This window comes from Falco cherrug, chromosome 15 (genome assembly GCF_023634085.1).
Source record: "Falco cherrug isolate bFalChe1 chromosome 15, bFalChe1.pri, whole genome shotgun sequence".
NCBI classification, from domain to species: Eukaryota; Metazoa; Chordata; class Aves; order Falconiformes; family Falconidae; genus Falco; species Falco cherrug.
The window spans coordinates 1,845,678-1,915,726 of NC_073711.1; the positions used below are offsets into that span (position 1 = coordinate 1,845,678).

General features: G+C 49.2%; 2 protein-coding genes and 1 pseudogene across 12 annotated transcripts; 1 reads left to right on the forward strand and 2 right to left on the reverse strand.

The window, feature by feature from the left end:
- Positions 1-14,823: 14,823 nt before the first annotated feature.
- On the forward strand, positions 14,824-18,258 carry LOC102047977 (cis-aconitate decarboxylase-like; annotated as a pseudogene).
- Positions 18,259-21,290: 3,032 nt separating this feature from the next.
- Positions 21,291-28,331, reverse strand: GLOD5 (glyoxalase domain containing 5). The gene is made up of 5 exons (XM_005441945.4): positions 27,574-28,331; positions 26,958-27,036; positions 24,666-24,815; positions 23,516-23,671; positions 21,291-23,304 (listed from the first exon to the last, which is right to left on the reverse strand). The coding sequence occupies exons 3-5, from the start codon at positions 24,804-24,806 to the stop codon at positions 23,152-23,154; spliced, it is 450 nt and encodes a 149-aa protein (XP_005442002.3). The 5' UTR covers positions 24,807-24,815; positions 26,958-27,036; positions 27,574-28,331; the 3' UTR covers positions 21,291-23,151.
- A 779-nt stretch (positions 28,332-29,110) lies between these two features.
- LOC102047642 (exocyst complex component 1-like) lies at positions 29,111-60,459 on the reverse strand. 11 transcript variants are annotated; one of them, XM_055727460.1, is made up of 20 exons: positions 60,302-60,454; positions 58,455-58,606; positions 57,448-57,589; positions 56,759-56,890; positions 55,267-55,394; positions 50,996-51,131; positions 50,028-50,221; positions 45,390-45,617; positions 43,702-43,834; positions 42,480-42,589; positions 41,293-41,442; positions 40,915-41,008; positions 34,897-35,015; positions 34,556-34,669; positions 34,128-34,198; positions 33,309-33,549; positions 33,031-33,214; positions 31,612-31,811; positions 29,671-29,865; positions 29,111-29,558 (listed from the first exon to the last, which is right to left on the reverse strand). In XM_055727460.1, the coding sequence occupies exons 3-20, from the start codon at positions 57,491-57,493 to the stop codon at positions 29,403-29,405; spliced, it is 2,631 nt and encodes an 876-aa protein (XP_055583435.1). In that variant the 5' UTR covers positions 57,494-57,589; positions 58,455-58,606; positions 60,302-60,454; the 3' UTR covers positions 29,111-29,402. The 11 variants fall into 11 exon arrangements, with proteins under 11 accessions (XP_055583435.1, XP_055583433.1, XP_055583431.1 ...); XM_055727458.1 differs by having other exon boundaries at positions 34,556-34,666; positions 50,996-51,155; XM_055727456.1 differs by having other exon boundaries at positions 50,996-51,155.
- Positions 60,460-70,049: the final 9,590 nt, after the last annotated feature.

A 70,049-nucleotide genomic window follows, 5' to 3' on the forward strand; every position in this document is an offset into this window, starting at 1 on the left:
GTATCTTGGATCAGTAAAGCCATCCAAATGCTCAGGACAACTAAATATAATAAAGTTGTGTGGCAAGAAGACCAGAAGCTTTGTCAGAAAGCAAAAACATCTAGTAACACCGTCCTCACACCTTGTTCAATAGTTTAGTTTTCCACTAGTGAATCCCACTCAAGTGACAGCCCAGATCCAGCCAGTGACACCTCAGCTTCTGCTGTTACATCATTGCGGACAAGCTCCTGTAACACCTTCGTTCTGGTGGTCTACAAGGAGCATACACCCTTCCTGTCAGACACATCCACCCTCTCACTTGAAGCATTTTTGCTCTTATAAGGCAAATTTTGCTTGCACAACCGTGTTTCTCCTTACTGTCTTGTTCTGTGTCAACACAGAGTTCCTCCAAGGACATCTTTTGTTTGTTCCTTTTCATCAACATGTTTGCAAATGTCCAGGCACTCAAGAACTGTTACTCTTGGAGCACACTGTGCTGCCAGATTGATACTATTGAAAGGGATGGAAACATCCCAGGAAAAGGCAATTGCTGACATAGAGAGGGTGGTTCTTACACTCACTTTCATCAATCTTTGTGCAGTTGACCACAGTGGATGCCACCACCTCATCAGATTCTCCATCACAGAGAACACCCTCCAGCTTGTGGCCAAGCCGCCTGTAGGGGGAAAGAAAAAAAGAAAAAAAGGAAAAAAGAAGCAACATATTATATCGTGCTGAAGTTCCCCTCAGTGCAGGGCATCAAATCATGGGCTATACACCACTCAAACTTGCTGGCCGCCCACCTGAGAGGCAGTTTGCTCTGCGATAGTAGTGCCAGCAGACAGGGTACTCACGAGATGACCATGTCATGGTGTGTGCTGTCAACCTCTCCACTAGGATTAGCAGATGTGATTGCCAGGGGTCCCGTCATGTCGATGAGGTGCACCAGGACAGTCAGGTCAGGCACTCTGATCATGATGCTGTCTTGAGTTCCCACTCTGCTGTAGCCTGCTCCGACACCTTGAAAGACAGAGCGAGGGCATTGGCACAATACCTGGCATGGCATCAGGAGACCGGCTTTCTTTGCAAGTCACTCCACTCCGTACCCCAAACAACACTGTAAATCTCTTTGTGTATGTTCAGAAAAAGCATTATTTTCAATCAGAAATCCATGAGAGCAATGGTAAGATTTTGGGACTAACTGGGTAAAAAGGAAAAGGGTCTGGAGATCAGCATAGCTGTTTTCATGGACATAGGATCTGCCTATATTACAGACTATAACTTCTTGTGATCATTGCCTACCTTCCCACCCTCTGTCACACACCTCTGCCTGTTAAGCATGCCTAACTCCTACTGTTTCTCTAGTCTGTAACATTTCTGTTGATTCCCAGAAGCCACGTTTGAGCGTGAATCATACTCTGCTGCTCACAGCGTTTCGACTGTGCCCGTATGGTAGGAAGGAAGAGGCGAGGAGAAGGGATGCCCATCGGAACGCCATCTCCCCCCTCCCCAGGACCTCTCGTCTGTTTGTGATCCTCCACTCAGGGTTTCTCATTCCTAGCTACCAGCTATGGGCTTGAAAGAGGTGACCATCCCAGGGCAATGAGCCTCTCTTGCTTCAGGCTGGAGTGGGTTAAAGAAATCATCGTAATGCCTCACACTTAATGAGTCATGCCAGCTCATTAACACCCTCTGCTAAACATTTACCAAGGCATGTACAAGCTCCAGAGATGTTTTCTCAGGATAAAAAGAACAGAATCTCTCCCCACTGACATCCCAAAGGGTATGCAGATTGCAGACCTGCCGTGTTGAAAACATGAAAGAGGGGGAGTGGAGCTGTCCTGTTCATCTCACCTAGCTTCTTCAGCCACTCTCCTTTCTTGATAATGCAGCCAACGCCACCTGGGTAAACATTTTCCATGAATTCCCAAAGCAGTGGGCTGATGGGGGGAGCAGCTGCTCGCAGCTGGTCCAGGTTTGAAATAAAGATGCAGATGGGCTTCTCTTGAGGCCTGTCCTGCAAAACAGGCAGGGAAGGAGGGGAAAAAATAAATGAAGAGAGAAAGTTTGTGTTGGGAAGATCGAAGCACACTGGAATCCTAGTCTGCCTGCTTCCCAGGGACCAGGACCTCCAAGCAAGCAAGATGCTGCCTCTGGACAAAGTCCGGAGCACGGGGGGGGGCGGGGACGGACGACTGCACGCTGTGATTGATGCTCCAGCTCAGGTCTGCATGTGCAAATTGAAGAAGAGAGAGAACAGCAGTCTGCTCTTGGGATCCTGGTGGGATGCATCCAATTCCCATGCTTTAGACATAACCAGCACAGGGGGGACGACACTTGGCTCGTTATCAGTGCTTTTAACATCTTATACATCAGGGGTCTGATTTTCTTCTAACCTATGCTGGTATGAATCAAGGTCAAACCCACCAATTCACAACAGGATAATGGAAAGGAGAGCCCAAACCCTTGCAAACCAATATCTACCACTTCTTCAGTTCTTCAGTGCTTTGAAATAAGCTTGCTGTAAATTGAACAGTGATATGGAGGGAAAATAAAAAGAGCTCACAAAGCAGTGTCATTTCAGTCCTCAGCTGACATCAGTTTCAGTGGGGCCAAGTGACTAAGGAACTGGGCATGTATTTACATTCTGTTTATATTATCTCATCGACAAGGAAGGTTAGCATTGGCACCAAAGCAGGACAGAAAAGACTGCCTTTGTTGCTGATGTACATGCTAAGTGCCAGCTGAGATAGTCTGTTATGCTTATTTCTCCAGGCTAGCCAGGAAATTGCCTCATGGAGAGTAGATGGGGCCAGGCTGCAAAAGTTGTATTGAAGGTGCAAACTTTGGGTCTGATTCCAGCACTGAATGTCTCCAAAAGTCTGGGGAAATTTAGACCTGGGGTTCTGATTCAGCACTTTGTGAGGCAGAGGGGACAAATGCAGGTTCAGACCCACTTGTGACAAGTGTTGGGGCCGTTCCAGTTTGGGTTTGTGCGTTGCAGGATGTAGCTGTCTCATTCCCAGTGCCCCACACCCAGAGCTTCACCCCAGGCTGCTCAGCTCAGGAAAAGGTCCATGACGTTTTGGTGTGGCTGCTCATAAAGTCTATCCACAGTCAGAATCTGAGCTTTAGGACAACGTGAAACAAGGGGCTCCCATTTCTGCCTCTGCACAAAACTCATCTATAGGACATAAACAGAATCCAAGTAACAAGAAGACTGCCTTGTATTCACACCTTGATTCTGTAGACCTTCTCGATGGCTTGAGGGTGCTTGCAAGAGGCTGCCAAAGCATACACAGTGTCTGTTGGGACACCGCACACCGCCCCAGTGTTCAGCAAAGCAGCAATAGTCCTCAAGCCACTTGTACAGTGGGACCTGGGGCAGATGCAAGGTGGAGGATCTTCGGTGTCCTTCTTAGAGCTCTCAACCTGGCAATAATCAGGAGACAATAAATCCATTACGGTGGAAATAAGCAAACATATGAAACACAAGGTAGGACGCAGTCCACCCAAATGCAGGTATCTCACTGTGCCATGCTCCCTTGGCAAAGGGAAGAGGCAGTGCTTCTAGGGGTGCTTCACCTAAAGTAGGTGAGGTTAATTACAAGGCGGAAAGGATTGCTTCTGTCCCAGTGACAAAATCAACGAGACTAGCTGAGGTGCGGACACCTGAACTGCCTGCTCTGACAGGAGGTGAATCCCACACAGCACAGTGACTGCTTCCTGGAGGAGTAACTGCTTTCCAAAGTGACCTGAGGAAGCTGCTAGGGAATCCTAAATCCAGAGGAACTTGAATAAGATGAAGTTTCAAATGCTTTCTCGCATGGTTAGAAGTGCTGATTTAATGAAACTGTTTCCCTGCAGCAGGAATTAGAGCTGTCAGGTCAGTCAACCCAGGTGAGTGGAACTGCCTTGGTCAGACATTACAGGACAGCAGAAAGAGTTTGAAGTTAACAGAGACAGTGGGGAACTCCTGCTGTCCAGCCTGGGAAGCTTCCAATTCCTTACCCCCCTGCTCCCAAGGTTACGCCCTTTAAAACTCCGTCTGTCAGCAGTTCTTGGATTGGAGATGGCTAATTCCACAGAACCATGGAGACAGGCATTTTGGAGCAAGGGAAGAGTTTTGTAAATGTCCCTGCCCTTCCTCTGGGTTTCCTTGTTCATAAAGGAAGAGAGCTTGTTTTCAGCTCATCGCTTCCTACAGAAATGCTGCAACTTGGATTTTGAATAGCACTGAGGGATTCAAAGAAGGGAAATCCAATGGAAATCTGAACTCCTCTAGGTAAGACTGAAGACCCCAGGATATCCCCCCTGACTAGGAAAGTTATACCATCATGCAAAAAAACTCTTACTGTGAACAGAGGGGTTCCCATCATCATGAGATCCTTCCCAAAGATGCTGTTTGTAAGCGATGCTGTTGCTCCGTAGAAGCAGATGATGCTGAAGATGCTTAGCATCACAACTGGAAAAAAAAGCCCAGAGAGTCAAAGGCAGGAAGGGTGATGACAAAGTTTTATTTTCTTCTACGTCTCATGACTTCCCAACATTACCAACTTATTTCAGGCTTTCCTGTCATGCAACATTTGCAGTCCAGCATATTTGTGGGTCTAAAAATTTAAGGCATTTCCAGGCTTGCCTACCTGTGCATCTTCAGCCATATGCCCTTTCTTTTTTTTTTTTTTTTTTTTTTTTTTGTCCTGGCAGAAAAGCTCCTATGAAGCATTTGGCTAAAGCACTGTATGTAATTGCTAATAAAATTGTCACTTGCAGCAAAGCCAAAGCTTCCACAGAACTACAGCCATTCACACCAGTGGCACATTTGGTTCATCCCAAATCTTAGCTCACTGAACTGTACAGAACCTCAGGGGGTTGTCTTGATCCAGCAGTATCAGCCACACCTAAATGTTTATTAGAAAGGTCAAGGACCTGGTTAGGGACATGGTTTAGTGACAGACTTGGCAGTGCTAGGTTTATGGTTGGACTCGATGATCTTAAAGGTCTTTTCCAACCTAAACGATTCTATGATTCTACGATACAAGGTAAGGTTTTCTCCTCCGGTCATGGAGCCAGAAGGCTCAGGCACCTGTAGCTTGCACGCACACCAGTCTTGTAGGGAAAGATGACACACTCTCCTGCTTGCTTTTGTCTGTATAGAGCTTGTGCAGAGCATTGCTCCCCAACAAGACACCCACTCACTGCGCTCTGTGGGTGAAGGTTTGATGGCCAAGTTCACCTAAAACTCACTTTCAAATGGCAAAGCAAGATTGTCCAACGTAAAGAGCAGAAAACAAATGGTCAAGAGCTCCATTGCAACGGTCATGCAGAGAAGCACCATGTTAAAAGAGGAGGCTGTGAAAAGAAATAGAAACGAGAGGGACCCACATCAGAGAATGGCCCATAAAAACATGTGTAAAACAGCAGAAGAGCTCCTAAATCAACTTAATCTTATTTGATTAAACGGAGCAGTCCATGATCTGGCTTCCCTGCTCATGGAGGAGCAGAGAGGTACGGCTATGTTGTTCAGCCCTCAGCTTTCAAGAGACAAGCTGCCAAACCCTTCATCTGCCAGTACACCATGCTCACATGGAAAACACTTCTTAGGCAGCCAAGAAGATTCTGATTTACAGCAGCTGGGCTGGAGGGTGACTGTGGATACATGCCAGTGGCCCAGTCCATCTAACACTTTCACCTTATTTGAACCTTTTATTTTCTTTGAAACGTTCTTCCATTCCCTTATGACTGTTTCTTCTAAGCCCAACTCAGCTTCTGTTACTGGCTGCGGGCAAAACATTTCAGTTCTTGCTTAATCAGGGTGACAGAGAGAGCTGAGAGTCCCTCACTTGTGCACCTCCAGCACAGACTGACCACAGATACGATTAAAGATCTGATCCCAAATACCCCTCAATAAACAATCACATACGGTACTGAGACTTACCTAAAATAATTAAGAAAACATTGAGCACCAGAAAGGCAATAGAACCCGCAGTGAATCCCTCGCTGTTCCCCGCACCGATGTTCACCAAGTGGCCTGAAATGGGACCAGCAGATTCAGTTGTGAGCAAACCAGTAAGTGCAGTGTGACAGAAGGCCAACATATCTGCAGTTCGCAGTTCAAACTAACTGCTGGTGGCTGCTATAAAGAAAATCTACCGCAATGAAACCCGTTGCTTCTACAATGCAAAGTATTTGAGGTATTAACTGAAGAACCAGTGATGGTTATCCAAAAAAGCTGATGATTTTACTTCTGACAAACAGGGTCTGGCTGGAAACATGAATAGCTTCTTGCCATGTCTTTTCAGTAACAGCTTTAACTTTCCCCACAGGTGCTCATTTTAATAGGGCCTGGCATGGAGGCTGTAGGAACATGCTGCCCACCTGGAGCTGAATAAGGCTTTTTAAAGCCCAGGCTCATCATCCTGAGGGCTTCTTTCATGGTTATGACCAACCAAGGTCAATTGCTCCAGGCTTCTGAAGAATAAATTCAGAACCTGGAGTCTTTCATTGCCCAAAAGCATCTCCTGAACTGTTATTCTGAGATGACAGCCCAGAGACAGCCTGAGTGCTGTCTCACAATATTTTAGCAGGGAAATCTGGACCTCTACTGGACTCAAAGACAGAGCTCAGACCCCTGTAGCTGGGAGGGTACCAAGTGACTGACTGCAGCAATGGCAACCAATTACATGCATGCAAGGTGGGCTGTTTGGTCATTATCTTTTTACAAGGAGGAATATTGGTAAACCCGGTGTCTTTGAATCTCCTGGGAGAAGGAATTAAGTTGAAGAAAGCAAACTGAAATTTCCTAAAAGCATCCCTTTTCTTTTTTTTTTTTTTTCTTTATTTTTTGGTGAGTAAGCAAACTAGGAACCCTCACATTGCATTACCTGCAAACCGAAGCCAGGTCCACGCTCCCCAGAAGGCAGCATAACAGAATGGAAGAATGCAACCAAACCTTCTCCCTCCTTGAACCTGGATCCTGCAGACGTACAGCTGCATTATGGCTCCTGGGATGAGCACAGAGGGTATGGAGAGTTGCTGTCTGCTGGAGTCACTGAAACTACCCTGGATGGCAGAGACTGCAGCCAGGCCATTGCAGATGTAGAACAAGGCATCTGGCACTTCAGCACTGGTGCCACTTGGGACATTATTTGACCTTGTGAAGTAGGTTTTGACAGCTGTCAGTGTGGTTTGAAGAGCTGAGCTGGAGATAGCCTGGACGCCAACTGGAATCAAAGCCTTCTCCCCGATGGAGTTGATAAGGGTGGCAAAAGTGGCGTACATTGAGAGAGCGGTGCAAAGGCTGCAGGCAGCCCCGAGGAATGGGTAAGCACCTCCCACTGGGATCTGATGGATGAAGGCAGTTGTGAGGATGATGAACGAGGCATTTTGCAGCATCTCCAGGGTATCTTTGTGGGTCGACAGCAGAAACAGCACGCAGGCAATGGCCAGGAAGAACCACCCTCCAAACATTCCCAGCCTGCTTTCCTGAGCCTGGGGCAGCCCAAGGAAGGTGGTGAGTATAATCTCTTCCCAAGACATCACCAGCCAGTAGAGGCTGTGGACACCAAACTTGGTAGTGTAGTAGACATCACCTCTCAGATAGCTGTAGAAGCTGGACAGCAGCTGACAGCTGGAGATGATGGATATCCATGCTGCTCCAACACAGAAGGTCTTCATGTACCCAAAGAAGTAAAAGGCAAATATAAAGGAAGAGACAGTATCGCAGATGTTGCCCAGGGCCATCGGCTCAGCATACTTCGTGTTCTTTTTCTTTTCTTCCCCAATGGCCTTGGAAGAGCTCTTCTGTGCTGACCCCAGTAGCAAGACATTGAAGAGAGGATGCCCAAAGCCCGGAAGGACGTACCGTTGTGTGATGCCCTTGAACAGGAGAGCTACTGCTCCATACAGCCCGCAGATGACAATGACAAGCTCGATGACACCTGACACAATCAGGGCCCACTGGCCAAACAGTGCGACTGCTTCAAAGATCAGGGCAAGCGCGATGGCCCCGAATATGAAGGGCATGATGTAGTTCACTGTGGCTGAACAGAAGGAGAGGATAAAGGAGATGGAAATGTAGGCCACCAGCCCAGCCACCGCACTTTGGCTGGCAGAGAGGTGGGCCATGCCTGTGGGCAGGAGGTGACTGGCATTCCCCGAGGGCAGTGTTATGTTCTGCATGGAGGGGTCACCGGCTGCAATGATGCGCGTAGCCCCATAGCTGCTCCACAGAGCGGAGAAGGTAAGAAAGGCTGCACCTCCAAGGTGGTCGTATTTCCGGAAGGCAAGGAATCCTGCCAGGAGCTGGACAAAGCCTCCAATCAGGATGAGGTGGACACCTGAGAGACACATGAAGGAGATCAGGTAGGAAGCAAGCCACAAAAAGGTTAGAGCTTCTGGAAGCAGTGCTGTATCTCCAAACTCTGGGGGACACCCCATGGCAGGTCCCACAGCCTTCTTGTGACCAGCCCTATGGCCTCTGTCTTCCCCTCTCTTTCCACCTTTATGATAAATGTCTGTGCTGAGCCTTGGTGTGTGCCCACTGAGCCCCTTGGTATGGTGAGCAGGTCCAGGAGTGGTTTGGATCTATGAAGATATGGAAATGGCATATGGTTGGGACCAGATTCCTGGCAGTTGCTGGGGAAGGAGGAGCATCCATCCTTGGGAGTGCACAGACCTTATGTGCATTGGAGAAAGCCCACCTTTCCCCACCTGTCCCACCAGCACTGTCCATTGGCCCATGAGGATGACTCTCAGAAAGTGTATCCTGCCTGGCGCTCCCAAGGAAAGTTCACCCCTGACCAGCAGTGCCAGTGCCCCCCACGAGCAGCATCACCCACCTGCGAGGATGTCCTCCGTGCCCTGTGGCCTGAGGCCAGTGTGCGCCACGGTGAAGTTCTGCAGGCAGAGGAGGAAGGCGCTGACCACATTCGCGAGGAGCCCCAGCACCGCTGGCTCGCTGTAGAAGACGGCCGCGAACCCCACCGTGCTCGCCATGGCCCTTCCAGACAAAACAAGAGCGTCGGCGGTTGCCCCCACAACCTCACCGTTGTTGGTGTCTAGACCAGTGCTGCTTTGGCTTGGGCGCTCAGCCAGCCTTCAGAGCCGTGCCCCTGCTCCGAGGAGGGAGAAACTGGTGACAGGCTCAGGTGTTTCCATAGTGCCTCCCCACTCGTTGCTCCAGACAAAGGCTCAATTCAAAGCAGACCTTTAGGTGCCTAATTTCCAGAGTCCTATCCAGAAAAAACACACACAACCTATTTAGGCTACAAGGATTTCTGGCAAAAACATGTTTAGGTGCCCCAAAGCGCTGCAGGTGGTGGCGATGGTTCCCATCCCCTCTTCTCCAGGCTGCTGGAGATGGAGAGGAATGAATAGCCTAACACAAACGAACAAACATTCAGACGAAACCCACAAGGTATTTTTGAGCCATTCCAGGACGTGTCTTATCCACTGTTACAGACAAACAGACAGGCACGACGCACACATACGCAGTCTCCCTTCCAGATGGAATTTTCCAGCTCCATCCCTTTCTTGAAACCCTGGTGACTAAATAGTCTATTTTCAAACCCTTCATATTTCTACCATTAACTCGTCTGTTTGCAGGCAGCCCCCACATTTCCATTCCTCCGCACTCCTGGGTACCATGAGCTGGAGTTTTCTCTCTGGAGGTTTTTGTTAGGAAACAAAGGTGAAAATAAAACAGCAATATTTTTAGAACATGTTATGACCTAAAGGAGCTGGAAAAGCAGAAAGTGATGTATTCTCTTCTCAGCCATTCCAAAAAGCTTTTTGGAAAGAAAGGAAAGCATGTGGCACTACCATTGATATGGGAAGGGAGGAGGAGTGAAGGAGCACCACCCAAAGCAGAAATACTTTTGTGAATATTAATGAACCTAAATCCCAGTGACTGCTTTTAAACACACAGTATTCCTCAGCAGACATACACGTTTTGCAGACATCAATGGCCTCTGTACTCTTTTGTTCCACTAAAACACCCATTTTTCCTTCTCTCCATTTAATCTAAAGGACATAATTTTCACAGAAACAGGGGAAGGTTAAATTTACTCCTAACAGCTTTGAACATATTCAGCAGCTTAAAACTCTCATGAAATGTGGAAAGGATAAAAACTTTCAAGTGAAATTTGGGGGGACAGTTAATTCATTCACTTATCTGGTTGAGCTAAAGGTCAGGTTTTTGGGTTCAGAAAGAGAGATGCACCAATTCACAGTTCTGTGGGAGGAACACTCCCTTGTAACATCAATCATTTGTATTGAAGGAGGCCCTCAAAAATGGTGTGCCCTTAGGAAGAGCCGAGCAGCTACCTGTGGAGTCCATGACACTGTCTTTTTCTATTATTATTATTTTAAATGACATTCAGATAGAAATAAGTGGTTTTGTTTAAATGGTTACGCTTGGAGGCAGGCCACAATATTAAGTTCCTCCAGATGTTTAGCTCTGAAATAACTCAGACAGCAGCTTTCTAGGCACACTGCAACAAGCCCCTGTTTAGAGTTGGTCTCTGGAAGAGGATGGGATAGGTTTTCTGGAGAAAGATGTGCTGGCCAGGTGACTCCTTGGCTCGCAGAAGTGGGTTTCAGTTCGCCAAGGCTCACTGTGTTGGCCGTTCCTGTGTGACTAGCCGTGTGAGCAGTTTTAGTGCCTGTGACATGCAGCTTGGTTTTGTGAAGGGTGTACAGGCACAACTAGCAGGGATCTTCCCCTCTGCTCACCATGAAAGCCTACACAGGACATCTGAGAACGCGGGGAAAGAAATACTAGACTATGACATATTGGGCTACGGAGGTGTAAAGGGAAAGGATGCGAGAGGATTTAGACCAAGATATGGAAAAGGAGGAGGGTGAAGGAGCATCTCTTAGGAGGACAAGGTTTTGGGGTTGGAAACAGCTGCAGACCTACCCACTGCTCACACCTCCCCATGGCATCTCCCCACACACTGCAAACATTGGCTTGCGCTCCCTGTCCTAAGACTGTTTCAACATCTATGCATGTCTTCCCTCATCTCTTTCATGCAACATAAGGATACATCAAATAATTAATCCCCTCCCCTTGTTGTCTCAGGTACTTAGCACCAGCAACTCTGTGGGCTGCACCAAGACCTGGAGAAATGAAGGTCTGCATGGAAACAGAGGTGGTTTCTGTTCAAAGTATGCCCAAGCCTTGTTTGTCCCCAGGATAAAACCACTCATCGCTGCTGTCACTGTCCATTTTGTTCAGCTGCTGCCTTTGGCACGTTATAAGGACCCGTTTGTCTGCATGCACCCCAGAACTCTGATGATGTGACACCGCTGCTCCCCGCTCCACGCAACACAGTGAGGAGGGATCTCCCACCAAGCCCTTCCTTTGTGCTGAAGCCTGCAAGCTGGGCATCTTCAGCTGGGACTGGTGCAAAGTAACTCTTTGAGTAGGGATGATGCAGGGGACACAGGGCAGTGCAGAGGCAGAGGAGCAAGCGGGAAGTCCCTTTCTATCCTGTGGGGTCAGCCACAGTACACAGGGTACCAGCCAGCACAGCCACTGTCTGGGAAACGGCGAGGGTGGAGACCACCCCACAGTGAGGAGGCACCTGGAGACCTGGGCTGCTGCCAGGCCCTTCAGAGAGCGGGCTGTACCGAGCAGATGGGGCAGCCGGGGATGATGCTTCCCTTGCACAATCCCTTGTGCAGCAAGGGCAAAGCCAAAGCCATCCCCTCACTCATGCAGCTGCCTCCGTATTCTTTCCTTTTCCTGCTTGCCTCTGGCATTCTTCAGCCTGGCGTTTGCAGAACCAGCTTGTGAGGTCCTGCCTCCCCTCTGGCTCTTCTCCCCTCAGCATGACCTCTGTGCCATGCCCATGTGGCCGGCATGCCAGCTGGGCTGAAGCCTCTGAACACCTTTTCTTTTCCTTGCAGCTTTGCTCACAATAACTCCCCTTCACCCCCCTCCAGGAAAGGTGACTCCCCTCTGCATGCCCTTTCCACCTTGCTGTTATACCTGGGCTTTGCAGACATCACCATGTACATCTGCTTGGCATTGGCATCGGCATCTGCTGCCCGTGCTGCTTCACCTGGATAAATATTCATAGGAATATGCTGGGGTATGGACATTGCCTCCACAGGAGGCTGGAGCAAGGCTTTAGCATGCCATGGGACACATATATAAACACCACAATGTTCAGTTTTCAGACACTTACTCCCCCGTGGCATTTTGCAATTAGTTTCCCATCCCACCTTATTAATGATAACAAATGTTTATATAGCTCTGAGAAAATACTGCGTCTGTCAAGATAAACATGTTAAGAGAATAAAATGCAATTCTTTCTGCATAAGCACACAGCAAGATTAACAGTGCACGACAACGCTACACAGACAGATTAAATATCACAACCCTGACTGTCTTCTGGTGAAAAACAGCATGAAGCTGCCCGAGATGCATTGCTGCATTCAGAGTGATCGAGGGTCTGCCTAGCATTCGGTAGAAAATTCAGGTTGGTTTTAAATGCAGCCAGGCTGATATTCTACACAAAATAACATGCAGCACGTTAAATGTCCCCAGGTTTCACCACTGGACAAAGCAAAGAGCCATGGCATTCCCCCGAAGTCCAAACAAACGAAGGGTCCCAATGTCTCCTGGAAGCTACAGAGTTCATGTCTGCACTAACATTTCAATGAACCGGCAGCACATGGCAGGCAACAGCACAGATCTGAATATTTAGAAGAAGGAGAGCTATGAAAAGATCCAGCCAAATGACAAAACACTGAATGTATTCAAGAAAAGCATCAAAGAAAACCACCAATGCCATGCTTCTCGCTCTGCATCTTGGATTACCTGGTTTGGTGACACTTCAGCTCAATGTGAAGATGCTCTTGTCCTTCTCATTTCCTGGTAAATACCAGTTTTATAGTCGTCCTCTGTAGGAGGAGCCTGGGGGCAGTTGCTTCACCCATTGGCACCTGTGGCATTTTGGAGACAGGAATTTCCTTGAACTTTGTCAGTTATTGTCCTAAATCTTTTTTTATTTCCTGAAACCAGGGGGGTTTCCCTTCTGTTCAGTGGAGAAAAAACACCCCTCCTCATCTATTCCCCCCACCCTCTCAGTCCCCAGAGGATGATGTCATCACACTTGAGATTCAGTTGCAAAAAAACAAAAAGCAAATTGCCTTTCAGAAGCATATATAAACCCTGACACCAAAGCACCTTTCGGAGAGACACCTCGCCCATCCCTCGAATAGAGCAGTGCAGAGCTGGGCATCAAGCAGTGGTAACAGCCACCAGCATGGTCTACTTAACCTTACAGGTAACTACTTTTTTGTGTGCGAAACCTCTCCGTCTTTGATCCTTCCTTTTTCACTTTAAGGAGGTAATGTCATTTCGCGGGTGGTTCCTCAACTGATCGAAACAGTCGTGACATTAAATGCAAACCTGCCCCAATACTAACAAAATCAGATGGCTTTCACAGACACTTTATTCATAGTTACTAACCTGTTCCTTCCATGCCTGTCCCTTTTATGTGTCCCAGACGTGTTTTGTACGGTGCCATGGCGGGGAGGGTGTTGTTGTTGGGACGTGTTCTGTGGGTTTTTTTCTCCTGGTGTCCACTCTGAGCTGGTCCTGCTCACAGCCGTAAGAGGATTTCATGGTAGATTTGAAAAGGCTGTGCTGCCCCTTCTACTGTACTGCTTTATTTCCCTGGCTGTTCTTGGCACGCCTGCTGGACTGAGCATTGGAAAATATTTTTTTTTTCTCCTTTAAATATGTAGTTAGTTTTATCCGCTTGTTTGATCTGTAAGTGTCCTACAATGCCATGTTAGAGGCACAGCCACTAAAACGGCTCTGAAAAAGATGAAGCAGCTTAGGTGAGAAATGCTCTTTCTCTCTCTTTACTCTAGAAAACCCAGAAGTTCTTGGCAAGCTCCCGGCAAGTTCACAAAACTGCTGCTCACGGTTTGTATCTCTCTGCAGAACAGCATTCCGTACCCTTTTTTTAAAAAGCATCCCAAAATAATCATGTAATTACTTTAAAAAAAAAAAAAAAGTGCTGGGCTAAGCGCACTGAGATAAACTACTCAAATTCTTGGAAGTCAAAGCATGCCAGGGGGGTCTTGCGATGGTTATTGCCCTCGGTTGCTTAAGAACCAGGAGAAAAGTAACAAGTGGTAAAAATGTTGACAGCTAGCCCTGCGCTCAGACAGAATTTTTAACTGATTTAGAACCAGACTTTCCAAATTCTTACTCTTTGACCATAAATGTAAGATATTTAAATTGCAGCTGTCATCAGGTTGCTCTGATCCTTAACTCCTCGGTTTGTCGTTACTTCTTTATTACACCTGATCTTGCTGTCAGCATTGCTCGAGGTGGCTGGCGGGCTGCCCTCCGTGCCCCGCAGCCGCTGTGCCGGCTTCGGCAGTGCTGTACCTCCACAGCTTCCCTGCTCGAACAAACTGCACAGAACTTTGCTTGTGGCCACTTGGTCTATTATAAGTTTGTCAACTCATTTTAGAACATGTTATTAATAGAATCATAGGATCATTTAGATTGGAAAAGACCTTTGAGATCAAGTCCATCTGTTAACCCAGGACTATAGAATAAATGCAATTAATGTTACTTAAAATACACTTGAGAACAAGAGAAATAACAATAATAATCCATGCAGATCTATTTGGTCTTGGTCAGAGTCTTTTTTTAATTATTATTTTATTTATTAAGTTCTGCAGCACATCTGCCATACCAGGATAAAAACATTGCGGTCTCAAAATGCTTTTGACTGAAGGGTTAAAAAAATATCGCTGCCTACTGAAGTGACAAAGGGCATTTGATGACAGGAAGGAAGCAATCAGAATTTTATGGGTGCAGTGTGATTTGAGCAGTTTTTCCTGAAGCCTCTCCAACCTAGCTTGACTTCACTGTTCCCTTCTTGAGGGCGTTGGTGCTTTCGTTTGCGGTCTACTGAAGATGCTCTCAGAGCACACAGAGAGGATACAGATTTTTGTCAGCAGAAGGTTTCCAAACTGCTGAGTGTTACAGATTCCTATAGCAGTATATTTCATCAAGCCGCTGCAAGGGGTGAATTTTATTTCAGTGAGTCACAGCAATGATGACATTCTCAGCTGTGTTTACAAGTGGTTTTTAGACTCCTAGGCTCTAGGTGAGTCCAAATACATTTGCAGGCAAACTGTGAGTCACTAAGCATGACATTTAAAAATGAATACAAGCTAGTGAAATTAGGGAATGGCCATTTTGTTAATTGGGATATTTTCTGTTGAAAAGAAGTGTTGTATGTACCTGCTAATTTTGATGAGGTTTCCTGTAAGATGTTGAAACAAAGTATTTTTATTTTCTTGCTTTGGTCATCTGATTTTTCATGTGGTTGGTTTCATTTGAATGTTAAAACCATCTTTTATCTATGTGCATGTGCGCGTGTAGCCCCTGCATACATATATACATATATATGGACTTGCAATCACACAAATGTTAGCTATATTTAACTTTATAGCTTTCCTACTCTCATATGCACTCTCAAAATTATATTGTAAATTATAATGGGTCATAATAATTATAATTCTATGAATTATAAATGCATCAAAACAAAGCAATTTGTCACTGCAATTAAAAAGTGCAATGGTCCCAAACTGGATATTGCTCCTCAGTAAGTTCAGTGAGACCAGAGAGTGAAGACCTGCGAGCTGTCAGCACATGGCCCACACGTGTCTTTACCCCCTCCCCTCTCTCTCTCGCTGCTGCAGTGGTGGCCAGGAGTGCTCCAGAGGAGACCGTGACCAGCAGCTTTGCCTCCTTCATCCATGCAGTTCGACCTGAGCACTTGTCTAAGACTGTCCGTCACCGGAGCAAGAGGATGATCCTCGATAGCATTGGGGTTGGCCTTGTGGGCAGCACGACGCATGTGTTCGATATCGCTCTGCAGTACTGCCGGGTAGGAACGGCCCCATACTACCAAGTACTTACGTGGTCCCCACCCAGGCACCACCAACAAGGCCTTATTTCATGGCTGATGTAGAGCTTTGGCCTTGCAGTAGAGAGGTCTTCTGGTATCACGCGGTCACTGCTTCACTCAAGGTCCTCACCTGAACTTCCTTCCCTTTCACAGGAGCTGTACTCTTCAGTTGCCGTGAGCTCTGTCTATGGCAAGCCAGGCGTAAAGCTCTCTCCCACGCTGGCTGCGTTCACCAATGGAGTTGCGGTAAGGCAGGCTCTTCCAGGAGAGGGTCTGCTTTGCGGTGCCTTCAAGGACACTAGTTAGTATTAGGGGAAGCAGACTGGTCATTGGGAGGGACAGTGGGGGACAGGAAGTCACGGGCTCCTCTGCAGTCTTGCGCACTGCTTTTAGAGGGACCAAACAGCCACCACAGGGGCCACCAGGGGACTGGGTGGATGTTGTTGCAGAGGTAGCCTCAGCAATATCAGCAAGGACCCCTAGGTCCCTCAGCTTCCAGCCCCCTGCACTGGCACATCCTTATCCCTATTTCTCTGGCAGACTCACTCCATGGACTTCGATGACACCTGGCACCCTGCTACTCACCCATCAGGGGCTGTTCTGCCGGCTCTTCTGGCAGCTTCCCAGATGCTACCTCCAAGCACCAAACCCAATGGCATGGATTTCCTGCTGGCATTTAATGTGGGCCTGGAAGTGCAAGGAAGGCTCATGCATTTCTCCACTGAGGCTCACAACATCCCAAAAAGGTAAACCTCCTTTTCTTCACTGACTAGGAAGAGGATTGGTGAGCTGATGAGGTACCACACATTCATTTGGTTGCCTCCAGTGATCTTGCCTGAAAAATAACCTTCAAGAGGACTACCACTGGGTCTGCACTGTCATCATCTAAACTAACCAAGGCAAGAGCACAGGACAGGCAGCAGCCCACAGCCATGCAGACAGCTTAACTATGGGCACAGTGCCTGGCATGATTTCTGCCTGTGACAACTGCCATTCACCAGGCAGTGCCCTGGTGTTGAGCAATGGGTGGCACCAGCCAGCACCTGTTACTCTTGGGCATGTTGGATGAAGCCACCTTATTTGTCGGGAGGGGGGGGGAGAAATTTTGGTTTTATGGACACAAGCCATGCCACCTACTCTTAGGGAAAATTAAAAATTGCTTTCTGGAGATGCTGAACTTACTCGGTCTCCAATGAAGTTTCACATAGATGCTTAGTTTTTAGATAGCTAAACTTTGAATTAGGTGAATTAGGTGAGTCTCAAGGGATTTCCATTGGCTGGCTTGTTCCTGCCTATGGAACTTACATGTTCATTTCCAGTTCCATAGGCAGGTCTGGCAGGCGAGGAGCTTGGCTGCTTCCCGTGCCAAGGAGGCAGAGATGATAATATCTGCAATTTCCCCTTTAGGTTCCACCCTCCCTCAGTGGTCGGTACCTTGGGCAGTGCTGCGGCCACTGCAAAACTGCTCGCCCTCAGCACAGCCCAGTGCGCACATGCTTTGGGCATTGCTGCATCGCTTGCCGGGGCGCCCATGGCAAACGCTGCCACCCAAGCCAAGCCATTACATATCGGAAATGCCACCCGCCTGGGCTTCGAAGCAGCACTGCTGGCCGCTCGAGGGATGGAGGCTAACCCCTTAATTCTGGATGATATCCCTGGTTGCTCTGGGTTCAGTGCTTTCTACAGTGTCTATCAACCCAAACCACTGTCCACACCAAGCGATCACCATGAGTTCCTCTTGGAGAAGCAGGATATTGCTTTCAAGCGATTCCCAGCCCACTTGGGGATGCACTGGGTGGTGGATGCTGCCTTGTCTGTCCGGAATCTCTTCATCAACTATGCAGGGTCCTTCTCTCCTTCTTTGATCCGCACCATTGTGCTGAAGATCCCAGTGTCGAAGTACATCAATCGGCCTTTCCCCAGCTCTGAACACCAGGCTAGACACTCCTTCCAGTTCAACGCCTGTACTGCCCTATTGGATGGCGAAGTAGGTCTCAGCTCCTTCACAGAGAGCAGCATCCACCGGCAGGAGCTAAGGGAGCTGCTGGACAAAGTGGTGGTGGAGCACCCTGAAGATAATGTGGCCAACTTTGACAAGATGTACGGAGAGGTGGCACTGCTTCTGCACAGCGGGGATGTCCTGACAGGCAAATGTGACACCTTCTATGGGCACTGGAGGAAGCCTCTGAGCAAAGAATCGCTCCTGAAAAAGTTTCGATCCAATGCTTCTCATGTGCTTCAAGAAGAAAAAATAGAAACCATCATCACTATGGTGGACAACCTGGAGAATCTGTCAGATAGTTCCCAGCTGGCCTGCAGCCTGTGAGGGAGCAGCAATTTTGATTAGGCACTTGTCCTGGTGTAACTCTTGATTCCTTTCTTCATTGGTGCTTTACTATTGATTTCCAAAGACAGGAAAGTTCCCACCCCTTGAAGTCAAAGTAGACGCTTTAATACCAAAGGAGCCCACGAGGCAGGAGGTGTGTCTGTGTCGGTAGTTAGAACACAGATTAAATTTCAACGCATGGTTGATGTTGTCTGAGTAGCTGAAAGGTTATTTATAAAATACATTTTAAAAAATCCCATGGAAATCTATGAGAATCCTGGGATATCATCTGGAAGCCGGTTCCCCAGAAGGAATTGTGTCTAGATATTTTTTAAAGCTACATTCAAAGTTTTTGTCTGTGCAGAATGCCTGACTTCTGAGTCTGGGATGACGAAGTTCAGCTGCAAAATGTATGTTTTCCTTAATGCTCTTCTGGACACCTTTTGGATCATGGTGAGTTAGTCATGCTGGCCAGATGAAAAATCTATCAGTTACTGTAAAGAGCCCTGCCTGCAAAATTCTCAGGCAGAGGATTGTTTTTGTCTTTTCCAGTAAACTCCCCCCATTTCTCCAGCACTTGGGAAGTGTTTGCCACTTCTCTGTGTACAAGGGATGGTTCAAGGACCCTTAAAACCTGTATGTCTTTTCTGAGTGAAAGGCAACTGGTAGGTGAGGAACCCTGCATCCTGTGACTCCTGTGAGGTGATCCCTGCTGGTTCTAGGGCTGTGCCACATCATCCCTCCTGGCTTTGAGCCGGTCGCCCAGGCACCTACTCAGAGCTGGCTCACCAGAGGTGGTATCTATAGTCTCTGCAGAGATGGGCACCTCTGGATGGTGACCTGGGCACATACACGCTGTGACTCACATTGGGAAGTTCCTGTTTCTCTCCCACGAGAGGAGGGAAAGCTAACTGAGACTCAGTTCTTAACCCATCTTCCCAGCTGGGATGAAATCAGTACTTGTGCTGAGTAGCCATTCACTGAAAGGCTTTCTTACCCTGCATCCTTTCTCAACGGTGAGACGGAGAACTATGCAATATTCCTCTGTACATTAAACAGATATTGTGATTGCTGATCCAAAGGACTTGTTTCCAATACAATCATGATATAGGTACAGAATCTGTTGCAGAAGTGAGGGTTGCCTTCTGCAAGGGGGACCGAGATGGGACTAGACAGGCAAGAAGGAATGTGGGCTGGTTCCTTTTTAGCTTGCTGGTAGTGGTCAATGCAGAGAACTTTCCAGCCAGAGCAAAACTGTTTGCCCACCTGTTAATCCACTCTCTCCTACTGTCTAGCATATTCACACTGAATCTTTCTGAATAAAGAACTGAAGTAAAACAATTTTCTGCATAAAGATTTAATGCTACATCATGTAGATCATCAGGTTTTCAGTTTTAATCTGAACATATGCAATAGAGAGGCTTATCCAATAGATGGGGAACCCAGCAGAGGCCAGGACAGCTAGAAGGCTGGCCTGTGGCCAGTGATTTTTCCAGAGTCATATATTTACATGGAGCCCTGCAGGCCATTTTTCCTGGTGAGAACAATAGCTATGAACCAGCAAAGCCTGGCTGTCATTAAACACAATCTCTCAACAAGGAGAAGTTCCCCAGTGTTTCTCCATTAAGCAATGGTTTTCAAATACTTGCTAAGTTTCCATGACAAGCTTCTGGTTTCCCTTGGTTCGACTCAGGTGTGAGATCACCAAAAATGTCATTCCATGTTTCACAGCCCAGTGAGCTGGAAGCCCACAGAGCCAGTGCCTTCCAAGTCAGCCATTAGCTCAACATTTGTCAAGGGAATCAATACGAGTGACGGAACTGAGGTGGGCTTCAGTGGAGGGAACAACACATCTCTGCATTATCAGTGGTTTCAATGTCCTAATATTTGTTCCAATGTTCTCATTCCCATGCCTTCTGCACTATGCTGCAGTGATGCCGTGTAGCAGTGAAGCTGAGCATGGGAGGAGAGAACTAGCACCTTTTACTGTTGGTACTGGAGCAGAAATAAAGAACTTTTCAGTTGGGTTTCAGGCTACATTTTGTCCCTGAAATCCAGAAACCCTTCCAGACCTCATTCTTGTCTTGGCTGTCCCATCAGGTGCAATCGTGGCACCTTTCGACAGATGACATGTAAAATTAGGAAGGGAAGGCACGGGAAGGCTGGCAGGGTCCAGCTTTCCTTTCCTTGGGCCCCTGATTGGTTGAAGTAGCAAGTGGCTTTTCCAGAGCATCCAGGAGCTAAAAGCATTCCTGAGATTTTTTTCATTCATGGTAGTTCCTCTAAAAGCCTAGGACCCTGAAAACACCTTCAGTATCCCAGCCCAGGGAAGTGTCTCACTTGTTTTTTCTGGTTTCAAACAGCAAATGTTTCATATCCTTAAGTAATTAGGAGGCCCAAACCCCTAGCCAGGGAAGCAAAGCCTTAAAAAAGCCAACGGAAAAAATGGCCTGCGAAAATTACAGACCAGCTTGTGTGACACTGAGGGTATTCAGTCATTAATATGGTGCCACCAAAGTCCCCAACTTCCTCTCTCAGGCTGAATAAGAAAAGAGCCATTGTCCTTTCTACTGCTGTTCCAAGATAATTGACACTTAAAATTAAGAAAAGGAAGCACTTCCCTGCAAACATATTTATGGTAGGAAGCTCAGTGAATGAAAGGAGACTTGCTGTGCAGAGCCAGCCAGGATCCGTGTTGGTGATCAATCCATAACTACAGTCCCACGCCAGGAATTACCAGGGCTCAGCTGGCACAAGCACTTGGCCAGGGAGAAGCCCTGAGCAGCCGAAAGTGGGGGAATGCGAGGCAGGGCTGGTGGGAGCAGGATCAGCCCCCTCCCATGGGCAAAGTCCCCCTCCCGTGGGCCAGCCCCACCCCCCGTGGGCATGCCCCCCCTCCTGTGGGCATGCCCCCTGCCTTGGGCAAGGGCCCTCCCGTGGGCAAGGTCCCTCCCGTGGGTATGCCCCACCTCGTGGCAAGGTCTCCCTCCCGTGGGCATGGTCCCCCTCCCCTCGGGCAGGACCCCCCCGTGGGCAGGACACGGCCTCGGCCCTCAGCACCCTGGAGAGCAGCCGCCGCCGGGGCCGCGGGCCCCGCTCCCGGGGTCCCTCCCGGGGGTCCCTCCGGAGGGCCCCACCGTGGCTCCATGCACTGGGTAAAGCTCATGAGATGCCGGTGGCTGCTTTCTCCCACGGCGACTCTCGTCTTTAGTTGCCACAACTGGTTCAACTCGAGCAGCTTTCATCCCTTGGGCCACCGCCGGCACAAGCTTGTGAGCACCTGAAGCACTCAGGTTTTTAGTGCTTTGCATTTTTTTGCACCATGGAGAATTTTGGTGCAAAATTCTCCCGAAACGCCAGAAAAAAAACCATAGGACAGTTCAGGAATTACTTCAATTTTAGGGAGGATTTTGACTGTAGAGGTCAGAAGAGTCCTCTCTGCCTTCCAACACCGTTTCCGTGATGATAACATTGCTACCGCAGTGTGGCCAGCTAGGGAACTGCTCTCCTTGAAAAACCCCAAGTCATTCTTGATTGCTTTATGCTTTCTAAATAATTGAGGAATTGCTTTTTAAATAATTAAAGAAAGAAAAAACCTTAGGACAGTCCCACAAGCACCTGAGTGCCATCGGTCAGAGTGGACTGTGCTGCAGCAGCCCCCTGCCCCAGCCCTGCCGGAGCACCTTCCTCCTCCTCACCGCGGTGAGCCCTGCCTCCCTCCATGCCATGCAGGCAGCTCAATGCCAGAGATCCTGGAGCAACCATGGGTGCCTCTTCTGGACAGAGGAAGACAAGAGCATTGGCCTTCCTCTCCCTGGTCCAGAGGCTCTCCCAGGCTCTGGGCATGTTGCCACAGGGGGTCAAGTTTTGCAAGGAGGCTGCTATTCCCAAGATGAAGTACTGAGAGAAACAGTCCACAGGAATGTGTTGTGCATGGGGATGGAAAGGAGGACCAAATCCCCCACCCTACCCCCAAGCTGCCGTGCAAGGTTGCATCCTTCCCTTGGCAGCGGGATATGCAGGCCAGACACACACAGCTGGTGCAGGGGCCAGAGCAAAGCCCTGTTGCTGCCTTACTGCGGAAACAGGGCAACTAGGCTGGACTGCAAGGGGGAACTGATGTTTTCTGGCTGATGCCAGCATCTTCTCAGCACCTTATTTCCCTCCCACCCCTTCATAAATCTGGGTGAACTCCCCAAATTTAGACACTGTCCCCTCCATGCAGCCATCTCATCTCTGCTTTTTCCCATCCCAGGTGACAGGAACCTTGTAACTATTTATGCAGAGCTGAGTATGAGGCACAGAGGTTCGGCCTCAGGAGCACTGTGTCAGGCACTGAGGCCACGTTCCTGGTTTCCAGGCAGGAACTGGGTTTCAACAGTCACAGCTGGAATTACACCACTGGTTTGGTGTGAGAGCCACCAATGCCAGCCAGCCTGAGTCAAAGCAAGCAGGCAGATGGAGAGGAAGAGAGACGGAAATCTTCAGCTGTGTAAAAGTGACTATAAAGAGGAGAGCAATGGCAAATTCTTTTGTGTTCATGGTGGACAGTGTAGAAATGAGGGGCTTCCACTGCAGCAAAAGGGGTGTCAGGCTTCAGGAAAAATGTCTCAACAAGTGTAGTGCAGCAGCAGCAGGACAGATCTTGCAAGAATCTGTCATGAAGTCTCCATTGATGGTGATTTATAAAAGTAGGATTCACAATCAGGGGTGAGAGCTGAGCAGGTTGCCTTGGGAAAACTCTCGAGGTTCATGCAGCCCTATTTTTACGGCTGAGATCTGAGGCTTGTCCCAGGTTTGCAAAATAAAATCTTGAACCTGTAAAGTGGCCATCAAAAGCCTGGCCTCTGCATCCTGTCTCCTGCTGGGACACGAGCAGAGTATGGGTTGTGGTTAGGGTTCCCCTCCGTTGACTGCAGCTGCTTCTGTGCAGTATCTGGAAACCTCGATCAGGTTCTCATCAGGATCTCGGAAGTAGATGGATGTTATTGGACCCATAGCACCAGTTCTGGCCACGGGACCCTCTTCAATAATCACCCCACAGGCCTAGGAGGAGACATAAGAGCAGAGGTTCAGTGCTTAAGGTAGTCTTATCAGGGCACTGGGTACTCTTTCCCCTGCCTTGAAAACCTGAGCTGCTGGATGAGACAGTTCTGACATTCCCCGAGACACAGACCCTGAAAGTGTTGCTTCGGATGCTCTGGCTTCATGCCTCTTGGTGTCACACTGCCCTGTGGACACTCTGTGCCTTCCTTACCTTGAGATGATCCAGCAGCTGGTCCAGGGGCACCTGTGTGATAAGGCAGATGTCTGCAGAGCCAGGGACTGGGCACCGAGCCTTGGGTTCAAACTCCTTCCCAGCCTCATGCAGGTTAAACTTCTGGTTACCAAAATGTAAAGCTTTGCGATTTTCCTGTCCCCAAAGAAAAGAAAGTGCAATGAGACTTACTGGGCTGGAAGCCTTCAACATCCACTCACCTGGGTAGTCCTAAAAGTCCTGGGGACCTGGCTGTAGTCCTGCTAGCTCTGGGCTCTTGCTGTGGCAACCCAAGACAAGAACTGACCGCTGCAAAGCTCCCATGAGTCACCCAGGAAAGTCCTACAGCCACATGCAGCTACTTCCAAACCCAGTGATGTAGTTTTGCGTTTGGGGCACTCTCCAGCCTGCCTGGGCAGCAGTCGCACAAATAATGCGCAGGCTGATGCTGCAGTGGGAACAAAGGTGAGGCAACAGACAGAAGGTGATGAAGGAGTTTTTGGCATCTCTTTTTTTTGCAGACTCTCAAGGAGATTTCTGCAGGCTCATATGGCAGCTGAGTCCTGAAACCCCATGGATATCCAGGAGACTGCCCTGCCAGTTGTGCCCACCTGAAGAAGACCCCGAAGCTCACCATAGCCTTGGGATGTGAGTGCAACTGCTTTGAAGAGGACTGATGGGGCAGGAGAAAAGGACATAAGTTTGGAAGTTAAAAAAGTGCAGTGTATGTCCAAAACAGGCCAAGTGGCCTGACGCTTGGGCAGGAGATGAGTTGGGGCTGTTCTGAAAGTGTTAACCAACTTTTCCTCTCTTTGCCAATGGAAATACCAAAACAAGAGCCTGTCAGACATTTTCAGAAGATGCGTGGCTTTGAGGATTCTCCTCCTTCAGTCCTAGGTATTGTTTTTCAAAGAAGCTTTCTTTTTTTGTCACGTTGTCTCCTTCTGCAGCGAGGTTTGGACTTTCTTCTGACTCAGCTTGAGTCTGTTGAAATTCGGAGCTTGATGGCCTGCAGCTTGTGTTAGTCCTACCATCCTGACCCCAAGGAGGTGCCCCAGGGAACCTATTAGAGATCCACAAGGCCCAGCCACTGGCCAGAACTGCAGCTCCAGATCCCCTAGGCCTGAGCCGAGCCTATGCCCCATGTTACCTTGAAAGTCTTCACCTCCATGCCCAGGACTTTGGAATAAAAGGCCACAGCATCCTCAATGTTCTTCACAGTCAACACAAGGTGGTCCAGACGCTGGATGAAACATGAGGGTGGACTCATACACTCTTCCTTCCAGGACATATCTCAGGACTGGGAAACCACCATGCAAAATCACAAAACATGAAAATTAGGAGCATCCAGGTACTCAGGGAAATGATCCAGGCAGTTGTGATCCCTGGCAGTCTCCAAGGCCAGGTTGGACTGGGCTTGGAGCAACCTGGGCTAATGGAAGGTGTCCCTGCCCATGGCAGGAGATTAGAGCTAAATGATTTTTAAGGTCCCTTCCAACCCAAACCATTCTATTATTCTATGAACTGAACCATGAATAGAGATCAAACAGGTCTTCTTTTGACCTGTAGGTGGCACAAGTACAGAAGCAATAAATTCTCCTCCCTGGAAGGCCCTCAGACCCCCACTTTGATGGGGCACCTGAGCATGCCAGAGCCCCTGCCTGGGGCCAGATCTGAAGAACCAGCTGGGTGACCTCGCTGGATGCTGATGTCACCGAGATGCTGAGCTCACAGTGCACAAAAACCTGTGTGCACCAAGGATGGACCATGTATGGGATCCTTCCTTCCAACTCTCTCTGGTGTCCTCCCAACCTCTTTCATGTCCAGGTGCAGACACTCATCCAAGCGGAGCAAAGACAGAGAGTGAAGACAAGCTGGGCCCTGGCAGTGTGATAGGAAATCACAGAATCCTCTCGAGCTGGAAGTGACCCATCAGGATGTCTCTAGGGGAAGAACATTCCTGTGAGAAGAGAGCACCAGGGCTGAAGTAGCTGCCTGGTGTCCCCATGGGAAGGCGCTGTGTCGTCATCTTGCAGGAAGGGAACAGAATCCCTTCTGGTGCCTATGTAATGTAGATGTAAATCATGGGATCATAAGATAGGGACTGTGGCCCTGACCAGCACCAAGAGGATGGAAACTTGCCACCAACACAACTGCACTGTGGAACCGAGCCCAAGGGGCAAATGGGTGAGTGGCTTGGCAGAAGAAAATCATGTTTAGGAAAATAAAGAATGCTGGAAATATTTCAGTGACCTACTTGTCACATCTCTGCTTCACTGCAGCCCCATCCACACCAGAGCAGGATCCCTGATGCTCCTGCTCTGATGACTCCAATGACCCACTGATGATCCCTGAATCTCTGATCATCAACACAAATTTAAAGCAGGCTCGGGCTGTGTTGCTCCATGGCAGCAGGTCTTCTGCTGTTCCCCAGAGCCTGGGAGCACCTTTGCACTAAGCTGTGAAAAGGAAATGGATTTGGCCCTGAAGTTTTAATTTCTTTTTGGGTTTGGTTGGTTTTACCTTCAGAAAACCTGGGTGTGGAAACTAGGAAGGCTGTGACGTGCCCCTCAATGACAAGTGGAGTCCAGTTTCCTTCAAATCAGTAACAGCTCTCTACATTTACTTCTAACTCTTAAAAAGCCCCAAATCCTGACACAAATGACAATTCACACTTCTGAGACCCTCAACAATTTCTCCACTGACACCCCTGTGCAAGGGAAGCTTGACACTCCTGCTGCCTCTTGGGGGAGGAAACAGATGGAAAATAAAGCCTCTTGACACTAACGCAGCATTAAGTGGCACAAATCAGGAAGACAGCCGACTACACCAACCCCTTTTTGGCCTTGCCATTTGCCTTCAGACTGCTAGGTGTCATCAGCTGGCAGAGGGTGAGGCTGATGCTGGAGATTCAAGGAGATGCAGCATGAGGGTAATCAACAGTCTGAGCTTACGGGGGTTCTTGGTGCTTTCTCTTGTGTGGGAAACACCTCGCAAGGAAGGATCTCAAAGCCCCGCTGACACAGGAGCAAGGTCAGCATAAAGCCAGTTTCACCCGGGCATCTGCTCACTGCAGTTGTGGGGGGCTCCCTTGGAGCAGGAGCCAGACGCCCCCAAGCCCAGCTGCAGCATGGCCAGTGCTGGCACCAGTTACAGGGGCAGCTGTGGGCAGAGACAGCGGGAAGTCACTGCTCCTCCTTGCTGCCAGCGTTTGGTGTCCAACAGCCTCACCTCCGAGCAGCCTGGGCTCAGCCCCTCGCGAAGTCCTGTCCGCCCTGCCAGCTTTCCTGGGTGCTCCCAAGTTGCAGGGCCCCCCTTGTCACAGCCTGCAGCTCCCACCTCCTGCTGAGCCAGCCTTGCAAACACAGCCCTCCCCTCCCACGGCAGCCCCTCACAAACAACCACAAGGAAATCACACTGCAGAAACAGGGTGAGTGAGTACCTGTGAGAGGGGACAAGCAGCCGGGCAAGCCGGTGACCCTTCCCTCCTGACCGTCGTCTTCCTGCTGCCCGGCGCCGAGCTGTGTGAGCAGCAATGTCGCAGTGGAAAGAAGTGGGGGAATGGCGAGATTAGAAAGAGGAGCTCCGAGCAGTGCTCCCCGCAGAGGTGTACCTTGACCCAAAGGACCTGAAAGTCCAACTACAGAGAGTTGCTTGAAAAATCCCGGAAAAAGAGGCTGGATATTTTAGCCACCTATTGGCCCCTTTGCAAGGGAAAGGTGTGTTAATGTGCTATATTAAAGCGCACAGCTGAGTTTGGTGCTCAGACTGGGGTGGCTTATTGTTAGGAAGAAGTAAGGATATCCCTGGAGAAGGCTGCAGCAGGCTCCCCGCTCCCCCCGCCCCCCAGCAGCAGGCAACGCGCCTGTTCACCTCTTTGCCTCCAAGATTATTTTCTGCCATGCAGCATGCTGAGGTCTTACTGCCCTGCTGCCCCTGGGAGCACTGCAAGCTCCCACTAGTAAAAGACGTGTGAGCTGTAGGTGCCATGCTAACAGCCAATGTGTAGCAAGGAGCAACAGGAAGAGCCTCAGGGTGATGTGCACAGTTTTGAGCACCTTTTTGAACGCCCCTTTCTGCAAACAGACACGTCCAAAGGGGTTCTCTGTGGCCTGAGGTTTTCTTTTTCTTCCTCTACAGAACCCAAACCTGTAAAAAATAAAATGGAGTTTTGAAAGTTGTGAGGCTCTTGGGCCGTTGGCTCCAAAGGAGTGAGTAGTTCTGGCTGTGGAAAAGCTGCCACGCAAGTGGTTCAAGGCACACGACATTCTGTGTTAAAATCATCCTGCCTAGACCTTCTCCACCCAAGCTGCCCATGCTTGAATGTGTACAGCAAAACACCAAATAAAACCATAATTCCCAAGACGTGGAAATAGCTGAAAATTTTTCTCTTTTCTTTTCTTTTCTTTTCTTTTCTTTTCTTTTCTTTTCTTTTCTTTTCTTTTCTTTTCTTTTCTTTTCTTTTCTTTTCTTTTTTTTTCTTTTCTTTTCTTTTCTGCCTCAATGGAAAGGACATCTGTGGGCTGCTGTGGGAGGGAGCACTCAAAGTGCCTGCATCCTTTTGGGATTTTTCTCCCATAATTATCCTAGTTGGCCCACAGAATTGCTCCTAAATATACTTCATGGGTTATCATCTACTGTCAGCTAGAAATGGTGAGGTTGAGTAGGTTAGACAAGATAATCCTGGGACATGCAACACCACCCTCGTGCCTTCCTTGCCTTGAAGGTCACTGTGGGTTTCCTCAAGCTGGAGAAGGCAATGGAGAAGGCAGAATCAAGGTGGAAATCCCATAGCTGGAGCTCAGCAAAAGGCTGTTCCTCCCCAGCATGGTGGTGTCCCCTAAGAGTCCTCCAGTGGGGGGGACTGCCACCGGTCTCCACACCAAACAACAGAAAAGGATGGCAATGCTCTGAATGCGGCAAGAGGCTCATAAATCGTCCCTGAGGGTAATTACAGAAAACAGACCACATTTATTTTCGAAACACAGGTGAGAGCCCACTCCTGTGCCAGCTGGCCACAAGTGGGGCAAGCAGGACAGTGCCACTTGTCTCGCGCTGCAGCCCTGCCTGAAGGAGGCTGCAGCAACTCTTCCTTCTGTCCACTCCTGATTTCCACAACATGTGAATGAGCGGGCTATCTTGGTGATTTCTACTGTCCTTTCCAGTCCAGATCAAGAGGGACAGAGTGGTAAGCAGTGGGTAGACCTCCCAAACCCCATTTTCTTGGAAAAAATCCTAGTCTCTTTTCTTTACTAGAACTCCTGAAGTTATTCCCACAGATGCTAGTAAAAGGACCAGTGGCACTGATCCCTGACAAGGCTTTGAGGGCACTAATTGGCCTTAATAGCCCTGACCAGCCTCATCTGGAGGCTTCCACGCACATCCATGGGACCTGAGGCATATTTAAGCTCTTCTCAGGGCTCCCACTCTATGTCTGAGGTTTGGTGGATAGGTGCTGGTTCCTAGCCTAGCTCCAGATGTGCCTCTACCTGGTCAATGATCCTGCTGGTCTGGGCTTCAGTTTATAAGCTGAACTGGCACTCCCTTTGGCAGAGATGTGAGTTTGGGGAGGGTTGGGGTGGGGTTTGTTTCTGGTTGTTGTTTTTTTTGGGGGGGGGGGAGAAAGGGTGTGTGTTTGTGGGGTTTTTTTACTAGCTGCATAATGGTTTCTTGGAGCAGGGAAGCTGTGGCTTTTGTCTGAGAACCCTGCTTCTCCAAGGGAGATCTAGCCTTAGCCCAAGAAGACAGAGACACTTTGACATTAAGGTCAGGGTGGGACCCCCACATTATCAAGCTTGAGCAGGGTTTTGAGTTTAGCTCCTTAAAGGTGCAGCTGCAGATGAGGGTTCCTGAGCTGCTCCCAGCAGACATCTAGAGGGGGTTGTCTCTACATGTTGGACAGCGTGATGGACTTGAAGTAGTTCAGCAAGTCCTCCGTGGTGAAGTCCATGACAATCCCTGACCCTGCATAACAACGTTGGATCAGCTCCTCAAACTCCTGGTACTGACGTATGAACTCCTGCTCCATGGCGTGCCACACCACCTAGGGAAGAACACTGTCAGCTCCTGTCATCAGCCTGTGACAGCTGAATGTGCTTAGCAGCCCTGAACCCCCCCAAAATCACAGCATTACAACCAGGTCACACTCCAATTACCGGCAAAAGATTTTCCTCTGGGGAGAGATACTTGTGGATTTTCCTGTAGAGGGTCTCAAGGGCTTTTTTTACTTCTTTGCCAGGGTATTTCTCGATGACCTTCCTCAGCTCTTGCTTGCTGTAGGCCAGCTGAAAGCTGACTTCTTCTTCTTTTACCCCTTGAGCCACACGGGCTTTCACCCCTTCGAAGAAGTGCTGGGAAGGCAAGGAGACATTCACTGATGAGCTGCCCTAAGGCAGACTCCCACGTGAGGGCTGAAACCTGACCACTTTCCTCAGTTCCCTTCCCATGCCTAATTAAGTGGAAATGAAGTACTAAAGGTAGTTTGTCCTTCAGAAAAGCAGGGCATGGGGAAGTTCATCAGTTCTCTTCCCTCCCTACTTGGTCAGCAGCCTCTCTAAGCGTTGCAGTATCATAGAGCAATGGGACTGCTGGAGACATTACTCATGTTCCTTGGTGCTTCATACAGCTTGGCTCACTACAAAGGGTTGGAGCCAGAGGTGGGGTTGGGGGATCCCAGAATCTGAAAAAGTGTAAAGCAAAACTCAGGTTTTCTCAGTTCTTCCAGGAACCTGAAGGGTAGAGACTGTGCAGCCTCTCTGAACAGACTGTTTCAGTGCTTTATTATCCTTGTATTCATTTTTTCCTTCTACCCAGCTGGAACCTTCCTTTTTACATTTTCTGGCTGTTGTCTTTTACCACCCTCAGTAATACTCTAGGGAAGGTAGCTACTAGGTAACTCTGAAACTTTCTTCTCCAAGCCCAGCTCCTTCAGCCTCTCCTCACCATGCTGGTGACCCTCCACTGGCCTTACTCCAGCTTAGCAACACCTCTTGTCATGGGTGGATGTGACTTAGATCTCCCTGCCACAGCTGGATGTGGTATTCCACATCTGGTCTAATGAAGGCAGATAAAAGGCAATAGTCACTACTTTCATCCTACTGTCTGCCTTCCTGTTCCTACAGCCCAGCAATCTGTTTGCTGACTTGGGTATTTCCAGTGCAATTTTGTTGTGGAGAAATACCCTAAATCCTAAGTATTTTCGGAGAGAAAGAGGTTTCTAAATGTTTTCAAAAACATGGGCTCCCATGTTACCCAGGTCCCTTTGCAACTTCTCTTGACACTAGTGGATTGTGCTCACGCCTGCAGAGCTATGGAGATGGCCGTGCCAGGGCTCTGGAAATCCCTGAGCAGGACACGGTCCGAGCACCCTTGTAAGCCACTCGCTTTGCTTTGTTGTGAGCAATGGAATTGCACTTTCTCTTGCAGAGGAAGGGTCTGAGACCCTGAATGCAGCAGGGCCGCAGGTAACATGAGACCCCGAGCTGATTTTCCCGTCAAACTTACATGATGTTTGACAGCAAAGACTGGAAATTAATTGAAACCAACAGGCCCTATAAATAATTCAAGCCGACCTCAGTCTGTGAGATGTTTTAGGCTGGTGAGCAGAGAGAAGGAGCGGAGCAAGGAGGGGTCTCGGGAGTAGCCGTGTGTCTGGGAGGGAGGGTAATGTCTGTGCTAGCAAAGCCAGATGCTCTCAGCTCATTTAACAAAGCAGCCGCTTCGGAAGCGTGAAGCTGCTTTAGACTTGCTAGCCCAGGCAGCCGTGCAAAAAGGGAACTAGCATCTGCCAGAGGCAGGCACGCAACCCAGAGCGGGGGCATGAGCGGGTCCTCATGCTGCTGTGCGGAGGCCGAGGTGCAGGGCTGGTCCCCGCGCCTGATGCTGCTGAGCCTTGTTCTTGCTGGGGCTGCGCTGCGTGGTGACACCCACCAGTCAGTGGTCAGAGAGAGCATGGGAGCATCGGGGAGGTGACAACAAACTAATACAGTCCCAGGCTGGACTTGGGGAGGGGTGATTTGGCACCAGTTAATTCATAATTTTGGGAAGTGCAGTTGCCCTTTGGGACCCAGGCAAAGGTCAGTTTACCCTGTACTCACATTGAGCTTCTCCAGTGGCTGGCCCAGGTACCTGATGACATATTTCTCCATATGCTCACTATACCTCTCCTTGGCTTCTCTCTTCTTGCCCTCCAAGCAGTGGATCTTCTTTTGGCACAGGAAGCAGTGAATGTGGTGGAAATTTTCCATCATGATCATATCTGCATTTACCTTCAGGTTTGCTGAGGACAGACTGTTGACTTTTTTTTTTTTAAAAAAAAAAAAAAAGGGAAATAAACCAGGTATGGAGAGAAGACCCCACAGGCTGGGTTAGGAGGGACATAAGATGCAGATGCTCTTAGGCTTTGGCCACTAGTGGACAGCTTAACCAAAAGCTCAGGTGAGCATTGTTCAGGTCTTCAACCACCTTGCCTTGCAGATTGCTGGGGTCATGATGTTTAAGTGTTTACCTAAAAGAGTGCAGGGACAGTCCAGCCCTGACCAAATCTGTTTCTGATCTGGGTCTGGAGCAGCATGGCAGATGCTCAGCCTGCTGGGCAGGGGGCACAGCTCACCACGCTGCCAGCCATGTGCTGGCTGGTCTGGAGAGGGCAAGAGCATGGGTAGCGCATTGTGCATGCAGAGCAGAGGGGGCCCTTCTCGCTCACGGCAGTAGATGTGTCATTAGGCTGTGTCATTTGAACCGTCTGACTTCATCCAGTACTGGAGGCAGTAACTATTCATAACACAATGCTGGTCCCTGTTCATGAGCTGGGTTCCCCGTCTCACCTGCCTTGCTGTGCACACTGCTGGAGCCTGGAAGGGGCTGTGGTGAGGGATTTATGAGCTGCTATTCAGTGGGTCACTCCAGGCTCATCTGCAGGTGGGAGCTGCCTTTCGACACCACCTTGTGATCTGTGGTTTGGAGGGTTGGAGCTGTTACTTCTGCAGCCCCTCAGATCCTCTCCCAGCTGGGGAGAAGGGTATCGCTACTGGCTAACAGCACTGGGCACTGGCTGGGACAACACAGGGACCTACTGAAAGCTACCTGCCTTGTTCTCCCAAGCCCTCTCTCCCTACCAACATGCTGTGTTGTTCTGGGGGAAGTTGCTCTTTGGTTGCTGCTGCTCCCAAGACCTTGTAAGCAGCCTGGTCTGTTGTAATAAACTGCTCCCTCCATAGCAGGAAAGGAGAGGATGACTTGGATTCAAAGCTAAGCACATGTGTCTCAGCCCTGTCACAACAGGGACCGTCCCGGTGTGGCAGACACTGTGCACATGGCATGCCAGGAGCTCTGAATTAGTCTGATGCTCCCAGGCCGTTGCTCGGTGAGGGCAGTTCCAGCTCCAGGCTGTGCCCGGGAGGCAGGCAGCCTGCACATACTCTGCTCAGGTGGCTCAGCTGATTGCTAGTAACTCCTGAAGCTGCAGTGACACGTTTGCCTGACTGACACATCCAGCCGCTAGGCTCAGTACTCACTGCTGCTGAAGATGCTGCCGGCCAGTCTAAGATATGCTTTGTCCAGCTCCCCTCTCCGCCGAGCTGTCCTGAACACCTTCTCTGAGAAGTTCACAAACTCCTCAAAGAGGCTCACGGAGGGCAGGATCCCACCTTTCATCTTGCTGGGCATCTTTGCCTCCTCAGCCTCTTTGCACAAGGCCCCCTGGCAACAACACACAATGCATAAACCAGTACTGCCCTCCGTGAAGACCATACTAGAAGATTCACTCAGGTCTACTTGGTCTACTGACACTCACAATGCACTTGTTGAAGCTGCCCTTGGCCAGGAGCAGCATGTTGCCCAGGACAGTGTTGAGGAAGGACGAAGGGAGAGCTGAAGAAGAGCCCCACATCTCAAAGATGGAGTCATTCAAGGTAACCAGGACCTGCAAGCAGCCAAGTGGGTGGACCTTATTGCAGACATCTAGAAATCCTCTCAGCTCTGGTTCCAGGCAACTGAAGATCTCACTCAGCAGCTGGGTCATAGGTTCTTCTAGTCTTAAAAAAAAAAAAAAAAAAGGCAATGAAATGGAGGGGAGCACCAGCCCTGTGGCCAGCTGCAGAAGCAAGGGCAAATCTAAAGAAATAATTAAAGCCTCCTGTATTGCAGTTAAGCCTGTTTATGCTTGGGTCATCCTTCAACTCTTCACTGTCTTGGCTTGTGGGAGGATGCTGAAATGTCCTGTTTCACCAGCCAAATGAAAAATGTCAGTGTTTTTATGCTGATGTTTTTTATAAGACTTCTATTCCATAGTGTATTTTCACTTTATGACATTACTAATAAGGAAATAAACTTGATGAAAACACAGGATTTTCCGTGACACACAAACCTTGCCTCCTGATCCACCCTGGAGCAGAGCCACTGCACTGGGGACAGGCAGAACCAGCAGGCTCTGCTCAGCCTCTCTGCGTGCGCAGCCACAATGCCTCCTGGTTTTTTGCTATCCAGGGTGCAAACCTGACACCATTAGTAGACATCGGGAGTGAAAAAAAATCCCTTCTACCAGTTCCTCAGGCAGGACAGCCCAGACCATGCCCCTGTCAGAGCAGCCAGCTGTATCCCATCACCCACATACTGGTTCCGAGGCTTGGTGCAAGGAGGGTCCTCTGGGGATGCCATGCTCTCTCCTCCCTTAGTGGCAGATGCCTGAAAGGAAGAATGGCATGGGAATTATGATTTTTTCTGCCTGCCCTTAGAGAGGAAAACTTGAGATGTGGGTTTTATTTCTGCTGCTTCATGTTGGAGTCTTGTGTTTAGTGCTTAGACATCCTGTGATTTTGCTGGAGCTATCAATCAAGTCCAGTTGCATTCTCCTCTGTCATCAGGAGGTCTTAAGCTTCCCCACTACTGATAGCACCAACAGTTACCAGAGGACAAAAGCCCAGGAGAGCTCAGGTATCTGATAGAGGTAAGTGGCCACCCCACTGTGCCTGCTGAGGCTTCTATCAAGCTGGAGGGAGGACTGGCTGATGGGACAGGAGAGGACATAGTCCTCGCACTTACCTCCGGCACCTGCAGCTCTGCAGCACCGTGGCTTAGCTGGAAGAACTTCTCAATGAACTGCTGCTCCGCGGTGCAAAGGGGTTGCAGCTCTCTCAGCACCTGTTCCAGCATCTGCTTAGAAATCATCAGACACATTAGAAAACCCTTCTAGCACACGCTGAGGACACTGCAGTAGATGTCCATGTCCACCTGAAGTAACATCTAAGCCAGGTCAGCAGTACAGAACATGTCTACTTCTGCTCCAGGTAGACAGCCCTAGAGAAAGGAATACAGGATGGGCTGCAGCACTGGCACAGCCCCTGGGCAACACAGGAGCCCTTTAGAAAACCTCAGCGCCTTACCTTGATGACATTGCTCTTGTCCAGCGTGTGCTCCTGGTCTTCTCTGCTACCTGGGAGGCTCCATCGAGACTGCTGCCTGCTCCCCATCACCATTGGCTTCTCTAAGCTTTCCTGAAGACCTGCATGGTGTGTTGGTGAGCAGTTAGACATCTCCATCCCTCTTGGCCTCTCCAGCTCCTTTGATCATTTTATTAACAAGTTTAAATGTCCCTTTTTATGTCTGATCTTATGTGTGAATTGGCCTTTTCCTATTGGAACCTGATACACGGGGGACGCAGGTTTTGCTCTCATTTTTTTTTCTCTGCCTTCTCAACTGTTTCTTTTTCATGATGCTTTTATTTCACTGTCTGTGACGCTTACCCTTTTGCTGTTTAGTGCTTAGTACTAACTCTTGAGGACTGGGGAGTAAAAAATCCTAGGTGATAAGAGCATAAATAGCAGAAATGCCTGCAAGAGTTTCAGGGAAAACACTTGCTGCTTAGTTTTGATGGTAAATTGCCATAAAACATTATCCAGGCAGGGGGGGAGGGTTGGCTTTTTTGTAAAAAATGGCCTTTTAAAATTATAAACATTCATCTGGATATTAATATGCTTTTCAAACATTACTAGTTTTACCACAGTGTTTTCACTGGGTGCTTGATTTAAGTGGAAAAGCCAAAATATTTTTTTGAAATGAGCATTAATAGAATATTATTATAATCACTAAGAGAAATCTGTGGGGAAACATCCATATTATTTTCTAATTATTTCTAAATACTGGTATCATCCCACTAACCCAGAGGTTTCCTGGTGTGTCAGGCCAGCTCTCCATTTCTCATAACATCTGAAATATCTTTATTCGAGCCACTACCTGCAGGGCTTTTACCTTTGGAAAGGATTTGTCAGATGCCCTCCGTGCTAAGCAGGGATGAGGGATGATGGACAGCCCTGCTCGCGACCTCAACCTTGCTAAAACCACGGAGAAAATTAATGAGCTGCTTCATAATCTCTTTCCCACCCTTATGCAATGGGTGATGATAATTTCACTTGCTGGGAAGTAGCAAAACTAGGGAAAAAATATCTCCCCACAGGAAACAGGAAAGAATTTTATGAGCCTGTAAATTTTAGTGTGGAAAAGGGAATGGGAAAATGAGGAAAAAAAAAGACTTAATTATGGCTCACAATTATAAACAGCTTGGGGTTTGCCTTCTAAACTCTCCCATAATACTGAAGCAAGGCAATAAATGATCAGGTGATATATTTAGAAGCAATCAACATAAATAATCCTTTATGGGGGCAGGGAATCAACCCTAAAAATTTGCTGCCACAGAAAGAAAGAGGCATGGAGAGCTGGAGCGAGCCTGGGGTGTTTTAAAGCAGGGATGAGGGATGTTATCAGGCAAGTGTCCTCACAGCCTGGGCTTTCCTCCATGCAGGACTCGCCCCAGCGAGCAGGTGAAACATCGGGGAAGACCTTGGATGAGGTTCCCGCAGAGCTTCATCAAAGCCAGACCTTCCCTGCAAAACGGCCTGAGACCAACCAATTTTGCAGAAAATATTTCAGCAGGAGTCTCTGAAGGTCTCTGGGAGCTGGGAGAGATCGTGCTCGCTTTCAGTGCCTGCTGCTGCCAAGCTCCTCCAGCCGAAGGACCCATGCGTGCCTTGCCAGCATGCTGCTCGTCTCCCAGTATGTCCGCGAGCCCAGAAGAGGTCAACTTCATCTTCAGAGGGAGGTGATGTGGGAGGAGATGTGATGCTCTCCCTCCTACTTTGTCCCCGGTGTCTCCAGAGGTGGGCAGGCACATCTCCACTGGTAGGACCGCAAGCCCAGGGAAGGTGCCTTTCCCCGGTTTGGCTGGCAGAAGCTCTGCCAATACAACTTTGTAAAAATTCCCCCTATCACTAACCATGCTCTGCAGTGACATGGTGGCTGTAGTTTCAATGTGCTGCTCACATTAATGATGGGATGAGCATTCCCACGCAAGCCTGGGGCTTCCTACCTGTCCCAGACCCCTTCTCACCCCGGGGAGCAAAGGATGGTGCCGGCAAAGCTCAGCTCATCTTGCCCTGGCCGCGGCGGCCACGCTGGCAACAGGCAGGCACCTTTGGGTGATCTATAACAGTGCAGTAACAGGCTTGTAACCATCAAGGTGTTCTTCTGTCACTGCAACGGGCTTCAGAGATGCTGGATTTTCTCCTGGGATTGTAATTACTCCCATTTTATGGGACTCACATAGGCATTAAAGGTAGACAAAGTATTGAAAGGAAATCACTGGTTTAACATTTACCAAAAGGAGGTCAGGTGGACTGACTGCAACACATGCACTACACTTTTTTTTTAACAAGTCTGTTTTTGTAAAGAGCCTCTTTAATAGTCATCTCTGTCCCTGCAATGTTGCCCATTTTAATGGCTTTATGAGCAGACCTAGCTGTGCTCTGGGAGGAGAAAAACTTGGGTGCTTTTATTTTCTGTCACCTCAATTCCCTTGCTTGGAGCCCATCAATCACTTTGCAAATAGAAACCAGGGCCTCTTTACCCTATGCATAATCTTTGTTATTTCTTTCTGTTTAAATAAAAGCAATTGCCCTTCTTCAGGAAATGGTGTTTGATCACATTATCTCCCAAGCCACAGATCAGAGTTTTCTTCCCCACTTGCTAATTCCCCAGCCTTGCTTGCTGCCAGTACGTTCATTACCTCTTATCAGGAATTCCTATTTTTAAGCGAGAAAGAGCACATTTCCCAAGGAAAAGCTGCATCCAGGCATGGAGGAAAGGGGTGGGTGAGAGGAACATCATCTTTTTTAACTATTTGTTTTACCTGGTGTGGCAGATGAGGCAAAGCACATGCCCCTCTCTGCCAGGCTGAGTGCAGGTGAGCCCGGCCCCATGTGAGTGAGGCGTAAAAGGGCTGGAAGCAAATTGGTCCTTTACTGGTGCACAAACCCTTCTGCCAAGTAGGATGGGCAGTGCTGGACAGCCATAAAGACAAGAATAATAAGGACATATGCTTATATCTGTAAGGACACATGCTGTGTGGCAACATGGGGACAACAAAAACAAGTGAGCCATGGAGAGCCACACGAATTGGCCGTGTCGTGTCCCAGTACTCCGCTGCCAGCACTGCCAGCCACCGCGGGGAGAGCTGGCCCCAGGCACTGCATCTCTGATGAGCTGGAAAGGGAGCACAAGAACGGTGCTCTGTACTGCTCAGGGACCTCCACCTGGGCCAATACATCCTTATGGTTGTCACCACCAGCCCATCTGTGTCTGCTTGAAGGTGTCCAGATCGCAGCTGCAGGGACTGCCAAAGTGTTCGAAGGGTGGGCATCCCAGCTCCAACAAGTGATGCATCCAGTGCTCCTGCACTGCTGGGTCCCTGGCACCTCCAAGAAGGGAGAAGGACATTCAGGGTGACAATGTGTCTTGTAACAACCCCGTGGGAGAAGTGTGTGCCTTTACAGTTCTTACAAAATGCAATCCTTTTTCAGAAAGTCCGTATCTCAGCATCATCCTGGGAATATTATGACCACTTCATCTTATTTTCCTGTTGTCTGCTTGCTATAGGCTTTCCTGAGTCCTCCAGCATCAGTGACAGCTTGTAGCAACAAGTACAGCAGGTTAATGGCATTATGCACAACTAATTTCCTACCATCACTTTTCAGCATGTCTCTTTGATATAATTGCCTGTTACCTTGTCTTTAAATTACAAGGAGAATAAAAATGTCCTGCTAACTTTCCCTACACAACTTGTCTTTTGGTCCTTTTCATCGCATCACTGCTTTGCTGGAACTAGCAGAGATTTTGATCCCCATTTTTTCCCTCTCTTGGCTCCATCGTTTGGCAGATCATTCTGGCATGGAAAAACTAGTTCCCGGTCACTATAAAAATATTTCCTGGAGGTGTTCACTCTCTCCATTTCTAGCAAAATTACAAAAAGGAACATTTTAATTAAGAATTAGTATCTGGGCTTCTACTGCCTCTTTCTTCCTCTAAAGGGGATGAATCTTTGAACATGAAAAGCAGTGAGGAGAAAAAGCACACGTGTTTTTCCTTTTCCCTTCCTCTTCTTTCCAATGGCAAGACTTCTTGGGTGATATTTTCCTTCTTTATTTTCAGGAGTCCGCTGCGGGTACATGTACACTGCCAGCACTGCCCATCCTGGCTTGGTCCCATGGTCTTGAGGTCCCCCCTTTTCCTGGTATGTGCAGCTGAGTGTCTTCCCAGGGGAAGTGGCACCAGGTGGGGAGGAGCTGGGGGGGGTGGTGGGTATGTTGTGATACGGCTGTGATGGACACCTGAAAATGGGGAGCTGAGAAGTGCTCTGTGTCCCTCTCTTCTGACACAGCCACCAGCCTCTGGGAGTTATCTGCTGCTGTTGTCCCACCCTGGACTGGAACTGACTGGGGCAGTACTGGGAGTGCAGCAAGGGGGTGAGCAGACCTAGCACTTTTCACTGGTTCTTCTTGGTGCTGTGCCTCTGCAAGGTGGGAACTGCTGAGCTGCCGTCATGCCAAACAAAGCGATGCCAAATGCTCCCACCCAGAGGGATGCAGGGCCAGTCGGCAGCACAAAACCTGGGATGTGGGAGCTTCTTCTGTCACCCTGGCATGGGAAACGCTGCCAGCAGAAGCTCATGTGCAAGTTGCTGCTAACACAGGCTCTCTCTGTCCCTGCTTGAGACTCACCAGGTTCTTCACAGAGCAGATCATGGAATGGTAGAATGGTTTGGGTTGGAAGGGACCTTAAAGCCCATCTAGTTCCAGCCCCCTGCCGTGGACAGGGACACCTTTCCCTGGACCAGGTTGCTCCCAGCCCCGTCCAGCCTGGCCTTGGGCACTGCCAGGGATGGGGCACCCACACCTGCTCTGGGCAACCTGATCCACAGAGCAGGGAGGAGATTACAGCAAAACACTCAGATATTCTCCTTTCCTTTTATAGGTGGTTCTGAAACTGAAGGAACGGGCCCTGGAGCGCTACAGAAGTGGAAATTGCGTACAATGGTCAGATCCTGCAGCCTGGTGAGGTTCAGGGTAGCTCCCTCCAGATGCCCATGGCCCAGGCTCCCTAGCTGTCCCTTGTACCTCAGGAGAAGGCAGGGGCTTCACCCAGAAGACAAAGGGTGAGCAGAAGGGTCAGCTGGACAGGGGCTGTCAGTACAATTGCTGCTTGGGGTCAGCACAGCAAAAGCAGAAAGGCAGAGCCCTTTGCCAGGATCCGTCAGCCACCAGCCCCATTTCCTTCCGTAAGCTTCATCCTCTGGCTCCTGGGTCTGGACACAAGTGATGAAGTAGGTGCAGAGCTGGAAGGAGCCGGGCTGGTGCTCTGATAGACTAAACACACCACGCAAAGTGGGTTTTGACATTCAACTTGGGCCAAGCTGGCATGGAACTTTCCATTACAGTGCTTTGTTTTCCTGAAGGAAAATGCAACTTCTGCGCAATAGAAAACTTCCAGAGGAGACAGATCAGTTTCTCTTTTTATCTCCACAAACACCTGACTGGAATATTTTGAGTCAGATGCAGTGATTTCTCTTGTAATGATCACCTTGGGAGAGCACAGCCCCACAGTCAGCTCACTATGAAATCATTCTGCTCTCACAAATATTGCTATGAATATGCTTGTGTCTTCAGGGACAGGCTTGATGCCATCTCTTTACAGGGAAAAGTGTGTCTGAGGGGTCCGTGACCAGCTGTGCTTGCATGAAATACAGCCTGCCGCCCCCCTCACGGCCCCTCAGGGCAGGGTCTCAGCCACCCAGGCATCATTTCTGAGCCCTGCAAAGGGAAGGTGAACAAAAGCTCCAGCTCTGCGAAGCAGCTAGACACACCTGGGTAAGCACGGAGCCAAGGCTGCCTGGCATGAAGCAGCATCAGTGCTGGCACCTGCTGCCCACCGCAGACCCAGCCCCTGGAGGAAAAAGTAAATTCATGGCACAGAATGTGAGGAAGACACCTGTGATGGAGGATAATTGCCGTGTTCCCTACTTGCAGATAAATCACCGCCCAGCAGCCCAAAGGTCTCATTTGCAAATCACTCACTTCCTTTTCTTCTTCCTAACAAGAAGGTTTTGGCTGGTTCAAAAAAGGCTTTGATTTCCCGCTCATAGAGTCTGCTGAGGTTCTGGGCATAGACCTGGAAAGTAGAGAAATGGCCAGATGAAAGCAAAAAGACCAAATTCTAGCATTTCAGACCTTGTCCTCCAACACAGTGTCTGCCACTGAGTCCCAGACTGCTTTCTGTCAGGTGCAGAGGTCCAACATCACATGGCCAAGTTGGCCAGGCACTCTCCTGGAAAAAGTGAATGCTGGTGGGGGGCATGGGTTTGGTGAAACCAGGCTTTCATCATGAATTAACCACTTTGACTAATCTGTTCCTGGTGGATGATTTGCGATATTGTTTCAGGATTTCAGCTTTACCTTGGGGAGATCGCAGAACAGAACTGGGTTGGCGTTCCTCAGCCAGGCCATGAGCGGGGTGTAGGGCACCAGTTCCTCGTGGTGGAGTCTGTGGCTTGGTGCAGATAGCTTCTCAATGGGCTGGCCGAGAGCAAGGACCTGAGCGTTACCCTAAAGCAACAGAAATGGCAGAGTCAAATAAAACATAGCCTTGAAAAGTTCTGTAAAATAATTGCTTTGTAAGTGCCTTTGAATTTTCAGTTCTGAGTGTGTTTGAGAAGCAAATTTAAAGGCTGAGGCAGAGCATGCATAATCATTTTGGACTCTAGTTTTAACGTCATGTCCTGGGAACAACTGAGTGCAGAGCAATGAGCTGGCCCATCAGTAAGATGTGGGATACTCCAGCTAAGCACAGTGGTCAGGACAAGACACAGGAGAAAAGCTCACTGCTCAGGAGCAGGCTGGAAATCGTCCCTCCGAGCACCAGGAGGTGGGTATGGCTCAGCAGGTGGGATGCAGTGGAGATGGAAGGATGCTGCACGGTTGATGCAGCCCATCTTCCAGGGTCTGGCAGTGCTGGGACACCGCTCCTACAGGCTCAGAGTCAGGTAGGTGGGATGGGAGCTCAGCAGGCTCAGAGCAGGTCCAGGTGGAGCAGCTAGCTCAGGGATGTGTCCAATCAAGGTCTGAAAATCTCCAAGGATGGAGATCCCACAGTTCCATCCCAGTTCTCTGCCAGGCAACATCCCTTCCCAGAGTCAATGCTTGACAATAAATAACACTAAGGATTTGGGAGTCACTCCTCATGAAATGAAATCCAGAAGAGTGTAATTTTTCTTTCAAATTTCTGCCCACAGAGATGTTGTCCACTGTACCTTTCCAACTGCAAGATGAGTGCTTGAAAGTGCTAACCAAAGGATCGAGGGACCGGATTTTACCCTGGGATTTTATGTTACACCATGTTATGTTACCACCCACCCATGCCCCTCCTCCCACAAAGAAAATCTAAAGCAAAAATCTTCAGGCCTGATGTCCTGAAGCACTTCTTAACATGACCAGAGGGTTAATGACTGTCATGGGTGGGAACCTGATAGCCTGATAATTGGAAAATTCTATTACCGCAGCATCCCCTATACCACTGGTGCTCTTCAATTAGAATATTCAAATCTCTCCAGATTTTGAGCTGCCATGTGAAGAGTGAAGCCCACCTGCAGCTCAAAGATGCTTGTAATGTGGCTGATGAAAGAGTTTTCGAAGTTCTGCTTGAGTGTTTCAAACATGATCAGCTGCTCAGCCACAGACTGCAGTTTCCGGTAACCTTGAGGGAAAAAAAAAGAGAGGGTGTCGTGGTACTGAGCTGCTGTGGCTGCAGCCCAGCATCGCTCAGCACGCTGGCAAATAAGACAGATCTGCCAGGAGTAAGTTCTGAGATAAATACTACTGTCCAAAATCCAACAAGGGGAGAAAGATTTGCTGTAGTACCAAGCAAATACAGACAGGGAGGGAGTATAAAGTGAAAAAATAAAATAAAATTGCGAAACATCCATCAGTCCTACCATGGCCAAGGACAAACGCCCAGCCTCTTCACAAGGAAAGCATGGCGTTTCATGCCAGGATGGATGAAGTCCCTGTACACAGGCATGTCTCCAACAACACCCACAGTGGACACTACTACGATGAATTACCATTTTTCCATGCTCAAGTACAGACAGTTAGGTTGCCCCAAGAGACCACAATTTCTGAACATGTCTTTCCACCACCTCCTTTCTGAACTACGGGAAGTGTTGTACACAGATGGCAGACAACAATGCCTTACGTCCAGGTATTTAGAAGAACTCTATAGATGTTTGCCTGAATTCTAATGTAAACTGGATCAGCCAGTGCCTACATCCAGGGGGAGGTGCCTGCAGACCTGCCTGTGGTGCGTGGATGCCCCAGCTTGGCTATTTGCAGCGCAAATTTTATTTCTCTAAGAATGGATCCAATCTACCCACCAGCTACTTCTTTCCATGGACGTTCAGATGTTGCATTGGCTTTTCCAGCCCTGCTTGGCTGTGCTCCCAGGTGAAGCTGCTGAAGACCTTGAAAGCTTCAGCAAATTTCCAGAAGAAAGCCAGCCCTGCAAGACTGTTTCCCCAGCTCGCAGCTCCGGGTGTGCACTGCAGGGAAATACTGTTTGTAGCTCTGCACCTTACACTCCAGGTACCCCCAGGTCAGTGCTGCTGTTCACCTTCCCAAATACAAGCCTGCCTTCTATTTCTTTTCTACTTTGCCCAAGCAGGGCTGCCTGGCAAGCATGTGAGCTAATTCCCGGGAATACCCTCTTCAGTGGTTCAGGCTGGCATGGAATAGTGCTGGGTGTGCAGCACAGGCTGTGGATGAGCCGGTGGCTCTGCTGTCTGCAGATACAAGTCTCTGCTTTCTACTCACTGGGCTGTATCTCGATGCTCATGCAGCCAGATAAAGCCTCCGCTGCAGCAATGCAGGCTTTCACTCTGCTGGGGCTGGAAAGGTCTCCCCGGCTCAGAGCATCACAGTGGTCCCTGCTGAGGTCAAGGTGGGTCTGAAAACAAAGCCAGAAGACAGCAGGTACAAGCACAGCCAGCTTCTCATCCCTTCCCATCCCACCCACGAGGCTGCTGGCTTGAAATAGCCAAGTGCTACCTTCAGCTGCCAGGCTGCACGTGTCTGTCAGGAAGACCGTGCTGCTCTACCCCCACCAAAACCTGCGGTCTGCACAGTGACAAGGGCAGCGGTCATCAGGGAAGCCCTGGCAAACCTCAGCAGGAGTTTCCAAAGGTCTGGCACCTCTGGGATCACTGCTGGCAGCAAAGTGGTGGGAAGGAGAAAGGAAAAGCTAAGGAAAGTGCAGCCTGAGTTACTCAGAAAGGAAGAGGTCAGTGGCACAGAGGTCACTGTAAGCAGTGGAAGTGAGGATTAGTTGTGCTGCTACAGCACTATTCTAGCATTTATGGCATGTTACGCTTGTAAATAACTTGCTTTCCCTTATTCCCAGAGCTGATCCAAAGTCTTTCCACTGGCTGTGCTGTCCCCTGCACCAGCATCTCTGTGGCTGTGAGGTACTGCAGAGGAAAGCTCCTTTCCCCACAAAGGATGCTGAGACAGGCTGACCTGCACAGTCCACAGCTGATAACAGACACTGACTTAACGGTTAAGTTACCTTTGAGGGTGGGTGGGGGAAGAAAAAAAAAAAAAAAAAGAAAGGAAAGGAGAGAAAAGGAATGGGGAAACTCCCATCAGGAGGAAGTGGGATGAGAAGCAACAGGGTCCCTGGACAAACAGCCTCTCCAGGGCAAGAGGGAGCCCCCAGAACGCTGTTCCCACAGTAGATGCACACTTTGCCTTGGGACCCCTGCAGAGCCCCCAGCAATTTCTCTGCATGTGAGGTTATGAGTGCTGATGGGAACAGGCTTTGGCCAGGGGTGAGTGTTGCATACTCTGGCTCTAATTGCTCATTAAGTATTGGGCTTGCATAGTCCTGGGTAATGATTATTGCCTATTGAAATTACTATTAGCTGCTAATAAAAGCTGGTTTTCCATAGCACAAAGATATAAACTGAAAGCTACCAAGTGAAGGGAGGAGGGAGGCAGCTACCCTCAGTGGCAATGGCTTCCACAAGAACCCCACAAACAGACATAGGTATGCCTGGAATTTGAAGGCCCAAGGCTGGGAGGATCTTGGTGCTTTGATTGCAAGGGTAAAAACACTGCCCCAGCAGCCTCTGAGCGCGTAAGAAGGTCCCAAACCTGACACTGACAGGCAGACCACAGCATCTCAAGCGAAAGGTTGCAGAGCTGTGTCTGGAAGGTCCTTCACATTACATCATATGAGGCTAACCTTGCCTAGGAGGACTTCCAGAGACCCCTCTTACAGCCTTGGATCACAGTGCACATCATGTCTGTTGCTCGTCTACCTGTAGTACATCCCAGCTGCGTGACCATCCTCACATTATCAAGACAACAAAGTCCCCATTTCTAGGCCAGAGAAGCTCTGTAGCCTTCGCAGACAGATAATAGTTTTCAGCAGTTGAGGCTTGCTGGAAGTTTTTTCCAATAAATTCAACAGGCTGAAGATTTATGTCTGCAAATCCACATACCGTGAGGAAAAGGATCTCGTCCATCAGCCTTGTCTTGTTGGCAACAATGTGATGGAGCAAGGAGTTTTCCTGGTGGATGTGGTCCATCTGCTGCTTCACACTTCCCAGTAACTCATCATAGATCTGCAAGGTCTCCTCCACTCGGGCCACCTCTGCGAGGGCCTCATCGATGGAGCTCATCAGCTGTGTCACCTGCTTCTCAGAAGAGATAATGGCTCTAAGGTTGGCCTGTGAAATGGAGAGAGAGGGCTTCAGCGCTGCAGCAGGGACTGATCACCACCATCTCGGAGTCAAATATCCTGACCTTCACCCTCCCAAGCCAAAGAAGAGACCCTGTCACTGTAAGGTGCAAGATGCTTGCAGCTGTCCTGCATCACTACCTGCACGAGGCCAGTGTCTTACCTTCGCACTTGGCTAAACTCTACATCAGCAACCACCTGCAAGTCCCAAGTGCAGGGCAGAACAAAACCCTTCCCCAAGCAAGGTGTAGGCTCAGAGGACTTTCATCTGCCACGGCAAAGAGCTTACTGTGGAGCTGCTGGGCCAATCCAACCACAAGCAGAACACAGTCTCTGTAGGTCTGGAGAGGGCACCAAGCCCTGCTGGCTTCTGCACCCCACTTTTCCCTCTGTACGCTAGGGAAGTCCCACGTGGACACTGCATGGACTCTCCAACCCTCAATCTCCACAACTGGTACAGTCCCCTGAGGACCTGCATGTCCATCCTACAATATTTGTAAGAAAACATGCCAGCTTTGAGGCACTGGCCATTTCTGTCTGGCTCTAATGCATTTATGCAGACCATGGCCATGCCAAGTGCCTGTCACAGCACATTTAGCACAGCTCTGGGCATTGCCACTGCTGCCAGGGTGTTACCCAGCTGAGCTGCTCTGGCACTGGAATTAATAAACAGCTAAATCATGCATGAGACATGCACATATATATGTCTCCAATACGGAAACTGAAGGCACAGTTTGCCTAGGGAGGTGTCAGGCGTTTGTTTTGATGGGTGGTAGAGATACAACGGCACGTTAATCGCTGCTGACAGGCTCCGCTAGAGATTAACTGCTTCCAAATGTTAATTGTATCATTTTCAGGGCCTATGTACCATGCAGGATATCAAAGAAAACAATCAATAGACATGGGTGGGAGGCTTCCAGGCTGCTATTTTTCTCTCTGTTAATAAAGATTTTAAAGTTTGTCTTTTCTGATATTTCAATTATTTGACGCCTTCTGAAAACAAACAATGGAAGCATCGGCACCCTCAGTACACCCCAGACTCGGCTTGCAGGTGGGAAATGATGGACTCATAGAGGGCTGGAAAAGACCTCTGAGATGATCCAGCCCAACTGTTAACCCTGCACTGCCAAATTCATCACTAGATAGGAGGAAGAGAAGCAAAGTCTTGTCAACCCAAGTCAGGTTAGTGTAGCTTGGACCTGCCCTGTGGTCCGAATTAGGAACATGTCTGAAAGCCCTGTAGTTGCTGGGCACCTACAGTCCCTGTGTAAAGGACTTTCTCTTATGCAAGCTCCACCTGCATGGCTATCATCAGGATAAAAACGAGCTGGCAGCTCAGGTGCCACCGGCAGGGCATGATGCTAGAGCAGCACGGAGGTGCTCCTGAAGCGTGTGAGAGCCACTCTGAGCACACACCTGGAGCGAGTGGCTTCGGCCTCACTGCCACAGCATGGACTACACTCTCCTGTGACACACGTGGTGCCGTTTTAGGGAAGCGTGGGAGCAAGGACTGTGGGGAATGGCTTCGGAGGCAGGCAGATTCACAAAGGCTGTGGGAAAGGTCAGAGGAATTCTGTAGCAAGGAAAAGCCTGTTGCCGTAGCAAAGCCAGCAAAGCACCTCCATCGAAGGGTAGGGATGGACCAACCCCACTGCAGAGTGACACAGCTTTCCCTCGGGGAGCCCGGCGGTGGCAGCGCAGGCTGAGGGTTCACGTGCCGGCAGGCTCAGCAGTCGGATTTGAAGCAGGGCTTGCTAATGCGCGCAGATACTCATCTGAAAGCACCACCGATGCTCAGCGAATGCTCCGGAGCCCAACCAGCCTGCGCAGGCTGGCACGAGTGACCTGGGAAGGAGCAAACAGCCCCGCTCCTGATGCTGCTTTCCAGCCGCACACCAGGGACTCTGGCCCGTGGCCACGGGCTCTGCCCGGAGCTTCACATTTTATTAAATGTTCCTAAATTACAGCCATAAACCTCCCGCAAGCCTGGCACCGCTGTGCCTTCAGATCATCTGATTAGGGCTTAACAGACCCGCGGGGGTTTGCCTAGAGCAGAGCATCACTGGTGACACTGGCAGGGCAGCTGCTGGCAGGATGGGCTCTCCGGAGCATCCACTCAGCTGAGGGTAATCGCTCTCCTGCTGAAGGCAGCACAAAGCTGCCGGGAGCTGCCTGTGTTTCAGCAGGTGCTGGAACCCTGCAAGTACTGAGGAATACCAATGTAAAAATCAGAGCTGCCAACCTCCCAGGTGCCCTGGCTGTGCTTTACTTTCCTCCAAAGCAGCTTTCTCACTGTTGGTGCAGTGTTCTGCATCCCCAGAAGATGGGTGAGGAGACGGTGATTAGTGTTATAAGAGGAGGACAAGGTGTTATCACTGGGATGTGGGGAAAAACATTTAAATATATGCATGTGCTAGTCTAACTTGCTGGTATTATTAGCACTTAATACCATACATTAAGCTTTAGAAATATAAACATCTCATTAATCGATGTGTATTAGAAATAAGTGACATTCATTAGAGGGTATTAAAATAATGTATTTGACAGCACCTTTCATATCAAAGAACTCAACAGACATCTATTAGTTACTCTCATAGAGAGTATTTTACAGCTGGGAAACAGAGTCACAAAGTGCCTGTATGACTTGCCAAGAGCAAGCAGGAGCAGACCTCAGGAGTTTGGTCTTCCAGATTAACTACTGAATTTCCAAGTGTACAAAGTCATATATCAATACAAACTGGGATTACAGCAAATACTGGAGCTAAAGAAGGTTGGATTTAGGGTCTGTGGTTTTCTTGTATGTTTTAGGATATTTCCTTTGGCTTATTTCTTTCCCTTTGCTCTTCAGTTACCTACCCATAAAATTCTAGCACCAGCTATATTAGCATAAGATAAATGCTAAAGCAGCTATCTCATTATTTTGCTCCAGCACTCAAAGAAACAAGTTATCCTCTGCAGGAATGCAATAAAATACAGCAACTCTAATAAACTAAATAAAGCTCAATAGTCTGAAAATAATGTGTGCCTTCTCCATTGGCCCTTTCTACTACAGTTTATCTTTTACTTTTTATCTTCTTCCAGCTCAGTTTCATTTCCCCCTCCACCCCCCCACCCCCTTTTTTTTCTCCCTGGCTGTTGCTTCTCCTTCTGTAGAGATCATTGCTGGCCCTTTCCTTTTCTTCCAGGCATCCCTCTTCATCATCCCCTGCTTTTTTATATGCACTTTCATCCCCTCCCTCCCTACTCAGCAGCCTTTGTCCTTCCTACTCAGCTTTTCTCTGCTCTCCCCTTCCCAAGGTTGCTTGTGCTCAAGTGAAAGAAAAAACCCACCCGAAATAATACGATTTTTGATGTTTCTGTGATAGCCTTCATGGCAACGTGGCAGGACCCATGCCCACTGCTTCGGCATGTCCTGCTTGCCGATGGCCATGCTGGACCAAGCACGCTGTGAGCTGCAGACCTGGCTGTGGATTTGGCAGGAACCTGGGAGCACTCCGTGCCCCGAGGTGTCTGGCAGGCTAACCTTCCCTGGGGGACACGCAGCCCCATGCAGGCAGGGAGGGGAAGACACAGTGCGGGCATTGCCACCGCGTTTTCCCTTTGGAACAGTCCTGTAAATCATTTCCAGATGAGGTTAAGACTGGGATTGCTCAGGGTCGCCGCTGACCACTGACCTGGCTCCGGCACAGCTTGCAGACCTAGCAGTAAGGCAACACCCAAAAGCAAATTCCTTCTGCGCTGCTGGCTACAGAAACGATGGTCCTAATCTACACTACACGGGACATAGAGACATTCTGCACAATGCAGCAGAGACCCCAGAGCTCCCCAGCCTCATCCATGTCCCTCAGCCACCCCAGAACACCCCAGCTTCACTTTGCCCCGCAGCCAGACCCTCACCCATCCCTGCGCTGCTCCCAGACATTGCAGCCCCTCACAGCTCCACGTCCTCACGCAGCTGGGCTCCCTGTCCTTCCCTGCAGCTGGATCTGTGCCACTAGTTTGTTTTACTGCTTTGCAAAACTGGCAGTGGGCTTCACCTGCCCCAAGCTGGTCAGCCCCTGCGTCCGTGGGAGAGGCACCACTCAAGCCAACGTCAAGGGGCAGTTAAGCTCAGCAGAGACAGACATTTGGTGCCTGGCTGCCAGGCTGCAGCTCCTTGTTCAGCGCTGGCACCATGCACAGGGGGACAAACACCTACCTTCGCGAGGGGAGGAGCAGCAGCATCCTCTGGGCTTGCACATGAGATGCCTTTTGAGCTGAAGCAGCACAACAGCAAGATGACTTTTGCTCGGATCAAGTGCTCACAGCAAACGAAAGAGCAAAACCCAGAGACTAACCCAGTGCCCCCAAAAGCCAGACACCTTTTTCTCAGTTGAGTCACAGCCCTTGGCCCCCTTACCTCATCCAGCACATGGAGATCATTGGTCAGCTGCTCTGCAAAGGCCACCGAGTTGTTCACAAGGGGCTCGTACTCCTCCATCAGTTTCAACACATCAGCAGCTTCCCTTGGTGTCATCTCCTGGTACACACTGAGCTCCTCCTGGCTCTCAGCCTCCACAGTGTCCTTCCTATCTTCTTGGGGCCTTTGTCTCCCTGCGTGGGCAGGAGGAGATGTGGAAGTAGCCAAAACCTTCTAGCTGTGTCATTTTATTAGCCCTGCTAATGGTAGCCCCAAGGCTCCCACTGAGTCCAAGTGACATGAGTCCAGGGGTCTTAGTCTGATGGTCAGTTAGAATAAGGTCACAGCATGGACCAAAGAAAGATGTGTGTGGGATAAAGGGCCAGCTTTGTAAGAGCAGCAAAACAGACATTTGAAATTCAATTTGGGCTTTGGTTGTGTTTTCACTTGTTCACCTCTCTAGGACTGTGTGTTGGGGCATGGTGATATGTTATACAAAGCTGAGACAAATTTCAGAGATGAACAGGCTGCTTCTGATCAAATATACTGATAGTCACGTGTTGTCAAGTAAAATGTATTTTTATATCCATATATCTTTTTATGGGGTAATGTTACCAGGCAGGCAGCCAGTCTCCCCCTGGCCTGACATTACCACCACTTTACTACCTGCCTTCCCCAGCCCAGAGTGCAGATAGCATCTCTGGAGATAAAATGAACTGTCCATCTGTTTTCCCTCCCAGCCTCTCACTGTGTCTCCATGGCAGGGGTCAGTGGATAAATCGGATGGCTGTGCCTCCAGACACACAAAGCATGGATGCTCCTGCTTAGCTCTCCCTGGTACCCACCCCGGCTTCACCCATCACCTGCATGCACTGTTTGCAATTTATTCACCTCCCGTTCCTAAAGCGATAGCAGTGATAATGCAAAAAAAATCCCAAACCACTGAGTGCGACAAGGGAACTAATCACCTTCTGCTACACAGGAGGGGACATTCACAAATGCGATAGAGCTGGCGAGGAATCGGTGGTTCAGCTTCCATAAGCATCTGATAAAGGTTTTCTTCTCATCAAAGCTGCTAGCTGTCCACTTGTAAACCTTGTCAAACTGCAGATCAAAATCCAGGCTTGCCTAGATGCCAACAGTTAATTACTACAACAATTAGACACACTTGCCGCACCACATACACTCAGCATAGGTTTGCAGCACATGTTAGTGTCAGGTACTGATGTGAGAACACCTTTTGTGCCGGGAGAAGAAACACCTCCTAGTTGAAGGAGGGAGATACACTCCTGCGCTGCACTTTCAAGCTTTGGGGGTTTTGGTGGCCCCAGGAAGCCACATTGTGAGTGGAGACGAGCACAGAGCTTAGAGGAGAGAGCTCTGTCTGCACAAGCAGCTCCGTCCCTTCAGCCAGGGGGGTGATCCTGACAGCTCCCGGAGACCACCTGGCAAAACGCCTGGCTGGACATGCTGGGAAGGTGACCCCAGGGAGACCGGTGCTACCGGCCACATCATGCCAATGGCTAGACTGGTTTTGGTGGAGCTGCATGGGTATAGTCAGACTCAGATCTGATGAAGGGCTAAAAACAGGCTATTGCCCCCACGATCCTTGCAGCACTCAACATGATGGACACCAAGAGTACCGTCCCCAGGGTAACTGCTGTCAGAAGTTTGATGTGAAATCTTTCAATCAACGAATCCCCTGACAAGCTCTCCATCTCCCAGCTGACAGCAGGCGATTCCTCTCGTTAACAGCATATCCTTCTTCATGTTTCATTCCTGAAGATACAGACATCTCTCCCTGGACTTCTGCTGCTATCCCAAAGCAATGGGGCAGGATTTGAGAGGTAGATTCATGGCACTTGGCAAATAATCATAAGCATGATAAAAGCACTGAAAATAAAAGGATGCACAGCAATTCTAACCCTAGTCGTAGACACCAAGACACGCATAGTGGGTCAGACCAAGCAATCAACCAGCAGCAGCGTCCTGCTCCAGCACGCTGATCTCTTTTCAGATTATATAAATCCGTCACCCTTTACTGCAGTTTTGGGGGTGCGAACGCTGATGAATTTTGACAGTGGCCAATGACAGATGCTTGGGAGAAAAAGCATTCAAAGGGTAAGTCCACAGTTATATTGCCTTCAGGATTCCCTGCCAGCCTCCAGCAGCCCATGATCTAGCAGCTCACTGAGCCAAAGGTTGTATCCACAGCACTGTGTTTAACAGCCCTTGAAGGACCTACTGTCCCTGATTTCCTCTGATGGCTTTTTGATCTTATTCATAGCGTCGGCATCCACAGCATCCTGTGGCAATAAACTCTGCAGTGTAATGATGTGCTTGAATCAACTGGAGTTAAGCATTTGGGGTAAGCCCAGCACTCATCCTGCCTCCCACTGCAGATATTCCCCTCTGTAGTTCTCAACCAACCGGAAATCTCAAACCTTTCTTTGCTCAAGAATTGGGAACACCCAGAAAAAAAAAACAGAAATGGGCTTCCACAAGCTCAGTCCTGAACTTCCCCCAGCAGCACTGCGGTATTACACGTGCTTCACCTGGCACCTCCCAGCAGCCCCATTCCCTGGCAGGGGAAAATCACTTGAAAGAACAGGAGCATGGACTGGAAAATAAGCACTCTTGGCATTTCCCCATGTTGTTTTCATCTTGGGGATGTTCCATCATACACTGTTTCATGTGTAAGTGTCAATCTCTCTACATCTGTCCATGCCCAAAGGATGGAGTCCCATGGAGGGGCAACCACAGCCACAGGAGACTTAGTTTTTGCCAGTAAGAGGTACTAGGTGGGGAGAATAAGGGAGGCTGCTGAACAAGGAGCATCCCACAGAGAGAAACTCCTTCCTGCATCCTCTCATTAGCTCTGCAGCACAGCCTGCTCTCACCTTCTGGAGAACTTAGAAGCTGCACTTGTAATTATTGATACTAATCATCATAACAGACATAGAGTTTATGAGGACTGACGCAGTCCTACAATGCTTTAAGGGTTGTTTCTAAACACCTTGAAGCAATACATCACGCCCCCGCATTGCTCTGCAGGCTCGGTAGCAGCCCCTGCAACGGCACGGAGCAGCGATGTGTGAGGAAGGGATTTCCAGTGTGCGTGGTTTATAGCATGCCTTATGAGGCGCTATTAAAGCAGGGAGGCATCCATTAATCGTTTCATAAATATTAATACTGTTTCGGTCAGGGGAGCTGTAGCTTTAAACACCGCCGGACTTGCAGTGTCAGTACTTTGCTGGTGCCAGGGTGCAGAGGGCTTCCCAGTGCACCAGAGCAGACCTGACAACCAAGCCCTTGCTGTCTGCACTGAATTTGACTCAGTAGCCAGGGTTTGGCTGTAGTTGATACTATCTGCTAAGCAGCAGAGGAGAGCTCGTATTTTGATTTCCATGGACCTGCCGAGCCACGCGACAGGGCAGAACTGTGCTGACTTGGGCCCTGGGCTGCACTGTGCTTGCCGTGTGCTGGGGTCTCCATGGTGGGACCCTGAAGGATGCCAACATGTCCTGGCTGCAGCCTGTGCAGCCTCTCCTCTGCCTGGGGACCTTGTGCAGCAGTTTCACCTGGTGAGTAGGACCCATTTCAGGAAGGATATGGACAACTCTGGATGCCTCTGTTTCAAGAAAGACCAATTCAGCCTGGAAGAAGCAAGGAAGAGGGCTCCAGGCCTGATGAAGGGAAGAGAGAAGTCAGCACAGAAGAGGAGTCTAGGAGGCCAGTCCACTTAGCCCGCCAGAAGGAAGGTTAATAGGGGAGGTGACCACCATCTAAAAATGTATCTGCAAAGGAGAAGAGCTGTCTAACCTAAAGGACAGCCACGGCACAAGGGCAAACAGGAACGATGTGGGCAGGAATATGGGCTGGGAGTCATAAGAAGGCTTTAGCCATCGGGACAACCAAGTTCTGTATTTGACTCCCAGTAGGAGAGGGTTCAAATATACACCGATACTTTAAGATAGAATATGATCGGTTTATCTCATTGGGATGGCACACGAAGGGGAAAGGACGGAAAATCCTGGAGGTACCTTCTAATCCTAACTCCTCCAGAGCTAAAGCCTTTAGAAGACTTGGTGGCTCATCTGCGAGAAGAAAGCTCAGGCAGGATGAAAGCATGAATTTCCCTGTTTACAGGAGAATGTAAAACTATGAGTTATCAGTTCTGTTCTACCCACAGGATCAAGATGCCCTGCCAACCTGCAGTTGTGATTTTCCTTTCTGACGTGCTGTGCAGATGTACTTTATTTGCCCTGGATGTAGAACTGGAAAGCTGTTCTTTTTCTCATTTGTTTCTATGCTTGTGAAAACTCAGGCACCTTGCCAAAGCCCCTAGAACATTCACATTAATAAAAAACCCTAATTATAACAACTTTAATGACACTGCCAGCCCCAGCAGCAGAAAGCGAATATCTTGTCCATGCTTTCTTTCCCAAAAGCCTTAATGTCTCCCTAAAAGCACAGAATCACGCTGACTCCAGCTCTCTATAATCCTTCTTTCAGTAAATGCCTCCATTTAATCTTTAAATACCCTATGCAAATGTCTGTCAAGAAGCTTTGTCAACATGGATCGACAGATGGGCCTGACAATGTGCTCTGCAAATCCTGGAGACCTGACAAGAGCAGTACTTTGCAGCCCATCTCCTGCAAAGAGCTTCAGGAGGTCCTCTGCCTGAGGAAGGAGGGGAGTTTGACCACTGATTTTGATGGAAGCTGTGTCCGTGCAGCAGTCACCCACTCACTGCTCACCCAGGCAGGTATTTGGCCAGCCTGACATTTCCTAACTTCGAGAGGGATGACTTAGGAGGGAGGAAATCATGCCAGCCCCAGCCCTGGGCACAGGCATCTCCCTGGAAAACATAAGAGCAACAAGTCCAAAAGCACTGATGTAGGAAGGAGGAACCAACCAGGGAGAGAACTCCCTTCACCATACTCTAGGAAGCAGCTCTGAGGGAAGGCAGAAGGCTTGTAAATTTTTTTTACTGGTGGCTGTTTCCCAAAATTAGCATTGTTCGGGCTGGTTCATTCTCATATTAGAAATCACACACACACACACATGCACACACCCCCTCTGCTGCTCTTCTCACCACCTAAACATATGGGACGAGGTCCAGAGGACACAAATCCCCCTGTGGATCCTGGCCTGGGTCTCTCTAGCTCTATACTCGTATCTTACCCTCCCCCAGATCAGTTCTGCCTTTTGCCACAGAAGGAAAATCAATCCTACCTGACTGAGGGTCTTGCCATCCACAAGCTTCAGCTCTGCTAAAGGCCACCGGCAGGCTATCTTGTACTGCTCTCCTCGGTCTGTCTTGACCCTCACCAGAAACGGCTGCATTGGCATAAAGGTGTCCACTGAGGATGAGGAAAAAAAAAACAAACAACCCAAACAACACACAATATTATTGGTAGCCCAGTACACAACAGTTCAGTGTGGGTGGACAAGTACAGATGGACACACAGACACTGATTTTGCCTTGCGGCTGTATGGAGAGATACTACAGGGTTTCTACTGGCTTTCCTTTCATTGAGTATTTACATATGGGAAGTCCTCTCTGGGGTCTAATCCAGAGTACTCTGAAGTCTAATGAGGGATTCCGAATAATGTCAAAGGGTTTTAAACCAGGCCATTGTGCTCTACACAAGGCAAAAGTAGTATTTCAGCAAGATCCAAATGTGATGCAAACCGGGCGCCCTGGTGTGAGGAGATTTATGACGGTTACATACCATGTTGCTGGCTTTACAACAGGGTCCAAAAGCACTGCATTGTTTGACTGATACCCACACTAACATATCCCATCAAAAATCAGTTCCAGTGCCAATTAGCTTACAGTCACCTCTTGGGTCATCTGGGAGGCGCTCACTGTACATCATTCTGGCTATTACAATTTCATTCCCCCATATGAGCTAGGTGCCTCCAGAAAGCTGACACGGACAGCGCCAGGGGTAACTCGTGTACTTTAGATGTTATACAGGGTGGCTACATCAACCCTTGGAGATATCCCTGCTGGCCTCCGCTGACTACAGAGGGAGCTGAAGCACATAATCTAGGTCAAACACTATGGCTAAGGCTGTCAGAAATTAATCCTGCGGCAGGTGACTACACTGTCTGGAAGCTCATTGGCAGGGAAGTCCCTCCCCTGTAAGTCTGTCAAAAAATCTATGCTAACAATGTCTCAGGAGTGATGGAGCAACTAGAAAAGCATATACCATAGGAGGTGGATAATTTCCCAAAGCACTTGTACCCTTGGATCCTAATCAAATCGCTGTGTAATGTCTGGGTACCAATAAAACTTTCACCAAAACTATGAAGAGACAGAATGAGGCTGTAATGCTGTGTCATGTTAGAATGGTTTGTTGCTGACCTCTAATGACAGGTTTGATGCAAATGGTAAAAAAAAAATAAAATCTTAGGTTGGTGGAGGGAGCAGTCCTGCAGACCCCAGCTCTCTCTAGCCAGCTAAAGATCACCCGGCACTCAAGAGGGAACTTGTGCTTTTGTTGCCAGTTCTTGACATACTACACTGACAGGCACAGTGCCTATCTTTGGATTAGTATTTCCCTCATTTAATCCTGAAATACAGCATTCCAAATAGTGGTCCTATCTTTTCTCCCAGATTAGGAAAAGAGCCACGAGAGACAAAACTCTCTGACTAGAGCTGCAAGAAACCTTCCCGGGTTTGCAGCTCAGCCAGCATCCCAGCCCCCGAGGTTCTCACCCACGACACAGAGAATGGACATCTTCTTCTTCTTCCCTGTCTTCCAGACATGAATGGTTTCTAGTAGCCTCTTTTTCTGCGGGTTGAACACATCTTTTTCCAGCGAGCTCCAGAGAGAAGCCATGGCGATACCTGAACACAACAGTAAGTGGTAGCTGTGTGTGCCTCCCGCTGATGCTTGAGGTCACCGTGGGCTGCCCAGCACCTCCTGGGACACACAGACAGGCTGGGGAGATGATCTGCACACAAGCTCCCGGCACACCACTTCCCCACACCAATTTCACCTCTGTTGTTTTGCAGACAGCACAAGTGTTAACTAATGGATGTAAATTTGGAGCCAGAAGGGCCTTTTATAATTGGCTGGTCTGAATTCCACAATAAAACTTCCCTAATTTCTTCAAAAAAACTCCCTTTTGGTTCTGACCCAGCATAGTGTCTTGAGCAACAGAACCGTGTCCACGGGCAGGCGAAACAGGTTAGCAGCTCCAAGCAATCCATCACCTGCTTACTTTTGTTGGCCCCTGTTGTTTCAGCACTTATTTCAGCTCAAGAAATCACCCTACTGGGTCACACAAACTGTGCTGGGGTGCCCTGCGATCAGCATGGGATGGGCATACCTAACTGTGCAAGTCAGTGCTGAAAAAAAAAAAAAAAGAAAGAAAAAAAGCAAAAAAAACCCAACAACCAACCATAAAGAAGCCGCAACTCTACGTTGGGAGCTTTGCTCTGAGGCATCCTGCCTCTTGGAGATCCTGGGGGCTTTAGCTTAGCAGAAATACACAGCAACCCTCCAAAGGCAGATCAGCTTGCCAGTCCAGCTCCCTTGCCAGCCTTAGAATCATAGAATCACAGAATCATTTAGGTTGGTAAAGGCCTTTAAAATCATCAAGTCCATCCATTAACCCAGAACTGCCAAGTCCATCACTAAACCACGTCCCCAAGCACAGCACCTATGCATTTTTTAAACACCCCCAGGGATGGTGACTGCACCAGTTCCCTGGGCAGCCTGTCCCAGTGCTGGACAGCCCTGTCAGTGAAGACATTTTTCTGAATACCCAACTGAAACCTCCCCTGCTGCAACTTGAGGCCATTGTGCCATGCTGAGCAGCCCGAGCATGCAGAGCCACAGCTCATGGAACCTGGGGTGATGCAGGCACCTTGCAGGAGCAAAAGCAGAGCCCTGGCTGGCGAGGGGGCTCAGAGGGGCTCACAGGGTTGCACTGTGGGCATGGAGGGGAAGGCAGGCAGCTTGTGCTGTCTCTCCCATGCCAAGATGGTGTGAGGCTGGCAGTGCACAGCCTCTGCCACCTCCCTGGCCACATCCTGCCACCACATCCCACACCCACCTTGCTGTGCCCTTGTCTCCCCAAATCTCACCCTCACTGCCCCGGTCTGTGCTCTGCTCAGCAGTTCTCACCACTGTGGACCTCCAGCTGCTCTTCCTTCCTCCTCGGCTGACAGCTCTGGGATTCCCCACTGCTTTCCCAGTCCCCTGAAAGACTCATTTTTTGGACAAATAGCAGGGGGAGAGGAGCTTCAGGGCACCGGTGCTTCCCTCCTGCCTCCCATCCCCGGTTCCCCTCCCACAGGTCCCCCTCTGCTCTCCTTGCATGACACAGACCAGGGCAGATGCCCCCCCAGAGTGGCTGCCCTGCCTTCCCGAGCCCCTGGCCTCGGCCCCTGGGCTTGGACTCACCAGCAGCAAGGGGAAAGTCCTGTGCAGAGCTGAAAGTGCTCGCAGGGCTCAGATGCTTGCAAATGGATACTAAGAGCCAGCAGCTGCTAAACTCCCACAGAGATCCCCACTCTTTTGAGCTCCCCTGGCTTCAAGTTAATCAGGTAATTAACCTGAAAGGAGAAGTGGGTAACAGGGAGGGAATGGGAAGCCCTGGTGCGGTCTGTCACGGGGGCTGAGCCCCTCCTGCAGCCTGCCAGGTCTGTATCCCCTGGCTGGGCACTGCGAGCAAGTGCTTCATGGAAACACGTCTGAGTTCTCCAGCCAGCTGAACAAGTGCAAATTTTTTGGTTTCATAGTCTAAGAGGAAACAAACGCCAACTTCTTCTCCCCCTCAGTTTGCTAACGTAGCTGGACGTGCTTCTCCACAGCCCCCGAATGGCTGCGATATGCATGACTTAAACTGCAGCATCCAGCTTTAAACCACTGCAGCAGCTCATGAAGTTTTGCAAGAGTAATACGACAGCCACTTTGCAGATGAGGAAAGTGCAGTAAGAAAGCAACCTAATCAAGAGGATGTCTCCTGGCTGGCTTCTTACAAGCCATGCTCAGAGCAGCAGGGGATCTCAGACACAGGTACGGCAGGAGAGTCCTGCCTCCGAGTCCAGCCCACAGAGGGCACAGGGGTGGCCAACTGCAACCTCTTGCAAGCTCAGCTCAGTGCTAGGCTGGACCAAGACAACTTGGTTCAGTTTGAGGTACTGAAATACACTGATTCCGGTCAGCCCAATGCAAGAAGGAAAGGATTTATTTCAATCATCCTAGCAGAAGCAGCGGTTTTAGCAAGAATGTGCTGCTTGTTCACAAACTCCTTTTCTTTAATCCACGATATTCTTAATGGAAAGTTCTCACACAACTTCCCAGTCAGATCGAAGCCTCATGTTGATGTATTTCTACTGAAAGTTAAACCCAGCACTATCAGGGAGGAGATGGCAGTTGGTGTCCTGGGTCTTACATATAGATACACAGAAACATCCAGCAGTTACACCGCAGCCTTTGATCTGGGTGGCGAGGGAATAAGCAAAGTGGCTACAACTAGAAGGTTACATTTAATGAAAATATTATGGTAAGAATTAGGGATATATAAAAATATAGACTGTAGGAAAATAATATTTAGAACACGCACTCTGAATGTTTTCTAAGTCATTCATTGTTACTGGAATTTACTGGTTGCTCTGCAATGAACTGAAACAACAAAACCTTCAACAGCTCCCTCCCCTTAGTGACAGGGCTTTCAGCTCAGCCACACAGTTAATGAGCTTGAAATCACATCCGTAATTATTTAAACTTTTTATATCGTGGCTGTGATATATATAAAAAAAAGACATTTACTGCTAAAATGATTCTGTCACCATAGCATCTCTCTGAATGCAGTCCCTTGCCAGGTTATCTTGGTTTCTCCATCCCTGTCAGCTTTTCAGTCTCTCTAATGGCATTCACCTCCAGAGGCAGGCAGGCTGGCAGCCCGGAGACCTGGCCGTCTATACCGCTATTGCTTTCGAACTCACTAATTCATTTCTAATAGCACTTTAGCAACAGCTGCAGGAAAATGATTGAAAGCTAAAGTAATAGAGGGCTCCCTGCTCCCTGATAAGCTAATGCAGAAAGCACAATACTTTCCATGAATATAATTGAAAAGCTGTCTGTAGCCAAGCCAGTTAACCCCCCCATTTTGTAGACAGCCCGTAAGACTTAAAGATCTCAGTGAAACCTTCCTGAAATTTTCACTGAGGTGCACATCACCCATCCAGACAGCTGACAGTGAGGGAGAGAGCATGAGCAAAAGGAAGAGCGCTCAAAGACTTTACCATCCACGTCTTGCTGGGGATAAACTGTAGGATTTCAGTCGCAAGAAGCCTTAGAACAGGAAACAGTTTGCTGGTAAAATGAAAGCTTTCAGAGAAAAACAGGAAGCCTGAAGAACCTGAGCGAAGCCCCTGAGCCGCCGGCTTGAGGTCGGGGCAGGAAACCCCTCGCGCAGCCGCTGTGGAGCCCAGGTGCAGCCCAGGGCGGGCAGGGCGCTGAGCAGCTGGGGTGAAGTGGGGTTAGACCAAAAGCAAAGCAAGGTGAAACTGCCCTCCCTTTCCTCCTCATTCTGTTAAAGAGTGTCAAAGTGCTGAGCAGAGAACAACCGTGGCTCAGCCTGTAGTCAGACGCTGTCTTCCTCATCCTCCTCCTTTAACAAAGGGTCTCAGAAACTGCAAGACATTGAGGAGTCAGACAGGATTCTAATGGCACAGCACCTGCCCTTGTTAAGCAGGATACATAATCATGATGTATAATTTAGCTTTAAGCATAAAGGAAACCTCGTGCTGGTTCCTGGTAACACCTTGGGATATACCTCTGTACTAACCAAAAGCCAGGTCCTGCTGAAACCAAAGGATGCGTTGGAGCGAGTCCAGAGGAGGCCACGAAGATGCTCAGAGGGTTGGAGCACCGCTCCCGTGCAAACAGGCTGGGCTGGGGTGGTTCAGCCTGGGGAAGAGAAAGCTCTGGGGAGACCACAGAGCAGCCTGCCAGTACTTAGAGCTTATCAGAAGGATGGGGACAGACATTTTAGTAGGGCCTGTAGTGGCAGGACAAGGGGTAACGGCTTTAAACTGAAAGAGGGTCAGTTTGGATTAGATATTGGGCAGAAATTCTTAACTGTGGGGGTGGCGAGACACTGGCCCAGGCTGCCCAGAGCAGCTGTGGGTGCCCCATCCCCGGCAGTGCCCAAGGCCAGGCTGGACGGGGCTGGGAGCAGCCTGGGCTGGGGGGAGGTGTCCCTGGCCACGGCAGGGGGTTGGAACTAGATGGGCTTTAAGGTCTCTTCCAATCCCAACCATGGATTTGGTGACCATAGGCATTTTGGGACAGGCATTGGTGTGAGTGCTAGCCCACAATGACTGACATGCCTGCTGGAGCAATAATCCAGAGAGGAGCCAGAGCCAGGAGCTAGGTATGAGGACTTGGAGAGTGGCACGGAGAAGCAGTCTCAAGTTCCAGCTGTGGGGCAGCAGTGTGAATGATACCTTAAGGATCACTCTCATGGCCCAGGTGGAAGGGTTGGTCCTTCCATCTGTTCTTTGTGGTCCTCAGCTGGGGACGAAGCCTGATACACTTGTTTGGTAGAAGTATTTTAGAGGAAATGAGAGCTCTCTGTTTGCCTAATCTCTGGAAGTCCCATGGCCATAACCCAAGGAGCAAATGCCCTGGTCCTAGCTCACGTGGGCTTCAGCCTTGGCTTCAGAAACTGCCAGTGCAGAAATCTGAGCCTTGAACATGTCTGGGGCTTGAACCATTGACACCTTTGAAAGGCAACGATGGTACTTTGGCATTCAGCTGGTGCCAGGAGCCGCCTGGGATGCTGGAGCTGAATTGCACAGGGTGACCTCAGCCAGGAAGAAGGCAGACAGACCCATTTCTGGTGCAGCCCGCACGTTGCCTTCATATTTAGCTTCAGAATCAGGTTTTGCAGCTCTGGATGTGCCCTGTTCCCATTGAGTAATCCTGATCATTCACTGAGAAGCTCTATCCCAAACCTCTGCACCCGCTTATGTTTTTTGATGTCGTTGACATCTACTCATGCCACACTTCTCTGCCTCAGCACCCATCTGAACTGGCAGAGCAAGGGCTTGAAAAGCTGCAGTCACTGGGAAGTGGCAATGGTTTAATTGAAATATTCACTTCCCAGGTGTTGATGGGTACAGGGGACACTGCGAGTCACAGCCTGCACTGAACTACAGTCACTTCTCCTTCTCCAGCATGTTACAGTGGGACCATGGCTGGTTAGGTCAGTAAGCTAGTGCATGCTCCAAGTCAGTGCCCTGGTGTCATGTCTGGGTGCCCAGCGTGCCCCAGTAAAGCTCTATCGATGTACCTGCTGTGTTTGGTGCCTTGGAAAAAACAACTTATTTAATTTGTGACCTTCAAGGACATTGTGTGCACTCTGGAGGGTAAATTAGATGGGGCAAGCATTACGGAAAGGAGAAAAATACGATCACGCCTGACAGCAGGACTGCATTAACACAGTATCATTTACTGCAAGACACTAAAGGTGTTATGCCAGGGCTTCCATTCATGATTTCATATTATTTCCATAAACTGGGTCTTCTTAACCTCTTCTTGCTTGTGGAGCGGATTTTCTTCTCTTCCAGCTGGCTGCGCATGCCTTCATTATTATTCATGGGCATTACAGGGAGCGCGAGGGGGAAATGTCTCCGTTGCAAGAACATGGTTAAGGAGAGTAGCTCGCCCAGATGCCAGCCTGGCACATAAGCCCTGATGCCACTGGGAGCAGGGAGATATTTTTAAGACCATTCTGCTTGACTAAAAGAAAAATTCAGGAATAAAATAGGAAAGAAGGAGTTACTATAGGATTTCTGGCTTTATTCAGGCAGCCCCAGGAGCTCGCAGAAAGCTGCCCTATAGCACTGCAGTCTCAGGCACCAGTGCCCAAACTGATCACTCCCCTGGATTATTTCCCTTGAGTCTCATGGCTGGTGTAGACACCGAGGAATCAAAGCTTTTATTTTAAGCAGAGGGTATGTCTAGCCTTCAGAAGGCTGGGTAAGAAAAAAACCCAAACAAACCTTGATAAATCCAGCCATGGCTGGCATGCATGTCCCTGCCGGCATCGGCAAACAGGATGAAGCAGCTGTAAGTGATGCAACTGACCAATTAATCTCATTTGCTGCAAACTCATAGTCCTAACGAGTTACTTTTCAAAATGCAGGGGTGCAAAAAGAAATTAGGAAATTTTATGTGCAAATGAGCAAATAAAGAAAAGGGAAATACAAGTGTGGAAATACAGTGTGCCTTGCATTAATTTTTCCACCCAATTCCAAATGCAGTTGATCATTTTAACATTCAGGCTGAAGGAATGAAAACCATACACAGTCTGGAGTGTCTGGTTGCCATTCCCTGATCAAGATTAGCAATTTGCAGTAGTTTGATTTTCTTTTCCTTCCCAACACAGGGAACAGAAAGCTGCTTTTGCCGCAGGGCACAGCAGAGAATTTAAGCTATTTAATTTTCTGCTGCAGGGACTTGTACTCATCATTTGATGTCGAATCTTATTTTCAGTGCTTAAACAGCCTGCATTCCCAGAATCCCCAACCATTTCAGTGTTTCATGGATGGCTCCTGCCATTGCTCCTAAAAAAGAGGTGGCAGCCGGGACTTCCTAGGAAGGACTTGCTCTGGACTATTAGATGACCAGTTATGCGTGGGCACTGCTGTTCCAAAAATGAACAGAGGGTCCCAGTCCTCCTTGGTCCTGCTGTGAATTTCCTTCAGCCTCCTTGCTCACACGAGGAAAGAAATCCCCTTTGCCTTGCACCAGCAGCAGCATGGGATGTACCCACTCGGCACACGGCTGCTGCCTGGTTACAGGAGGGGCAGCTGGAGCCCCGTTAGCCACAGAAGAATGGGGAATGGCTTAGTATGGGCAAACTGGAAGTTCTCCAGTAAGTCAAGACTGGGATAACAGTGATAGATTAGAGCAAGCAAGGAAAATGTAAGAAAGAAGGAGTTGCCTTGTCCTGATCATGGCTGCCCGTGTTTAATGTCCAGAGGCAGGTGTGACTCGTGCTGAAGGGCAAGCAGCAGTGCTGGTGCACACTGGACACTGTTTTCTGCCCTCTCCTTTTCCCAGAAAACCGTACCAGCAGGACAGCTCTGCCCAACCCTGCTGATCGTGCTGGCAGTTGAAGACTGGATCCTTCCCTCCATAAACACGACGTTCCAGGCAGCAGAGAACGGCTGGTCCAGGTTGTAGCGTCTCAGTCCTCAGCGCCAGGCTGTATGCAAGCCAAAGCAGGAGGGAGGGGGAAAAAGCCATGCCTCAGAGCATCCTAAAGACACTTGCAGGTTATGTGAGCCACAGCAACCCCTCCGTGAGCTCCGCACACACCAAAGGGGAAACTGTTAACATCCCTCTCCCTCCCAAGGTCTCCCCCTGGCCTCGTCCCCAGCTCCCCTGCCTCAGCTTATGGCCGATGCATTTTTAGACAGAGGCACTGGGCAGCACCGCTGCTCGGCCCGGCAGTATTCTTGCCGGCGTTTATGTGCTTGTTGAAGGTGTCTCCAGTTGTAGAAGAACTGAGCGACCACAAGGATGTTGAGAAGCTTGTTAGGACACAGAGTAATGTATTAGTGCTATATTCTAAATCTGCTGCTGAAAGCTCACTCAGGTTACTGTCCAGTGTGGCCCAGGAGGTGAGAGGGCGAGGTACTATAAGCTCATCAGAACCTCCCTCTGAAGAAAACAAAATCCCAGATGTCACGAAAACAAATGAGAAGAAAGGTGATCAGCCCAAGACAAAAGTGAAGAAGGAATATGTGTATGAGTTCAGGGACAAGTTGTCTGGACTGTATGAGAAGTTTATTTGTGAAAAGGTTGTGACAATTGTTAAATACAGAAGGTATGAAATATTAAGAAGGAAAATTTAAAAAAAGAGAAAAAAAGGGGGGAATTGTAGGAGAATTATAGAGGAATGAAGGCAGGTTAATTAACATTGATAATATCCAGCTGTGGGCTGGCTTCAGGGGTGGTGGGTTGGCTGATGGGGATAATGTGCAGCTGTGGCTGGTTCCTGCTAAGTAGTTAAATAGCTCTAAGGGGGACAGGAAGAGGAGCTCTGGATGAAGAGAGACCCCAAAGAAGCAGAGGGAGGAGAGAGAGTGCCCTGGATGTTGCAAAGACAAGGAGAGGCCCTGGGAGGAGCAGGGGCTGGGATGAGGAGAGGCTGGCTGGGAGAGGAGCCCGGAGAAGGGAAAATCCGGACACAGCAGAGGCAAGAAGCAGGGTGGGCTGGCCTGAAGAGGCTGAAGGAACAGCACGGACAGTAGATGAACTGTTGAGACCTTGTGGGGATCGGTGGCTGTGCTGGGGCAAGGTGTGGGAACTGCTTATTGAAGTTAACCTGGTGGGGGATGGTAAAGGCCTTGTTGCAGCTGGTGAGTTTTGGGATTGCTGTGACAGGCAGGAAGGGACTGAGTGTCAGTGGGGGCTATGCTGGCCCCACCTGGGGTCACTCCATTTTTCTTGTCTCATGGAGACCTCAGCTGCTTTCCCTTTTCATGCTGCCCGGCAGCTTCTCAGTGCTGACGTGCCACAAAGCAGACTGAGCCTGGTGGTTATGCAAAGATTTGTCAAAAGCTTTGCAGAAGTCAAGTGTCTAGACTTTTCAGTATGGATTTTCTTTTTCAGTTTGTTCTTTGATCTACCCAAGGAGATTGGGACAGACTGGATTGGTGTAGTTTACTTCTGGTTAAAGTCTCCTGGCTTCCTCTTGTCAAACATTTCTTTGTTCTGTCCCATCAGCTGGTGCACAGAAAGCCCATGCACATGGGACCAAAACTCTGCTGCAACCAGGATAATATCTGCCTCATGCCTTCTTTTTATTGAGTTAGGGAGCCATGGGCTGAGAAACCTTGTGAAAATACCTTTGATGCTAAGAAAGGTGGCCCCATGCTGCCACGTGCTCGGATGTGGCTTTTGTCAAGAGCAGCATCTGCTCCCTGAAAACAAGCGAGATGGGCAGGAGGCCAAGGTCATCTCCTTCCTACCTGGGTTTCATATCTCCTGTTCTGCTTTTGTTGCTGCTTCATAAACTCCCTGAGAGATGAGGATATATGGTGCCATGATCTGGTCCAAAACTTGGTATCTCCTACTGCTCAGCTCTCTTATTATGGGCACTGGTCATGGGGACATTGCCATTCGATCAATGTTACTGCTACAGCTTTGCAAGCCAGTTGTGTCCAGTCCTCCACAAACTGGTCTGATTTCTAGGCTGGCACCAATGGTGTAAAACTGGAATAAGCTGTGCGGCATGTGCCTGTTGGGCAGTCCCTAACAGGGCGGGTTACCTGTGCCAAGTAACAGCTCTGCTGAAGCTCACCTTCCTGCCGAGGTCAGGGGGGATATGGCCCTGTGATGTTGCCAGCACGGGCAGACTCCTGCTTTGACCTCCTGAGGGGACTTTCCAGTGGCCCTGCATAGCTTCCCAGCTCCTGTCCCCCTCAGCCCTTCTGCTTTGGTTTTCCAAATTTCTCCAGCAGCAGGACTTCTCTCTCTTGTTCACTTTGCACTCACTCTTGTGCCCATGCTGCTCAGCAGTTTGGGAACTCAGTAGGAATATCTAGAATTTCCCTTACCTCAGGGTCAAATCCCAGCTGGTTTGGCCCATCTTCCTTCTTCCCAGGGAAAGCAGTTGGAAGCATGATGTGCTACAACATGATCTTTGATGTTATGATGAAGGATGCGAGCTGATTTATGATGTAGAGGAAAGATGAGACCTGAACAATGCATTTCATGACTTCCCATTTTTTCCTTTCCTCTCTGCAGGACCAAACCATAAGCATTTCAAGGGACTCGCATCCTTAATTTCTCCGCTAAGTCTTTTGCAGTTGCAGGTGACCAGCAGTGTAGGGCTGGTCCTGCCTCTGCTCAGTGCTCAGAGCATTGTGGATGTGCCCCAGGCCATGCCTGGCTGAGGCTCTGCAAGGTGCCAGATGTCCATGGCAAAATACCGAGCACAGATATTCTCAAAGCCTCTGTCAAAACACATGCATGGTGTAGGAGGAATTAATATTGCAGAGCTGGACTTTCTTGGCTTTGCAGCGCTCTGCTTTTAAACCCTGTGGCTGTCATGCTTGTCTATAGATTTGGAAGTGAGAGGGAGAAGATGAGAGGAACAAATGAGCTAAAGGGTCCCAGTGAGAGTTGTGATGCTTCAGCGTCCCTGGTTCCCATCACGTAGCCTGGAGGGACCTGTCCTGCCATGCAGGAGGGTGAGCTTTGAATCTGAACACGTCCCAGACCTTCTGAGTGACTCTGGACGTGATTTTTCAGTGCTTCCTTGTGCCATGAAGCTGCAAGCTGCTGGGGATAGTGTGTGCATGCGTACATGTGCGTGCAGTTTTTAGGAATATGGACAAAACCTAGCATGTGGCAATCTCCATGGCCTGAAACAAGCTGTTTGTCACCTGCTGGCTGGCCTTTGCTCCTGGCCTGCTGGACTGCGGTGACTGCACTGTACAGACAGGCGTGCATGTGTTTATCAGTCTTCTTAGTAAGGTGATGCTGCTTAAACATAAAATAGCATGATTAATAAAACATAATGCCTTTTTTTCCCCCACTGTTTTCACCTCCTGTGCTCTCCTCCCATATTTTTGCTGGGCTGATGGTTTTCTTACATGCCCTAGATAACTCATTGAGTTTCATCTTCACTGCTCTTTCCACCCGCCTGCTCTTCTTTCATTTTTTATGAAGACTCTTTCTTGCTCTGCTAACGTGCTCTTAATCTCACTGGTAAATCAAGGTGGCTGTTTGTCTTTAGCTCTCTATTTGCTTTTCTGAACACAAAGATAAATCTAGACACTATGCTGGAGCTAGATCAACAAGCAAGCTGGTTTGTTCCCCTCTTCCCTCCCCACGGTTGTGCACAGCTGGCAATAAACTGTGTTTGGGATCTTAAGAATGCTCCTGCTCCATTTTCTGGGGTGAAACTGGTAAAACAAATAGTGAGAAATGACCTCTCTCAGGCTCTTCTGGGTGAAACCACACTGCAGAAAGCTCAGAGACGTAATGTTAGTCCAAGAGCCCGAACCGGGGTCAGTGTGAAGGCTCCCATTGACTTTATCTGATGTTCTTAGATTTACAAACTCTGTAAATTTTCCACGTGTTTCCACTGATCTCTCCAGGCACTGGATGAGAACCAGGACTGTAAAGAGGCCCACACTCGTGGTGGCTTCCTCACAGGCTGCAACATGCTGTGGAGCAACACCCTCAGCCTTCTAGAAATGGGAAATTGGGTCACGAATTAGCTTCCCTCAGTCCAGCATTGGAGGAGATGAGGAATGAGGCATGGCCATGTTTCCCTCTTATTCTGACTCCGCTCCCTGAGATGTTGGCTGCAGGTAGCAGTGTCTGAGTGGGATATGGATGTCCAGACCTAGAAAAGTGAGTTTCTGCACTGCCAGCTGCTCTGCCCAGGGCTGGCCCTACAAACACGTCATTTTTGGCAAACACCCTGCAAACAACGCTAGTGCAGCTTTGCCCTGTCATCTTTCCCACAGGATGGGAATTACATGCGGAGGTAAAGAAAAAAAAAAACAACAAGCCCACACCAAACCAGCATTTTTATCTGGGTTCAGAGCAGTTTCATATGTCTGGAAAGGATATAGTGGCATAATCAAGATTTATGAAAGCAAGAAAATATTTTAGGAGAAGCCATTTGTTCTGTTCTATATCCCATAAAATCTCCAGAAGTTATTTGTTGGTCGATGTAGCAGCAACACCGAGCACTGCAGCTTGGGAACAAAAGGCCACTCAGCCAACAAAGAGGCGAAGCATTAAAAGACACAAAGCAACATCTTTTTAGGCCACATAGAATTTCCCTGGGGAACTCACTGGCTCAGGATTTAAGTTAGACAAATGGCTCTACAGCTTACAAAAAACAACCTGAGTGTACCTGAAGGTAACCCAGCAGGGCTGGAATCTGTGGCTGTGATCCCAAGCACAGGCAGCCTCTTCTCTGGAAGATCACATCCATGTATGTACCAGTCTGGCACAGGACAATAGAGTACCACGGTGGTAGTACAGCACCCAGCATTTGCGCTGATGGAGAAAATAAATCAAGCCAAGCCAGGCACTGGTTTGCTATGGGGAGGAGCAGGGATGTATGTTGCCCCATGTACTTTAATGGCAAATTCCTGTAGGATGATTTTTAATTCCTCCAGGTTTGTTGGTTTACAACCAGAAAGGAAACACACACAGGGATGCGGAGAAGCTGCAGAACTGCGGACCTTCCATCCTGGAGGCAACGTGGCTAATCCCCTGCTCTGCCTGGAGGACTAGCCCTGGCCCCATCCTGGGTGCTTGGCGGGCTCTTTCACCCCCAGAGTAGTCCCAGGGTGCTTTGATCTGGTCTCTGGCTCTGTTGACCATCTCAGGGAGAGCAGAGGGCTGAGGGACTCAGCTGAGGCAGGGCAGGGAACTTATTTTTGCTGTGTGATTCATAGACCAGCCCATTTGGCATCTCCACCGCCAGGTCTTACCTCTCTGGACAAGGTCCTGATGCTGAAGCGACCTTCACCTCTCTGTGTGAGCAGACCCGCAGGTCACTAGTGGGTGAAAGCGCTGCGCATCCTCATCCGTGTGTGCTTTTAGGGGATGCCTGCGGAGAGCCAGCCATGGTGGAAATCCCACTAGAGGCTGCTGCCCAGCTCTGCTGGGAAACACCAAAAAGCTCTGCCTGCTCCTGGGCCTCCGAACACCCCTGTTAACTCTTGGTGCCTTATTTCCCTTGCAAGCCCTTGCTGCCTTCCCTTTCCTCCTGATTTATCTCCAGCACGGTGCATCACTGCTGTAGATTGTCACTGGCAGCAGGACAAATAAGCCCATCTTTAGTTTATGGACCAAATTTTTCTCTTTTCCCCCCAGCCTTGAGTAAACACAAACAATAAACCCAAGTGAGGAATGGAGATTGCAGGGCAGCCACGTGCTCAACTCTCTGCATCCAGCAAAATGAGAGCCTGTCACACAGCTGGCACTGAGTGGTTTCTTCCC

Coding starts and splice junctions, on each gene's coding strand:
- LOC102047642 (XM_055727456.1), bottom strand. CDS start 57,493: ATGCCTCAGAGCAAAGCTCCCAACGTAGAGTTGCGGCTTCTTTATG. Junction 42,590..43,701: donor GAGCATCGAGATACAGCCCA/GTGAGTAGAAAG, acceptor TTTTCCCTCAAG/GTTACCGGAAACTGCAGTCT. Junction 35,016..40,914: donor GTTAGGAAGAAGAAAAGGAA/GTGAGTGATTTG, acceptor CACACCATGCAG/GTCTTCAGGAAAGCTTAGAG.
- GLOD5 (XM_005441945.4), bottom strand. CDS start 24,806: ATGTCCTGGAAGGAAGAGTGTATGAGTCCACCCTCATGTTTCATCCAG. Junction 23,672..24,665: donor TGGAGGTGAAGACTTTCAAG/GTAACATGGGGC, acceptor CTTTGGGGACAG/GAAAATCGCAAAGCTTTACA. Junction 23,305..23,515: donor AGCTGCTGGATCATCTCAAG/GTAAGGAAGGCA, acceptor GTCTCCTCCTAG/GCCTGTGGGGTGATTATTGA.